The sequence below is a fragment of the Hyalella azteca genome, unplaced genomic scaffold (genome assembly GCF_000764305.2).
Source record: "Hyalella azteca isolate HAZT.00-mixed unplaced genomic scaffold, Hazt_2.0.2 contig5178, whole genome shotgun sequence".
Taxonomy (NCBI): Eukaryota; Metazoa; Arthropoda; class Malacostraca; order Amphipoda; family Hyalellidae; genus Hyalella; species Hyalella azteca.
In genome coordinates this window covers 1-72,089 of record NW_025935377.1, presented here as the reverse complement: position 1 = coordinate 72,089, position 72,089 = coordinate 1, and the positions used below count along the sequence as shown (strand labels likewise).

General features: G+C 39.6%; 5 protein-coding genes across 5 annotated transcripts; 1 reads left to right on the top strand and 4 right to left on the bottom strand.

Annotated features, from left to right (window-relative positions):
* Positions 1 to 27,261: 27,261 nt before the first annotated feature.
* On the bottom strand, positions 27,262 to 28,689 carry LOC108680205 (protein TRACHEARY ELEMENT DIFFERENTIATION-RELATED 7A-like). The gene is made up of 2 exons (XM_018168982.1): positions 28,600 to 28,689; positions 27,262 to 27,855 (listed from the first exon to the last, which is right to left on the bottom strand). Exons 1-2 carry the CDS (start codon positions 28,687 to 28,689, stop codon positions 27,262 to 27,264), a joined length of 684 nt encoding a protein of 227 aa, XP_018024471.1.
* A 2,069-nt stretch (positions 28,690 to 30,758) lies between these two features.
* Positions 30,759 to 35,141, bottom strand: LOC108680174 (serine/arginine repetitive matrix protein 5-like). Its single transcript, XM_018168950.2, has 4 exons — positions 35,092 to 35,141; positions 34,874 to 34,962; positions 33,031 to 33,887; positions 30,759 to 32,553 (listed from the first exon to the last, which is right to left on the bottom strand). Exon 3 carries the CDS (start codon positions 33,775 to 33,777, stop codon positions 33,100 to 33,102), a length of 678 nt encoding a protein of 225 aa, XP_018024439.1. The 5' UTR covers positions 33,778 to 33,887; positions 34,874 to 34,962; positions 35,092 to 35,141; the 3' UTR covers positions 30,759 to 32,553; positions 33,031 to 33,099.
* Positions 35,142 to 36,346: 1,205 nt separating this feature from the next.
* On the bottom strand, positions 36,347 to 49,983 carry LOC108680197. Its single transcript, XM_018168970.2, has 10 exons — positions 49,519 to 49,983; positions 43,952 to 44,791; positions 42,862 to 42,963; positions 41,990 to 42,508; positions 41,585 to 41,843; positions 39,926 to 40,113; positions 39,198 to 39,308; positions 38,854 to 38,975; positions 36,551 to 36,915; positions 36,347 to 36,375 (listed from the first exon to the last, which is right to left on the bottom strand). The coding sequence occupies exons 2-10, from the start codon at positions 44,753 to 44,755 to the stop codon at positions 36,347 to 36,349; spliced, it is 2,499 nt and encodes an 832-aa protein (XP_018024459.2). The 5' UTR covers positions 44,756 to 44,791; positions 49,519 to 49,983.
* Positions 49,984 to 50,937: 954 nt separating this feature from the next.
* Positions 50,938 to 68,108, bottom strand: LOC125177830. The gene is made up of 9 exons (XM_047880316.1): positions 67,360 to 68,108; positions 58,521 to 58,706; positions 57,073 to 57,195; positions 56,558 to 56,661; positions 56,169 to 56,289; positions 54,222 to 54,548; positions 53,690 to 53,764; positions 51,685 to 51,777; positions 50,938 to 51,246 (listed from the first exon to the last, which is right to left on the bottom strand). Exons 1-9 carry the CDS (start codon positions 67,585 to 67,587, stop codon positions 51,037 to 51,039), a joined length of 1,467 nt encoding a protein of 488 aa, XP_047736272.1. The 5' UTR covers positions 67,588 to 68,108; the 3' UTR covers positions 50,938 to 51,036.
* Positions 68,109 to 68,932: 824 nt separating this feature from the next.
* LOC108680185 (2-oxoglutarate and iron-dependent oxygenase JMJD4-like) lies at positions 68,933 to 71,762 on the top strand (the record flags this gene model as incomplete). Its single annotated transcript, XM_047880315.1, has 4 exons — positions 68,933 to 69,031; positions 70,551 to 70,702; positions 71,115 to 71,263; positions 71,610 to 71,762. Coding segments are annotated over exons 1-4 (476 nt in total), but the record flags the coding sequence as incomplete, so codon positions are not given.
* Positions 71,763 to 72,089: the final 327 nt, after the last annotated feature.

Genomic DNA, 72,089 nt, shown 5'->3' with positions numbered 1-72,089 from the left:
GGGTTTCCTCTAAATTTTTCAGTTTTGAAAATGTAACTCTCGTGGTTCTTCCATCTTTTTTTATAATAGTCCGATTTTTGAAGTTTTTTTAATAAACAGCTTAATATCAAAGGCTTTTGTGCTATCTATTTTTTTTATAGGCGTTTCGAAAAGATTCCAATTAATACTTCGAGTGACAATAAATTCTCTGATTATTTACTTTCAAAGTCACCGTTTTTTCTTCTTCCCAAAGTTTGATAACCGATCGTCTGGCATTATTATTATCATTATACTTTTTTGAGCTTACATCCTCCTTCGGTTCTCTCAAACTGGTATTTTTTACACAATGGAGCTGAAATCTTGCTTCAGCGACGCAATTGATACAAACGTTACATCCGTGAAAACTTCCAGCATCAAATGCTCACATTGGCAGCCTCTGCATCTGTAAACGAGCAATACTCAGAAACTGTTTAGGTCATATTGTCCAAATTGCGTACCTATGGACGAATTTAACACTAATACGTTCTTTTTTTCGTGCCAAACTTGGTCAAAGTGACTCGAACGCGTGTGAGAAGTGAATCGAAATTTGAAGAACTATTCACTCACATCTCGGAGTTTACGGCAGCACGTTAACCGTCCGACAAAAATTACACCGGATCTAAAAACCAAATAAAATAAGTCATGGTCGTTGACTTTTCCGTGTGTAACAACTTAAGAGAAGCCAAAAAATGTACGTTCCAAAAAATATCACCGGGATATGCAACTTTCACAGAAAGACATCTCTGCGGATAACGAAATGTGCGGAATCTTTTTAGAAATTCCAAATTAGTGATTGCCGAATCCCAAGAACATCACAGATCCTATGCTAACTTCCTATAACAGTCTAATACAATTAATATGCGTAGTGGGCCTATCACTCAAAGAAATAATTGAGAATTAGTCCAAATCGCGAAGCACTTTTGCTCATATACCGGTCATTCTGACTTGGTTTAGCCCGGCATAGAGGGCGTATCGCTGCTGGTGCAGTGGATAACAAAACGTATCACTATTTGGCAAATGTAACAATTGTTTTTACAGAGTTATATATTAGGCATCACAATTCCAGCAATGTCCGCTCGGCCGCAGGCGGGACAGCAGGACCTGGTAAGGCTCTTAAAAATACACTTGCGTCCCCATGAATAAATTGTTGGCAGGACTTGAAGGATCGCTGCCAGCAGACATCCTACAGATCCCATGAATTGTACGCCTGAAGCTTCTTCTTATCATTCATTTTATGCAATAACTCGTTGCTGTTTACCGTGTGTCTTGTGTGGTGCTGCTGTGTGGTGCTGCTTTGTGGTGCTCCTGCGTGTGTGCCTTGTGTGGTGCTGCTGCGTGGTGCTCCTGCGTGGTGCTGCTGTGTGGTGCTGCTGTGTGGTGCTCCTGCGTGGTGCTGCTGTGTGGTGCTGCTGTGTGGTGCTCCTGCGTGGTACGCTGCGTGCTCCGCCTCATCCATACGTGGATTCTTATGAACTTTGCTTCTCAAATATTCACTTTTTCTGTATACAAATATCAATCAGACTAGCATCATTTTATAGAATATCATCAATTCTATTTGTCCATGCATTATTTGTTAATTATCGGAATTTCATGTCTAGTACTTACGTTAAAGTTTTGTAACGTGTTGCATAAAACCTCCCAATGCGCCGAGTGGACAGCGACAGTAATATTCAATTTTCCGTTCAAGGTTTGAGACTTAAATACAACTGTTTGCCTTGTTAATTTCCTAATTTGAGGTTTGAGAATTTTTAATGAAATTATAAAAACCATAATTAGAGAAACATAAAAATCGAGCTTCTCGTGAAAAAGTAGCACCATTTTCGTTATTTTAGGTGACTTTTTAGTGACTAAGAACGGCCATCACGCATTGTAATGAAAATTAAAAAGAATAATAATAAATTAACTAGAACAATAGTTTAAACTGATTTTGCTAATAAATTTTAATGAGCAAATTACATTCTTGAAGTAGCAACTTTCAAACCAGAGCAGTTGGACTCGAAAGGCTGCAAAGAATCATTAAAATGGAAATCTAACGATTTCTTTCTGTTAGTCGACTAGTCTACACTGGTAAACTGATTTTAGTTCAACCTCGTCTGATTTACCACCATGATGACCTGCCATATATAATGCTGAAGCATTGGAAGCTTAACATCGAAAAACCAAATTTCCTGATTTACGCATTTCCAAAAAAAATCCTTCTCAGACAAAACTTCTTTTTCTGCGTAACGGCTACGTCAGAATCAATAACTGTTATGTTTTTATAAGCTGTACAAGCGATTCGGTTGAAATGATTTACCATGTAACTAAGTAACGATAAGCGTTTTGTTCGTTTCGTTGTACATCTTTTAATTGGAAACATACAAAAAAGTTGCTTAAGCGTAACGAATCTTCATCGCGACGCCGTATGTAAAGCTCGAGCAAGACTATATTATTTCACATCGATGCAGCAAAGCATTCAAAGTGAAATATACACGTTGAAGTAAATAGTTGAGTTTTAATTTCCTCTGAACTGGCGAACATAATAAGCTTAGCAGCTCCCTCGTCCTCGTGTGTTAAAGTGATTAAATGAATACAGTATTTACTGTACACCTGCTTGTTGTACACCTGCTTGTTATAGTGTACAAGTACTACTTGTACTCATGTACCCTCATCTACTTGTTGTAGTTGTACACCTACTTGTTGTAGGTGTACAAGTACTACTTGTACTCATCTACCCTCATCTACTTGTTGTACAACTACTTGTTGATGTGTTGCGATGCTGAGTGGCAGGAAGGAGGGGGTACTTGATGTGAGAGGGGAAGGTGAGGGTAGGAGGAGTGGGAAGAATACTTGAGTGGCAGGAGTGAGATTGACATGAGTGACGAGTGGGGCGAGAGTGACAGATGAGCATGATGGGCAGGAGGGGAGAAAAGCAGGAGGGGCAGGAGAGGTGGAGGGGAGAGGGGTGGTATGCATGAGGGGCAGGAGGGGTGGTAAGCATGAGAGGCAGGAGGGGCAGGAGGGGCATGAGGGGCAGGAGGGGCAGCATGACGTAGTGCAAATGAGGAGCTGCCAATAGACGCCCCATAATGCCAGCGCTGAGTGGGGGGAGTGGGGGAGGCTGGGGAGGCTGGGGATTGGGGGAGACTTGGGAGTGACCCCTGCAGTAATGTCCACAAAATTAACAAACGCCCTATCAATTTTTTATTAACTTTTTAATAATCCACCCATTATTTCCCCGTTTATTAATCAATGTTCTAATCCAGCGCTTCCATAATACCTACGTTTCTATTCCGCTGTCGCAGTTCCCGCGGCAGCCAAAAGTTTAGTTTTCGATTGCAAAGATTCCTCGAATTTGGATTCTTTTCGAGTGCAAGTCATGCTGAAGTCGAGACAAACTTTGGAGCACTTGTCTTCTGAGAGGCAGTTCGTAAGTATACCTACTTGTGTGAGTGATTGACAACGATGTGGTAGATTGGCAACGATGTGGGAGATTGACAACGATGCGGGAGATTGGCAACGATGCGGGAGATTGGCTACGATGTGGGAGATTGGCAACGATGTGGGAGATTGACAACGATGTCGGAGATTGACAACGATGTCGGAGATTGACAACGATGTGGGAGATTGGCAACAAAGTGGGAGATTGGCATCGATGTGGGAGATTGGCAACAAAGTGGGAGATTGGCAACAAAGTGGGAGATTGGCAACGATGTGGGAGATTGGCAACGATGTGGGAGATTGGCAACGATTTGGGAGATTGGCAACGGTGTGGGAGATTGGCAACGATGTGGGAGATTGGCAACGAACAACGAACGGGAATAATGCCGGGACCCGAGGGCGGGGTGACCTGCCTAGCGACGACTCGGAGATGGAGGACGACGAAGGCGGCGCATCAGCGTGACCGTGGACTAGGAAGTCCTAAACTCATCATAAGGTCATAAGGGAACTAACACACCATAGGCCGCCGAAAAGGTAGGAGGGATGGTGTTTAGGTTGGTTTCATTTTAATGCAATCATTATTATCAATGATACGTAAGTGATACGCTGCCTGAGAAGAAAGAATATATAGTCCGATTTAGTGCATTTCTAAATTTGGTTAACATGTATACAGGGGTTGGACAAAAAATTAGTGAAACACCTGACGTTTTGATATCGTAAATTTTAAGCATGTTATGAACAATGGAAACATGACATATTTTTATGTTTTATCGTGTATTGTGATGCTAAATGATATATCATTGCGCAGATATTTTTAGTAAGTTTTTGTGTCCACCACCTAACCTTTAACCTATGAATGGCAAACCTCTCTGATTTTCAAAAAGGTCAAATTGTTGATGCCCGTATGGCAGGTGCTAGTGTGACAGAAATTTCCCGAATGCGTGACGTTTCTAGAGGTACTGTCTTAAAAGTAATGACTGCTTTTGAAAAAAAGGAAAAACGTCCTGAGCAAAGCACAGTCAAAAGTCGAAGTTGTCTGAGTGAGACCATCGCTACCTAAATCGAATTGTGAGGAACAATCGTAAGACCGGTTGTTAAAATTACCAACCGGACTGGAATCGGTTGTTAAAATTACTGCACACCACACCTCAATGGACACCTACAACACACAGTTTCCATAAAGACTGTCCACCGTAATAATAAAGACTGTCCACCGGTTTCTTAATTGCAGAACTATCTATATAATTGCAGAACTGTCTCTGGTTTCAATTACAAATGCTTCAAAGCGTTTACAGTGGTGTAAAAGCGTCCAGAATTGGGGTCTCGAGCAGTGGAAAAATGTGATTTCCTCTGACGAATCATTGTTTACCTTGTTTCCAACATCTGGCCGAGTTTACGTTAGGAGACGGATAATGGAGTCATTTAATCCCGACTGCCTTCTCCCAACCGTATAGCATGGCGGGGGATCTGTGATGATCTTGGGTGCTATTTCTTGGATATCCTGCGGACCTATGATTTCTCTTCATGGAAGAATCAACAGCTGTGACTATTTGGAAATTTTTTAGGACAACGTTAATGCAATGGTTCAAGCACTCTTTCCGGAGTTGAACGCCCTCTTTCAAGATGATAATACCCCGATCCATGCAGCTGGAATTGTTAAAAAATGTCACGATGAACATTCTAATGAAGTTGAGCATCTCATTTGGCCGCCACAATCCCCAGACCTGAATATAATCAAACATTTATGGTTTTCACTGATGAATGGGTTAGAATTTCTTTGGAAACAAATCACAATTTGTGAATCAATGCCTATCTTGAAGAATTGAGGCTGTAATTGTTGCAAAAGGTGGACCTACACCATACTAAAATGTATTTTGTGGATTTCTCAGGTGATTTTTCTTATGTTGTCTAACCATATATATTTGCATATTTGCATAATATAACACATATATACAGATATAACATAACAAAAAACATTTTCCTCACTTTTATTTACACTTGCAATTTGCATATCCAGTAAAGCAGCTTCCACACAAGTCACGAGCTACACGAGACCTGAATACTGGCCTGCCACACAGGACTCAATGGAGGACTTCGTTTCCTATCAATCACAAATGCAGAGACTATTTTAGCTTTGATCAATCAGGGCGAGGCATGCCAAGGGAACATCGATGCCAATTGCTCCCTGGAAAATGAAACGAGATGCGGCAATTGGTCGCCGGCTCTGAAATGCGTTAACGGCATTCATAGGAAAAAACTACGTAACACGTCCTTAACTCGGTGTATTCGGTACGGCCCTTTTATATCTCAGAGATGTGAAAGAATTTTATCTCTCTCGCGCATGACCACAAAAAAATGGATTAAATCGTACTTTGTGTCAGATGGACGATCTAAATTAATAAGGACTTGCAGTTCGTTGTCACAGATTACTTTTTAAACGTTCGAACTAAAACTTTGTATCTTTGTTATGATGTTGCTCAAGGTACTTAATTGGTCCTCGCTGAAAAATCTTCACATTTGTATACAATGATAGACATTTTGCAGGAAAAAGCTGAAAAAAAATCAAGATTTGGCCTACAGATTTTTGTCAAAATCAAATCAGAAGAAAGAGGTGATCTCAGAATTTTCCCTCACCCCAAAAGTTTAGTAAGATTTCATCAACAAAGCTCAAAAAGAACCAATATATTATTAATTCAACTTGCATATTGCAACCGATTGCACTGAGTCTGAAATTCCGTTTGAGTTATAAGTTTATAAGTTTTCGAAGCGATGTCATTCGATTCGTTGTTCATTTTTGTCGGACGTCGTGAAGTGAAAGACGAGCGTCGACTTAATCACGTTAGGACGATCTTGATTGATCTGACGACACCAACATGAAGTGACGGAAAAATGAATTAGAATTCCAGTCAAGCCGACCAATTCAGAACGCAACGGGAGCATAAAGAAAATAGTGAGTGCATGAAAAATGAATGTTTTGCATGAAATCTCCAGAATCTCTTATTAGCTCTAGCTGATTAGATGGAGTCGGAAGTTAAATATTGAACGCCAAAATTGACATCGAAATTCGTCATATATGAAGATGGCCGCAATTATCACGAACATAAATATGTTGCTAGGAGAAGAATTTTCCTCTTCTGGACTAGAATAAACAGATCTAATATAGGCCTGGGACTTGAAGTTTTCATTTTGCAAAATTCTTGGCTGGAATGAGCGTAATTAATTGAAATAGCCAGGTAATTTATTCTCTTAATATTCTTCCCATTACTCCAGTCTTTAAAATAATGCTCAAAAAGCAGGAAAGAAGATTAAGCAGACGAAATCATCCCTCACTGAACTCCAACATCGAAATTAATATCACTGAAGGGAATAGAATAACGAAAGTCAAATAGTAGCGTTTTTGGTCAGACTAAGGCCCCATTCAGGACTAAGTTGGTCACGCTAAAGTCATCATCAGAAATAAGTTGATCAGGCTAAGGTCTCGTTCAGAACATCGTTGTTCACGCTAAGGTCTTCGTGTAAGGGTAAATATGAACTAAGAAGACCACACAAAAGCCCGTAAAATTCGTTTTTTTTACACTAAAGCCCCCTAAAGAACTAAATTGGTAACGCTCAAGTCCCGTCCCCCCCCCCAAAAAAAATAAAAATTTACTTCAGTAAAATCTCCCTAAAAAATAAATAAGTTAGGCATCCCTAAGAAATACATTGATCACGCTAAGGTTTCTCCAAGAGTTTAAGAAAAGTTTAACGCACTCAGGTTTCTTTAAGAAAAAAATTATCACACTAAGTTCTCCTTAAAAAACATGTTTATCACACTAAGGTCCCTCTAAAGTTAACTTGGGCACACTAGGGTCCCCCTAAGGCTAAGTTGGTCACACTAAGATAAAGTTAGTCACACTGAGGTCCCCAGGAGTTGGTCACACTAAGATAAAGTTAGTCACACTGAGGTCCCCAGGAGTCGGTCACGCTCGCCTACAGCTCCTAAGAGGCCATTTCTCGCGGTCGCTTCCTTTCAACAGATTAGGCGAAAAATCTGCGGAACGCCGTCGGCTTTGCTCAGAATCGCAGAAAGTTTCTGCTGGGGCGGCTTTGGCGAGCCTAAATGGGGACGACTGAGTCCCATAGGCCTACGACTGCCTCTTCATTTGGTGTAAGCCCACTCAGTGGCTCTCCAGCGAGAACCCGTGGCCTGATCTGCGAAAAAAGTTCTTTTCAAGTAAACCCGGTCTGCAGGAGACAGCTATTCGACGTGGGATTTAAACCTAAGAAAATCATATATTTATCTTGCACTGGTCGCCGCGCACGATCTCGCTTAGAAAACTGGGATAAATGATTAGCTTTTAAAACGAAGTAAGGATGATATTAGGAAATTGTTTGTATGAAACGAAGGTAACTTAAACGTGAAGTTTTTTAAGCAAAGTTCCCGTAATCTAACCTAGATCTGTTTCTGAGAGATGATTACAGACCTTCAATGTTAGTCTCGAGTTAAGCGACGAGTTTATTGGAGTCTTCCGATAGTATTAAAAAAAATTTGAGCATACAGACATGAAAATAATATTGGCAAGCAAGTTATTTCCACATCGTTATAAAATCAGAGGAAAGTTTGCCAGAGGAATAGTAGGTTCAGGTATCCTGGTAAGTGAAACTAGAACTTTTTTATAATATCTACTCATCGGCACGATTGATTGGTCCATAAAAGTACTACGCAATAATAATGAGAGCCCAACACTCCGTTCTGAGGTGAATGTTCACGAAGCCTATGAGGCTTGTTCAGACGTATTCGCCTGTCCGCAGTTTACAGCTGTACGTGAATATGCGCCTGTATGCAGTTTACAGCTGTACGTGAATATGCGCCTGCCTGTAGTTTACAGATGTACGTGCATACTCGCCTGCTTGTAGTTTACAGCTGTACTTGAATATTCGCCTGTACGCAGTTTACAGCTGTACGTGCATACTCGCCTGCCTGTAGTTTACAGCTGTACGTGCATACTCGCCTGCTTGTAGTTTACAGCTGTACGTGCATACTCGCCTGCCTGTAGTTTACAGCTGTACGTGCATACTCGCCTGCCTGTAGTTTACCTGTGTGGTGATGGTGTGTAGTGGTGTGGTGATGAGGTGTGGGGGTGTGGTGATGGTGTGTAGTGGTGTGGTGATGAGGTGTGGGGGTGTGGTAATGTTGTGTAGTGTGTGGTGATGGTGCGTAGTGGTGTGGTGGTGGACGTAAAAATTTTGCTGATAATTTCTATTATTTGATTCTGAATAACAATATTCTTTCAATTATTATCAATTTTTTTCACGATCTTAATCCGCATTTTACTTACGTCTCTAAGTTCCGCGAGTACAATCGGTATTTGTTATTTCCAAAAATGTTTAGTGATATTTTTCTATTTTTTTCTTTTTTGAAGTCAGGGCTCATTTTCCTAGAGTTTTCCCGCCAGTCCATCCACCGCGGCCGCTCATTTCGCCGCGTTTTTTCAATAAGAGAAGTTTGCGGGCAGCGCCCAGTCTCTTGTAAGAACACCTTACTGAGATTGAGGGATGCCAAACTTTTGGAATAATTAATGAAGCTTTAATAAGCAAGCCCGAAATCATCAAAGTTTGCGCAGCGAAAAAGTTTCATCCGTGAACAAGTTTGTAGCAGCGATGCAATTCTTCAAGGTCCCCCCGAAAATACCTGACTACTTGGACAAGGTGGGATTGCGCACGTCTTCTGCCGCTCCGGAGACCAACTTGCACCAAATATTCCTGTTTAAATACCTATGTACAAAATGAATTGACTCAATTATCAGCAAAACTATAGTTGTACGTCAAAAGCGTTGGAATAGTGAAAAATGCTGATTTAATGTAACGTATTCAATGGAAATGTGAATTTTTACTTAGAATTGTGAAGCGATTTGTCGTAGCGATGAAGAAACTGCGAGCAGATTTCAATGTTTACAGGAGATAGTTTTCACTGGCAAGTTCTAGAGCGATGATTAAAAACTAACTATGCGAAATATGAAATTTATAGCTTGCACGTACGTTGAAACGAATCGAGTGCCTGAGGTGTTGTGAGCTCGTTTTGTTACCTTGTGTAAAAGTTGGCGAGCTCTTTTTGTGCGCATGTGCGTGTAGTGGGCTGGTTTTGAGCTCATTTGAATTGGGTGAGCACGTTTTGAGTTCATTTTTATGAGGTTAACTCATGTGTAGTGGTGAGTTTATTGTGAGCTCAAATTTACGAGGTGAGCTCGTTTCAAACTCATGTGCATGTGGCGAGCTTGAACGCATTTAACGATCCTCTAAATAGTTACGTGAATTATATGCGCAATATGCTCTGTTAAAACCCTGTTAAGCATAGATTTTCTCGCTGTCAAAATTTTTTGCAGAGAACATTAATGACAACTGCAAGTTATCACTACTTTACAAAATGTATATGAAAAAGATCATTGAAGTTTTTCAATTATCAACCTGTTTATTATCTGTGGATAATTTCACGGTTTCTACGTCGCATAAAGAAGTTTTTATAACGTAACGTGTCCTGCCAGTCATTTGCAGGTTCAGCAGGTTATCTGATAGTCGTCCGCAAATTTCCCGTGAGTTTTAAGCCGGATTTTTCGGTCATCAAACCCCAAGTTGACGGCGACACAAAATGAAGGCTTGGTGAAAACTACGGACCGACACCGATCACCGGAATTGTGACGAAGAGCCGTCCGTGATCCGTAGTTCGTGTGAAGGGCGTCCGAAGATGACATCTTCATTTGTCGCGGCTGTCATGACAAACATCGTCCAACTGCAAACTTCACCACTAAAAAGAGACAAATCTTCCCCCAAATTAATGAACAAATGAGACCTTCTTTGGCACGACTGCTGGGGCTCTGTGCCGAGACGTCCAGGATTTGTCAGATGACAGAACTTGTAAGGGAAACTCAAACAATTCTGCTATGCTACCAGAATATTAATGATCAAAATTGTCTGTATTGTTATAAACGGGGTTAATTGTAGGTGAGATCGAGGTCGTGTGAAATGTACATTTAGCGCAGGAATATTTTTAATATCTAACTTTCCTTATTTTTTGTAAATGCTTTAGTCTGTCCTTTTCAAACACCTGAATCATCTCACATTTTTATAACATAGTTTCATTTTTAGATATTTATGGGCATTAAATAAGCTGTTGCATTAAGCATTAAATAAGTGTTGAAATGAAGTCCTGAGTTTATCAGATACCAGTTAGTTAAGTCTGTTAATCTGTCTTGCCTATTCTCCAAGCATTATATTATGTTTGGAGAATATTTATTTTTATACAACGATTTTATAAATCGTTGTTGATTTATTAATCAACAACGCTGCCATTTTTGTTCAAGGGATTCCGTTTGTTGTTCATTTTCTATCAAAATTCATGACGGATGCAATTCATGTTTCGTCTGTCATATTAATATTAATAAATTTCGAGTTATGCTTGTGCTTGCAAGAATTATTTCCATGTTTTCTTTTCCTTTGTGAACGAGTTTGTACTGGGGTCTATCACTCATTAGTTCCTGCTCAATTAATAATTCCTTGATTCACAATTCTCATATATTTCCTATTCTCATATTAGTCGTTGAACTGTTTTTTATTTCATTATAGGAATAATTTTATAACGCATGTGTATTTACATATAATATATATTTATATTATTTCAATATATAATATGTATATAATATATATTATACTATATTTATAATATATATTTACATAAGTATTTTCCATATTTTCCCTCTTGCTATATGAACTCAGTGGCCATTTTTGTGACGCAAGTTTAGAGGTTGAGAAGTTACTTAGATTGTTTGTATTCTTAAAATTCATCTCTGGTTTTGGGTCAATAACATATTTTTTTATTAAGTAAGAGAAAAAATAATTAAAACTATTCCCAAATAGTTCAACTGAGTTTAATTTTCTGAGACATGAAATTATAATATAGTCTAAATATAACGAACAACATGTATACGTGTCGTCGGCCAGTGTGCTCGGTTATATAAAGTCAAGCTGTCGGCAGGAAAGCCACCATTAAAAAAAAAGAAATGCGTCAACTACAGAAGAAATTTTGTTTAGAGGCTATATCAAAGGACAGTATTGTCATGTTATATTCCCTAATATTATATAACATTCGTTCTCTATTCATATATTCTCTATTTCATATAACATCACTGCGCTACTATCATTGTGGTTCTTCATTTGGTTCAATTAACCTTTCCTTCACAATAGCTTAGCTATTTGGCAGCAACGAATTTGAAATTCAAAGCACCATTCTTGAAAAATATGCTTCTACGTGTAGCCTTTTTCATCATTACCATGACAAGGCGATCGCTAGACGCACAATTAATAGCAGCGGCGCTGACTCTGGAACTGATCGTTAGCGACCCTTAAGTTTCGGCGCTGAATAGCAAGTCATGCTGACAGTTTGCTGGATACAAGAGATACGTGAAACGAATTGTATAGGGCGACTTCAGGTGAGATTGGGACCTAATAGTAAGATTGTGAGATTCAAGTGATGTGAAATATTATAGCTTCTCTTGTATTTTATTGAAAAAAAAATTTATTGTCATGTAATGCATTTTTTTATTATCCTTTAAATGCCTTTAGCATAAGAATAAGCCCAATATTATCATGAAATTTGTGATGAGCAAACACAGCTGCTGTTTCAAAAGAATACTAAGTGAATAATTGAGAAGATAAATGTTTTAATATCGGATAAATCAAATTCAACCATCGAATCGTACAAAATTGCAAAACTAAACCTCGGACTCAGGATGACGGACATTTTGACCTCGTCGCATCATGAGACGCCGATCGCGTCGTCGTGAATTCCAGGGACCATATTATGACACCTTGATATTCATTCTTTGTTCAAATTGTCTCTAAAATGCAAATTTTATTATTATCATTTCACTCGCGGCCCCTTCCTCCGACAGTTTCCGCGCCATCTTCAGGCTCAATTCGCTTATATTCTTGAGTGTCTCGTCAACTTCATCGAAGAAATTTTCTCTCATAATATTTTTGATCCAATCTTTACCTTATCTTCTTTTTTTCTATTCAGAAGCACAATTATATTTATTGTGCACCAAATTACTCTAATCAAGTTATTACAATTCGTCGTTAATTTTTCCAAGCTCGAAATATTCCTTGTCGAGTTTACTCCTTCAATAAAACCAATTCGTTGCTAATAATGTATTTCATTTTCTAGGTTCCTAAAGCCAAAAACCGTTCATGAACAGCAATTTTCCAACCCTCGGATCTCCCTACCTACGAGGCATACCTTCCCTCGCGGGCGCCTCTGGAGCAATGCTCCGGTATGCAGGATACGACCATGCGCAGTTTGGCTCCGGAATGCGAATTGAAACGAGATTTCTGACTTCGATAACTCTGAGACCGCTCCTATATGAGGTTTTATCTGTGACTTTTGTTATTATTCACACTTCTTCAAGTTGTTATTCTGCACGCCTTACAATAAGTAGGACGTTCGTTTGTTAACGAATGGTGATATTCAGTTCAATCGGTGAGCTTAAAAGCTGCAGGGACCCAAAGCAAATTGTGGCGGCCAATACTAACGGCGGCCACTAGTTTTACTAGCCAGTAACCTTTCTCACGAGGCTTCCTTTACTAGCCATTAACTTTTCTCACGAGGCTGGCTTCCATTATATTCTAAACTATGGCTACTTATATGTGTCATCAATCAATCATTCATAGATTACAAAATATTTTAAAAACCTGTCTTACTAACTCATTGTCTTACTTACATTTGCAATATATCGATAAAGGTAGAGTTGGAAGCAAGCCTTACTAAAATTTTCTGTTGAATGTTGAACTATTTGTTTAACTACAGATGCCTACAGATCAACAGCCTTGAATGGAATTCACATCTAAAGACTAACTGATAAGAGACCTTCAGTAGACCATGGTATAAGGTGAAAAGTATGACTCAAATTAAATGTATTAAAATTAAATAATTTCCAGTAGATAATTTATTATGGAGCAAAAAAAACTGGATTTATAACCGTCAATGATGAACTTATATCTGGAATGACGAAGCAAAAAAAAATAAAGTTTCTGTCAGACATCAAAATGTACACGTAGAGTCGAGTGTTTCTCTATATATGCATCATTCTAAATTAATTTTCAGCCAATCAAAAGTTAGTAATTCACGAGACCTGCAAATGGCCGCCACTACATACTGGCCTCTGAAGCAGCCAGCACGCTTCACCAGTGGCGGTAGCGCGGCAGTATTAAGGGGGGCAGTCTCCCTCTTTTGAAAACTTTTTCATTTACGAACGGTTCGTTTTGAAACTTGGTACACATATGTAAAACAGAAATCGAAGAACTTTTTGTTCATGTCAATTGTTCGAAAAAATGTAAAAAAACGTGAAATTCATAGAAAACGGCGAAAAAGGGGGTACTTTAAAAATCTATCTCTTCCTACAATTATCGTGCTACAACATCGAGACACGTATCATTCGATTTGTAACTATCATATCTAAAATCCATCCGATCATTTTTTTGAATTTCGAATTTGCTCGGGAGGAGGGGGGGATTTTCCAAAATTTTTCCAAAAATTTCAAATTTTCACTCCTCCGCCCCCCCTTTTTGCAAAATATAATCCAAACTATAGCGAAATCGAAAAAAATGACCAGATGGTTTCTAGAGATTTTATTTACAAATCGAATGTTATATATGTCTCATCGCTGTAGCTTCAAAACTCTAGGAGGAGATAGGTTTGCCGTGACAATAAGTGTGAATGTTCAGAAGAGCGCGACAAAGTTCCGCGCGCATCGCAATAGGCACTCAATGTAGCAAGGATACAAAACTAAACGTTACTGCAGCTTGATTCCAGTCAAGGATGGTGGGAACGACTGCATGCGCAACTCCTCATACGACGCCAGGAGGGTAACTGAGCTGCAGCTGAAGCAGACACTCTATTCAAAGTGCTCAGCAGCTAATTTACTCCCATTCTATTTGTTAAAGAACTCCCCCACCCCACTCCCTTTCATGATCTGTCGTGAACGCATAAATCAACGCACAGAGATGGTTTTGGTACCGTTGGATAGGTCAGAATGTCAGCTTTAAGATGAGACTAAAAACCGGAAAAGCCAAAATCAAAATTTTAGGGTAGACGCTCCCCTTAACCAGCTTCAGTAGCCGCTACAACTGGTCCCGCTTACATACAGCATTAATTTGCATCACTTGAACTCACAAATTCATTTATCTCATCGCATTTTCCGTTATGACTTATAGTTGATTTTCAAGTCTGTAATGCACCAACCTTCTTATGAGGCACGTGACAAGTTAAACTTTTTTCCTATTCAAAACATGGCAGCACAATTTGGATATACAGAGCCATGCATTCGCTTCCAATTCACTTGAGCCCTTCACGCCATCACACAATAAATTTAAACACCAAACATGAATCGCAACTCGGGGCTTGAAAAGAAACACTGGCATATATCGGAATTGTATGACAGCTTTCCCCTATATACGCTGTAGCCTTTCTCATTTTTTGTTGGCCGAGCTGCAAGGGCTTGAGAAGCTGCCATTAAAATAGCAGTCGATGACAAAGCTTCAGTGCCTTTGAAAAACAAAACGACGCATTCATTATGGGAACAAACTTGCGCATTTTGAAATGCAAATAAAGCCTCTTGCTGCACGCGCCAAAAACGTTAACATGCACAGAAGTTACTGTTAGCAAAAATTATTGCTAGGATCCAAGAAAGATTTGCATTGAGAAAAACTGTAACAAATTTACAAATCTCTTAAATTTTTCAATTTTTCATCATCCAGAACCAGAACCTCCTCCCAACAACCTTTTATTTGTGAAATCTCTTGCAGTTGAAGCTCAAGTGAAAAATTTATAGGTGCATTAACTTCCATAGTAATTTCCAAAATTTAATAAATTGTAGGAAAAAAGACGGTGAGAGTTTTTATTTTTGTTCTGGCTATTCTCTTTGATGCAGTGGACTTTAAAATTATGTGATCAATAACATCAATTATGTATATTGAAAATTTTAAATTAAAATTCTAAATAATGTGTGATGAGCTTCTATGTGCGACATTATCCTATGGCTGTCATTACTTTCTGACATTGCAACTCTCGTCTCCGCTGAATTTTATTACCGGGATGTCGAGGATCCAGAAGCCATTGAGGTTCAGTTTGATTTTCTCAAGCAAACAAAGATGGCGGCAGCCGGCGAGCGACCGCGCTTGCACAATGGTTCTGCCGCAATGTTGCCACAGACGACTCCACTCAAGTTTGAATTTAACTCCCTTTTCTGAGTAAATTTGCTAGGCACGAATGGCAATTTGCGTGAGAGACTCGTGTCAATAGTGAAGTGTATTATTATGTCTTCAGTGAATACAAAAGTCGGTAGTCAGTAGACTGAGGTATGCTCTGCTCGACGAAAGCAAGAGCATTTTAATCGGATACGAGGAACATTTTTCCTGACAGAACTGCGGGTATCTAATGCTCGTGACGGAAATCGACAGATTATATTACCAAGAGAAATTTGAGGTTGCATATAATGTATTGGATTTCTGTATGTTTATTTATGTTTATAAAAGACGTTACATCGTCAAAACAAACGAAAAATCATGGACCAGTATTCCATTTCATTAGTAGATTTGTTCGCTAATGAGCATTTCATCTTCACAAAATGAGAAGTGAATTTTAGAAAGAATAATCTTAATGAGTATCTTACATTTACATATACAGAATTTCTGATTTCACTCTACAATTGGCAGACGAATTCACCAGTGCACCATCTCTGAATCTCAAATCCAATATTGCCTTTGTGGACTGGGACTTGATAATTAGGCCATTGTTGCATCTCACATCAACGGTTTTCGTCAAGGTCTGGTTATCAACTGTTTTCGTCACTTGATAATCTATTGCTGAATTTTCTAGACAGCCGCACATATTGTCTCATTCATCTTAGTGTCTGCCTACCGTCAAATATTCCTCTTTGGGACCTCGACCAACGCTTCGCCGGCATCACTCAGCAAATTCCTCGTGGTTTTTAGCAGCTGCAAATCCTGATTTACTCGCGACAGGCAAGGACAAATAGCGATGACTATTGTGGAACGAATTTCGCTACGCCATCGCCTAGCTTTGAGCCTAAAATTTTGACGATATTATGAAAGGGAATTATTCCTATTCCTATTTGAATTGGTTAATAGCAAATGTGCTCTTGAAAACTTGAATTTGTTCATATTTTATTCAAAAGAAAAATATATTGATATCGTCCGATTGATTCTTATTTTCAATGGCCACTTATGACCATTATGCAATTTTTGCTTAAAATAAAACTTTTTGAACGGTGCTGTTGATTAAGCATTTAATTTACTCGAATTTTAATCCCTACACATGGTCATCACACGGTTCATGTAGACCATTATCGTACAAGGATACGATTCAGATGTCAACAAGTACAAAAGAGGAAAATAATTTGCAATATTTTAAGTATTTTTAGAGGTAATTCACGGACGTGAATAGTTAAGTCTCACGAATGCGAGTAAAATATTCTAGAAAAATGCGTTATTGTGCCATCCATGAACGAAGGGGCAATCACTGTAATAAAGATCACGGCGATGACCGAAATTTTATATAATTAATTAATTAAGATAAATATAATAATATATAATTAATATATAATTAATTAAGATAAAATGGAGCCATGAGCTCACTCGTTGAACATGCTCATTGCTGCATGGAGGCCACGTATATTTGTGACACTCAGGTTTTCATGCATATAAAAACTGCAACAAATGGAGGTTCAGCGTATAAACATTGCACCTAGCTGTAAACACATTTATTTTGTATAGTGGTCATGTACAGTTGAACTGCGTCATCTTTTTGTCCTCATCAGCCGGGATCTGAACATGAATCATCCTATAAACTGGAATGATTCATCCTCCTAACACAACGACAGAAAATTTTTCAAACATACATGAAGCCAATGCTAGAATAATGCAAGATCATTACAATCTATTAAAATTATTTATTACCCTCAACACGATTAGAGACTGTAATTGATTCCAGAATAATTTAATTGCTTGCAGAAGTGCACATTTGTTTCACTTTTAATTCTTAATAGAAATATTTTCTTTAATTAGTCTGCTCATTTCGCCAGTTTATCGCAAGTTGCGATATCGCGTTAGTCCGGTAATATCGCAGAAGCAAAGAAAACGCAAAATAAATTCCCCATATTTTTATGAAAAAGTTTTCATGAAGATAAGGAGAATTTTTTTTCGATTTCCTAGCTTTCAAATGATTTTCAATATAAAATACTTGCCAGCAACAAACGTCCATTTTGACAGCGCACTCTTCAGCCACCCGCGCACTCGCAAAGCCTCCATGTTCCCTGGGGTTAACAACTTTCTTCAAAGAGGCCTCACGAGTGCATCATTTTACGGTGTCGTAAAAATTCTCAACAATTTTGTTTTAATGACTGCGCCGAAGCGATGACCTAGCAGCGATCGTCGTAAGTCCACGGGAGCTGCTCAGCGCGCTTCATTATCAAGGAGGAGAGCAAGGAAAAAAGCACCGCTTAAGGCTATCCACTTTAACTAATCCTACTTCCTGCAAGAGAATGAGTGTAGTATAAAGGAGAATATCGTTTTGGCCTAAGATTTAGTGTTGCATACAAGACTTTAGCGCATTGAACTGAGATTATGTGTTGTATACGTGACTATATAACGTTGTATATTGAGATTAAGTGTTGTATTCAGGACAATAGCGTTGTATATTGAGATTAAGTGTTGTATTCAGGACAATAGCGTTGTATATTGAGATTAAGTGTTGTATTCAGGACAATAACGTTGTATATTGAGATTAAGTGTTGTATTCAGTGAGCGCTAGGACAATAGCGTTGTATATTGAGTTTAGGTGTTGTATTCAGGACAAAAGCGTTGTATGTATATAGAGACTTTTAGAATTTTGACTGGTTCAGCGTTATCGGCAATGATTCAGTTATGCTTCTCAGTTTTTTAAGTTTCTTGTGTTTTCAATACATGATTTATGATTATTGCAATTATTAGTGGTATCGCATGCCTAAAAATTAGGTCAGACAAAAATATTCAGCTTATCGGTACAATTTATAAAGCTACGATTCCGAACACAAGGACTCAAATACCGCTCGGTTGAACTAAGAATTATAAAAATTCTGGCAAAATATCCTAAAATTTGCTGCACAGTCAACAATCCAGCCGTCTGGGACTCCTAGGACTTCTTGAACGATGTTGAAGCGTTATTTATGTCCACTTGCTTCATTATCAGGCGACGGCAAATCTGATTTGTGGCTTACAGGCCAAATATTTGGAAAAAAACTGTGAGCAAAGGTTGAATTATTGAAGTTCGGCTTAACAATAAACCAAGTTACAGGCGTTATTTAACTTACAGACGTGTGTATGAAATAAAACATTTACTGTATGTAACAATAGTTTAAATGCCAAAAAATATTTTAAATTGAATTACAATACCTCGATGGGCTGTTGCGTGCGGCGTAGATTTCCATTAATTTTCTATTTTCTATGCAGGCTGGTATCGTGTCGCCCATCTGGCATCTGCTGAAAACTCTTTGCCCATTCTTTGTCACTCCTTTTGCTCCTCCTAAAAACTTTTGGCCCATTTTGTGCCGCCCATTTGGCCCCTGCTGAAAACTCTTGGCCCAGCCTGTGCCGCTCCTTTTGCCCTTGCTGAAATTATTGCCCCATTCTGTGCCGCCCATTTGGCCCCCTTCGCAGGCTGGTGACCCATTTTACGGCACCCGGAAGGCCGACGTTTACTTGCCAGGCCGGTAATGCCGTTCATTATCACAGCCAAAGCAGCACGAGCTGTTGAAGGGGACGCGGAGCATCGCATGTCCTCTTGCTTTCTAATCACGAGCCAATGGAGCGTGAGCAACTTGCTTATTTAGAGCCAGACACCTTGCATGGGTTACTTAAATAGCCTGTCTCTTATACACATCTAGATGTGTATAAGAGACAGGTACTGCAGCTGATGTGCTGCACTGCAGCTGATGTGCTGAACTGCAGCTGATGTGCTGCACTGCAGCTGATGTGCTGCACTGCAGCTGATGTGCTGAACTGCAGCTGATGTGCTGAACTGCAGCTGATGTGCTGAACTGCAGCTGATATTGCACCGCACGCCCTCTGCTAATTATAAAAATATAACTCAGTACTCACTGCAGTGAGTGACAGAGAGCGCATTTTCTCGTCGCCAAAAACTTGAGGTCACGGACAGACGGACGGACAGACAGACGGACATGGCGAGCACAATAGTGCATTTTTTCCATAAACGAGAAAATGCGCTAAAAATAGGCGCTACCAATTACCGTGTTCTTCCGTGTTGGTTTTAGCTTCTCATTCTTCTGCTACTTATGCTTATTACTGCACACACAGCATTCATACTCCACTCACGCTGTATTTACACAGCTGTTATTAATTCATAGATCTAATTGTTGCGATTCAATTCATACAACCGTCATTGCGATTCGTGGACCAATTGGTCCGAACGTTGAGCAATTCAGTTTGCAGTTGACCTCAAATTATGAAATTATTCATATCTCAGAGCTTATACATCAATCTGGGCCAACGGTAGCTCTCCTGCATACATTGTAATGCAAATAAAGTCACTTCTTCATTTATACACGCTCTGCACACCCCAATATCCTCAGCGTCAATTTACAATGCAAAGAATTAGATTGATTGGAAATAATTTAATACGTTCTGCATTGTTCACTGGTCACTTTGATTGCAATGAAGAGGAAATCGTTGTTTTCAGCTGCAAAATATGATAATTTTGAGATTTTCGGTCAATGCCTATAAAATATTTATTTAAATATCCGTAAAATTATGAGTCCCTTATTGATTTTACTCTTCCGGTTACTGTCGGAAATCCTATCATAAAATTCTCATTTGATTTATAAGTATTTTTTGAACATTATTTAGCTTTATGTTTTTTAGGCAGCTCTAAATTTTACATTCTTTTGTGCAGCATTTGCGTCGCTCAATGCCTCCGCTTGCGGTGTTCCCATAAAAGCGTACATGTACAATCCAGCAGATTAGGAACATGGTTAATGGAATTTATGCTATTACACTATACACAAATGGTTCAATTAATCGCATTCTATTGTAGCATCAAAGGGTGGAGGTAGTATTTTTAGCGCATTTTCTCATTTATGGAAAAAATGCACTATTGTGCTCGCAATGTCCGTATGTCTGTCTGTCCGTCCGTCTGTCCGTCCGTCCGTGACCTCAAGTTTTCGTCGACGAGAAAATGCGCTCTCCGTCACTCACTGCAGTGAGTACTGAGTTATATTTTTTCGATCTATTGTAATCGAATTCAATCACCCTTAAACATTATCAAAATCTCATACCTAACCGAGTGGATTTTCATTTCGCAATATTTTTGGCAGAGATTTCAAGTCAAAGAGAATAATTGAAATTCCAGTGAATTAAATAACTTTTGTGCCAAATTTTACTCTCACAAAAGTGTATGATAATTTGACGCAGATTTAAAAACGTTTCTGGTGTCACCAAGACTGAGAAAATCTGCCCAGACGGACTTTAAGTTTGATAATTTCATGAGTTAGCTTAAAATTCGCGAGTGTCATGACAGAGACATCTTAATTAGACGGCCTCTTACGACCAAAGTCTCCCTTAAGCGCAATTGTATTGAAAGTCTTGCCTTTTATAAAGCGTTCCTTCTCTCAAAAGTTAACTTTTATGCGAGTTAATTGAGCGACTGTAGATTTTTCTCGTCACGTTGCGTGAATTTGCGTGGGTTTTAATTTAGTCATAAGTTTGGTCGTAATTTAAAACTTTAAATGAATAGATTTTGCAGTCTTGTCAGCCGATTAATGAACGCCATTATGAAACATGGTTGGGAAATAAGTCAATGACTATATAACAAAATACTAAAAATTGGTGAATAGCGAAAAAAATACTTTTTCACCATATTATAGATATTTTAGCCTAGTCATTAATGACTGTCGTGCAAAATGTTACCCATCTAAAGCTATAACTAGTTGAGAACTACAAGAAAAATGAGTTTACCCATAAATGAATCAATCATAAAAAGTTGCATTCCCAGCGTATCTAGAATATTTTTGGAACACTGCTTGTCTCTGACAGTTTTCAGCTTTATTCACTTCAAATTCAAATCCTGCTTTGAAGAATTTCCTAAAGAAAAATCAACAATGGAAAATTCTTTTGAAAGAAATTGCACGATTAACTTTAAGAGTTTGATTCTCAAAAGCCCCGTATTGATATCTCATAGCTTCAAACTTTCTTACTTTTAAGCATCATGGATAAGAGTAAGAATTCAGTGTATCAAAATAACATAGAACCATCAATTGATTGAACCGGAATAACGGCTTGTTGATTTACGCAATTACACGCTTTAAATTCAACAAACTAACTTTTGGAGCGTAAAATTCTTGTTCCAAGCGACATTTTGCGGGGACGTTCTTCCTTTGTGCCGCGACTTTTACCGCAACAAACGGACTCTTTAGAGCTATGGCGCTTCAATCAATCCTAACTTCCATCACATTCGCAATCCGGCGACAATCTGTCGCGAGTTTCATGATTTTGTGATTCAGGGGAATTTTTAGAGACTCCATCAAAAAGTTTGAGCTTTTGACAAAAGTTTTTAGAAAGTTTGTCTTCTTAGTCGCTGGATTGAACGCAGATCAAGCGAACGACTCAAGCTTCGAGACTGCCTAGCTGCTACGTTCTTGCAGTGCAGCTCAAACATCAGCACGAGATTTGAAGCCTTACTTTCTTAAAGAAATTACAGAAAATTATATTGCAGCGTTTACAAATTATATCAATAAAAATTTGTTATTAATGTTCTCTGTTTATTAAAATTAAGCGTTTTTAATTTCGATAACTACTTAGCTTTGATGTAAATGTATGATTTTAAAAAATAAAATTTGTCTATAAATTAGGAATTTTTTCGAATTAGACGTAGTAAATTGCATATATTCTAGCGGTATGAGATTGACATTAACATTTTATCCCTAGGTAACACTTGTATGTTGTTGTTTTATTCATAACCAATCAATTTCGTAATTATATATTTAAATTTTTTAATGCCACGTATGAGTTTGAAAAAATTTGAATTTTTTAATCCAATTCGAATCCTAAGATTCAATCCTTCATTATACAACCTACGAGTTACCTTGTCCAGTGGAATGTAATTCAGGATCTCTCCAAACATTCTAAGTGTCTCGATTCTAGAAGGTTCGTAAAGTACATCAGAACAATAAAAAATCTTTCCTATAAGATGGGTTATCAGAGATTAACATTTTTGTTCTCATCTAATGTTTTAATTGTGTTGCGGCTGTTTCAGTGTGCTCAACGATTCCTATTAGGCCTACATAAATTGTGAATTATCGCAGAAACCACTTGTTCAACTTGGCCTGTATAGTTTTCATGTGTCCACGTCGCAGTATGATTGTTCGAATATGGCCCTATTGGTGTGGAAATGAATTGATTAATTCATTTGTCATTATGGAACATAATTGCATTACACTTTATTACTTTAGAAATTATATACGTCATATAGTTATAGAGATATTGTGGCAAAAAATGCTGACTTCAGGGCAGCTAATATTTTTCGTGGTAGCCATACATTTTTTTCACAATTGTGCCTGCATACAAGGTCGTCTTTTACTTGTGAGCTTTGACTTCAACAAAACAAAACGTTAGATTTTCACAATATAACAAATTTCTACACCAGCGCATGCTGATATTGTGCTGTAATTTAGCATTATCAGTTACAGCAAATCACTACTAACGTTCATTAGAACGCCGTAACAGTGCAGTGCCTGAAGATATCGTTGTGTTCCTCAGTAACGTTTCTGCTGATACGGTGCTGAAAAGTTTGTCGCGGAGGCACCGTGAATTCGATCACTAACGTTCATTGTTGAGAGAAAAGCAGCAGGCAATGGCAGGGCTGCCAACACTTCGATATCTCTGACATTATCGGTAGAACTTTACCGATAAACGCGCTTGCCTGCTGACACTGCTCGGTGCCACAGGGCTGTCCTGCTGTCCCTTGTGTTTTGTATATGTATTTTAGCGGGGCTTGCCACTCACTGAAGATGATGGTGTTAGAGGCGTTAGAGAGGCTGTTGCAATGATAGAAGCGTTGACGTTTGCTGAAGATGGTGGTGTTAGAAGCGTTAGAGATGCTGTTGCAATGATAGAAGCGTTGGCGTTTGCTGAAGATGGTGGTGTTAGAAGCGTTAGAGATGCTGTTACAAGGATCGAAGCGTTGACGTTTGCTGACGATGATGGTTTTAAAGGCGTTAGAGATGTTCGAAGAATCGAAGCGTTGACACTCGCTGAAGATGGTGATGCTGGAGGCATTTGGGTTTCTGTTCCAGGGATAGAAGCGCTGACTATTGCTGAAAATAGTGGTGTTGGCGGCGTTAGAGATGATGTTCGAAGAATCGAAGCGTTGGCATTTGCTGAAGATGGTGGTGTTAGAGGTTTTAGAGATGCTGTTCCAATAATAAAAGCGTTGACACTTGCTGAAGATGATGGTGTTAGAGGCGTTAGAGATGCTGTTCCAAACGTTGGTGCTGCTGGTATTTGTTTTCGAATTTGATTTACTAAAACTCTGTTGTGATGCTTGAAATGGATGCCTTTTAACGACTTCGATGTTGCTTTAGATTAACAACTTCAACCGTCCAATGTCATCTGAGCGTTAGAGAACGAAAAGTGTAGCATCAACAGACGGTGCTATATTTTATCAAATTTGGAGACATGATCAAATAGAGCCGTTTTGGCTATGAAAATTATTCGAGCGCTTTTAAATTTTATGATTCTTTGTAAAGACAGTTTTAGTTTTTTTATGGAAAATTGCAATATTATTGATGATCAATTGAAATTCCGACATCACGTAAATAACGGTTGGTCGAAAAATTCACCTTTAATATGCAGTAATGCTGATGAAACAATAAGAAGCAATCATTCAATTCCTCAAAGTTCCTATTTATGTGAAGAAGAGACACAATTCTCACACATAGTTTTTCAAGATAAAATTGTTACTCACAAACTTTTTCGTTAAAAAAGCAGAATTTTATAGCAATGGCAAAAAAAATGCGGCAAATCTCTATTGGGATGTGAGGAGGCCGGCTGTGGAGTGGCTGCTAATCAGATTATAGCTTAGGAAATCCTGTGATCAGCGGTGGGGTCGGACAAGCTCCAAATCAATTCACTTAATGCCCTCAAATGGAAGCCGTGGACAGACGGCGACGTTCTTCCTGCCCCCTGAAAAAAGCTAATTTCTGTTGATTCAAAAATTTGGAATAAGTGAAAACCTTGGTTTTGATCAGTGCGTAAGGAGGAAATTTCAATTTGGATGAATTTCAAAATATTAGCACGAATAAAAGTATGTGAAATCAAATGATTTCGGCAACAACAGTTATTTTGTGAATTAAAAGTCCTGAAGATGAATACCTATCATGGATTAATCGAAATGTATAGGCGAAAATCGTCACTTTTAAAAAATTAAAGAATAAAGAAAAATTCTAAAAATTCAAGGAATACGATAATTAAGGAACAAGATAATAAGAAATACAAATTAGTTTAGTTATAATAAGCGATTGATTGTTCACTTATAATTAATTTAGAGTGTCTGATGAATAATTTATGAATATCTCTAAGCAAATAAAAACGCAGGAAGAGATTCGAAAATATCGAGCGTTCGCAATTTGAGGAATATTCGCGGCAGTATAAGAGAGCAGCAATAAATGGTCTTGAGACCCAACCATCCATTCCAGAAAGCATTCCAGTTGCAGGCATCCGCATGGAACGCAAGATTGACTCCCGCTTTGATATTTCTGACAAGCCGAAAATTTTTCGTTTCCTCCGTGATCGTCAGAAAGCGACCTCTGGCGGCGGCCATCTTTTCGATCGTCTTCAATCCTGGAATAAAGTTGCGCCACGGGAATATTCCAGACACAACACCGACGCCAATCAGGAATGGAATTCCTGGATTCCTAAGAGGAAATGATGGCAACGAAGGCGGCAGTAAAACTCCAATGGGAATATTTTCGCCGATCTTCTGATGGACGAATTTAGTCGGCCATGAGACGAGGCTGCATGGAAAATAGGCGTCCAAAGCGCGGTTAGAGAAACGTTCTTCGTCGAATATATTTCAATTTTGTCGATGCGTTAGAACTTAATTGTGAATTCATACGAGACGTTAAAGTTGTTGCTACTGAATAAGAACATGATTGAAGCTGTTACCACTTGCACCTAGTATAACAGAAACTATTTTGCATAACATTACTGGAGGGAGATTTGTTTTAAAACAAATATTTTAACAAATTAGGTAATATAAAATTTGATTAATATTTTACGAAAAATTTCTTTTTATTTCAGCTGAGTGAGCAACATCGTCGTCCTGATTATCACAAGATATTTAGTAATATAGTTGAAAATTGCAATAACTAAAGGCGCTAATAATAGATAGGCGACGTTGATTTCCTGATAGCCAAAATATCTTATTGATCACTTATTTAGTTATACAATCATATAGATATTCCTTTGCAAGATCATGATAGCTTCTTTTCTCAATTCCCGCTCTACTCAAGAAACTGACCCCTCTTCCAGACCAGGAATTCTATTATTATTATTATTATTATTATTATTATTATTATTATCATTATACGAATTACGTTTTAATGTTATTAATAATGTTATTATTATAAAAATATTATTATATTATTTTATATTTATTATATTACATCAAAATTTACTTTCTTGGAAGTGAACCTCGAGAATTTCAGGTGCGACGATGAGCTCTACTCAAGAAACTGACACCTTTTCCAGACCAGGAATTCTATTATTATTATTATTATTATTATTATTATTATTATTATCATTATACGAATTACGTTTTAATGTTATTAATAATGTTATATTATATTATTTTATATTTATTATATTACATCAAAATTTACTTTCTTGGAAGTGAACCTCGAGAATTTCAGGTGCGACGATGAGCAATAAAGAAGAAACTTGAAATTTTCCAGCCTTGACGCCGTTGTCAGCAGCCAGCAAATGGCCTTTCCAGAGAGCTACCCGAGCACTTCATCCCTACGTGTTTTCATACACAAATCTACAATTAATGGTAAGTTAGGAACTTATAAAAATTAGTTTGTATATCAGAGCTTCGAATGTATTCCAATGTGAATCAGCGTATGTCAACTGACGCGAACCCTATCAAGTCTGTCACAGAGCTGGTAAACCCTGAGATATCAGAGTCAAAACTTACAGACAATGGTAGACCCAGACACAGACCCTGCATACATAGACCATCCAGATACAGACCATGCAGACGCAGACCATGCAGACACAGACCATGCAGACACAGACCATGCAGACACAGACCATACAGACACTACGGTCAGCCCTGATACAGACTTCACCCAGCCATAACGCTACCATAATTCATTTTAAACCCAGCTAACCCTAACCGCACTTTACCCTGACTGCTGTTAACCGTGAACTCGCTTAACCCTGATCCCAGATTAGCCTTACCCCAGTTAAGCCTGACTCCATTGAGCCCTGACCTTACTTAACCCTGGCCCCAATTAACCCTTCCCGCGACACTTCATGCAACTTCACTCCACTTAATCCTGACCAAACGTCGAAGTTTTAATTAGGAAGCGTCAGGCGCCCGCTGTGATCTCGGACCAATTATGTTATTTAGATGAGCAGCGGTGGTGAAGTGTGGTGACGTGGTGCGGTGTGGTGTGGTGCTTAGTGGTTAAGTGTGGTGATGTGATGTGGTGATGGTGCTTAGGCTTAGTGGTGTGGTGATGTGGTGGGGTGAAGTGTGGTGATGTATGTGGTGATGTTGCTTAGTGGTGTGGTGATGGTGCGTAGGGGTGTGGTGATAGTGCGTAGTGGTGTGGTGATGTTGTGTAGTGGTGTGGAGTGTGGTGATGTTGTGTAGTGTGTGGTGATGTTGTGTAGTGATGTGGTGATGATGTGTAGTGTGTGGTGATGCTGCGTAGTGGTGTGGTGATGATGTGTAGGGGTGTGGTGATGGTGTGTAGTGTGTGGTGATGTTGTGTAGTGATGTGGTGATGATGTGTAGTGGTGTGGTGATGGTGTGTAGTGTGTGGTGATGCTGCGTAGTGGTGTGGTGATGATGTGTAGGGGTGTGGTGATGGTGTGTAGTGGTGTGGTGATGAGGTGTGGGGGTGTGGTGATGGTGTGTAGTGGTGTGGTGATGAGGTGTGGGGGTGTGGTGATGGTGTGTAGTGGTGTGGTGATGAGGTGTGGGGGTGTGGTGATGGTGTGTAGTGGTGTGGTGATGAGGTGTGGGGGTGTGGTAATGTTGTGTAGTGTGTGGTGATGGTGCGTAGTGGTGTGGTGGTGGACGTAAAAATTTTGCTGATAATTTCTATTATTTGATTCTGAATAACAATATTCTTTCAATTATTATCAATTTTTTTCACGATCTTAATCCGCATTTTACTTACGTCTCTAAGTTCCGCGAGTACAATCGGTATTTGTTATTTCCAAAAATGTTTAGTGATATTTTTCTATTTTTTTCTTTTTTGAAGTCAGGGCTCATTTTCCTAGAGTTTTCCCGCCAGTCCATCCACCGCGGCCGCTCATTTCGCCGCGTTTTTTCAATAAGAGAAGTTTGCGGGCAGCGCCCAGTCTCTTGTAAGAACACCTTACTGAGATTGAGGGATGCCAAACTTTTGGAATAATTAATGAAGCTTTAATAAGCAAGCCCGANATTCTATGTTGCTCATTTTTCCATTGCTGAAACTCTTGGCCCATTCAGTGCCGCCCAATTGGCTCCTGCTGAAACTCTTGGCCCATTATGTGCCGCCCATTTGGCTCCTGCTGAAACTCTTGGCCCATTCAGTGCCGCCCATTTGGCCCCCTTCGCAGGCTGGTGATCCATTTTACGGCACCCGGAAGGCCGACGTTTACTTGCCAGGCCGGTAATGCCGTTCATTATCACAGCCAAAGCAGCACGAGCTGTTGAAGTAGACGCGGAGCATCGCATGTCCTCTTGCTTTCTAATCACGAGCCAATGGAGCGTGAGCAACTTGCTTATTTAGAGCCAGACACCTTGCATGGGTTACTTAAATCCCCTCTGAGCTTTGCTCAATCCCCGACCTCGGGAGGCTGGGGGATTTGCAGGATCTCGGGCTTGGTCCTGTGAGGATCAGAATGCGTAGTCTGATCGAGGAACTGAGTCTCACGCATATGCTCATTAATGACGCATTATGCGATAGAATGAGGAAATTTTACCGTAATTTATAAATTTATAACTGATGGAGGTCTTTCATTAAAAATTTTAGAGCATGAATTTTTTGTTATTATAATACGCTGAAATATTTTCTCTGAAATTTGTTTTCTAGTGTCAAAGGTATCATTGATGACCGTGGTTACTCTGACATCAATTCTGAAATTATGCAAGTTGATTTGATCTTCATCGATTAGATTTAAGATAAAAATCCATTGTTCCTTCAAAAAAACTGCTAATTAAGAATTCGACTGATTATGATTTACTGGTTTTCGTAATTCCGCTAATTTTTTTTTTTTTTTTTTAATTTTACAAAAAAATTACGCTTTACAAAAAACATATTACGCTTTTCCATGCGCATGAGAAAACAGAACGTAAACATAATTCTTTGCTGCATATAATGTAATTATCTCAATAAATAAGAACAGTATGCGATGCCGAAGCAAAGTTCGTACTCTAAAAAACACAACATTTTACACAAAAGAATAACATATCATAATTTAATTCCATATGTCCGGCCATTGGGTCGTCAATAAGTAATTCATGCGTTCATCCCAAACATTGATAATGTATCAATTTTTTAACGAATGTTGTGCACTGAAGACTTTCAATTTTTCATGTATATCTTCATGAAAAATGATTTTAACATGAAGAGCTTGGCAGGATATGGTCCCAGGCTCATGGCTGGGACGCCCAGCCAAGCGCTTGGCAGGATATGGTCCCAGGCTCATGGCTCATGGCTGGGATGCCTCGCAGGATCATCTGCCCCGGCATTCCAGGATAGATTAATTCCAGTCCCCGCAATCCCCAGGGAATCAGGGGGGAGCTAGGGGAGGGGCGAGCAAGGGGAAAGAAGGAATAGAAGTGGGGAGCAATGGGCACAAGAAATAATGAAGGAGAGGGGAAATGAAACCTAATCTAGGAAGAAATGAGGGAAATGTGATACAAACTACACGCCGTTTGAAAAATGTATATTTATAAGAATAATAAATTAATAATAATAATGATGATAATAATAATAATAATAATTATGATAATAATAATAATAATTATATAATAATAAATGCAAGAAACAGAAGAAAAAAGTAAAAAATTATGGATAAAAACATTTTTTCAGCAGATGCAAAAGTAATTTTTTCTGCAAAAGTGATTTGTAAAAATGGCCGCGCATGTCCGTCTTTTTTTTTTTTTGCATGCTTACGGAGGTTATAAATTTGACCCTCAACTCTCGGGAAAGACTTAATAATGATCTTCAATTATTCTATTTTCTTTGTGGTTTAAAGTGCAACAAACTTTTTAATTGTCTACCTGTGATATGGTCACTTCCTTAAATAATAATAGCAATTTAACAAATAATGGTAAGGATATTTATCAATTCATGACGGAAGTGGAAACATTAATGTTGAGTGTAGGTTCCTTGCGTGTAATTTATCACAGCGCAGTCATCTATACAATGCCACATTAGAAATTAGAAAGTATCCAAATCAACCTTTTTATCGAATCACAACAAATCTTAAATATTAACTTGCATAATTACTTCACGGATAATGTGATAATTCGTTATAGTATTTAATATACTTTTTTCAGTTCTTCTCTTGCTATAGAGAATAAATAATTTTAATTTAGACTTTTCCCTTCCAGTACCTAAATCAGGAGCACTAAAAGATCTGGTGACCGAGACATAAACAGATTAATATATTTAGAGAAAACATCGTCATACGTTTAGTGCATTCCTCTTGAAATTGGACAGCCATGTTCTACTGGGTACGAAATTACTGTCAAATATTGATAAGCAATCTTTTTGCTTCTAGTTTCCTTCAACGGCTGCATGCATCTTTAATTGTGCATCGCCATGCAGGGTCTATCGCATCCTCTACGTCGCTAAAAACTTTATCGTAAAGTCTTTGTTGTAAAGATTCTCAATGACGAGATATGATGACATTAAAAGTAATTAATTACCCGATTAAAACAATTGTAATCGAGGTCAAATTGGAAAATACTCAAGAGCTTCCTAAAATCTATTGTTTTTTTTCTTTTCCTCATTCTTACTTTTACAGTAGAAAAATTATTTTTCTTCCAAATCACCCACAATTTCATTCCAGACAAAAAGACTTCTCATATTAACCTATACATGGTCACTATGCCTTCGTAATGTCCACTTCATAACTATTCACTTCATAACAGCTGTTCATAAGTGAACAGCGACTGAAAAAATTGCCTGCAGATCGCCACAGAAGCGACGTATTGTCCATGAACTTTTACATAGGCTGGTAAGTACGTGTCAGGCTTTCGGTGTAGCAACACTCATGGTGGCCTGTTCATCCTTACGTCAAAGTTTCAATTTTCACATTTTTTCGGGAAATTTGCAAAAAAAATATCGCAAAATTATTATCCAAATTTTAGTGTATAGTGATTATTTATTCCAATTCGACACATAGCTTGTAATTTTTACATTTTTTGTATCACAAGGTAAATAACAGTTCATAAAAACAGCTGGTATCTTTATATTCATATATACAACGCAACATAATGTAACATAATGATCTCATGCAGAATGCGTGAAATTATATTTGCCTGTATTTATTATTAGCTAATTACGATGATGAATAGCATTTTTAATAATAAAGTTCCCTTTCTAGAGAAAAAATATGAATTTTTGCGTATTATGCGCTTCTTGTCCATGACAGACAAGCGAGCCATCTTCCCCAGCCTCCCCAGTCGGTGGGGCAGCGCGCCTGTGGTCCGCTCGCCGGGCCATCTTTCCCAGCCTCCCCAGTCGGTGGGGCAGCGCGTCTGTGGTCCGCTCGCCGGGCCACTTGCCCCAGCCTCCCCAGTCGGTGGGGAAGCGCGTCTGTGGTCCGCTCGTCGGGCCACTTGCCCCCACCCTCCCCAGTCGGTGGGGTGATTAAATCGGATAATTTGTTACTTGGATTTCCATCCTCTGTACAATTTGCTTTCACGTGTTAGTTCTAAAATAACGTTGCTATTGATAAGTTTCCATAAATTATTTTCTCAAGCTAGCAGGTATGTTTCGAAACGTACAGTGAATTTCTGGGTCAACATTGCAATTATCATAGGAGTTATTATTACATTTGATTTAAATTTTACTGCTGAGTTAGTGAGGCATGACGAGCTCCTGGATGGATGTCACCAACGAAGCTTGGTTTTCGACCAACTCCTGAATTTCCTTCAGTTCTGTAACAAGAACCGAAGTCTTGTTCTGCTCAGCTCTTCTCTGCCTTGATTTCGTATGAATTTGTGAAGAATTCGAAATGCATTTATGTGCCCTTGTACCATCACTATAACGGCTTCGTGTCATCGAAATATTTTCCATTGAATTGTTTACTGGGCTGATAAATTCACTGATGAATGAAATATCATCCTTTTCCGTATCTAAATTAAGATTCTTCTCTATTGCAGGCATTAAATGTGTGTTTCTAGCAGAGTTTTTGTGGTATATGTCCAAAGCCATACATTCACTGCATGAAACTCCAACAGGCGGATCATTTATTTCGTAGTTTATTTTTAAATGATTGCTGGCAACGACATCTGCCCAAAAATCTTCGCTGATGTCAAAGCCATCAAAAAGTTCCTTTCCAACGCAGGCGTCATTTTCATTGTTGTCTCTGGATGGAAGTTCATCCCAGAAATTTCCTTCACAAAGATTTTCATCCCAATTTCCCTCATCGCGTTGAGGAAGACTTAAATAATATCCTGCATTTTCAGCGAAGGGAAATTCCCGATGAGTTTTGCTGGACGAACCCAAATCCTGGAGCGATGCCCAGCTGCGCACGCGCGGTGAACAGCCATGACGCGGTATCCTCCTGGAGGAGTGCGAAGAAAATGTTAATTATTTTCATTAAAGAAAATATTTAATTGTTATTCGGAAGTTTAGATAGTCTCCACTCAGATAAATGTGAGGGTCATTGTCCAATTAGCGAAACACCTTTTTTTCCTTGTGTGGGTTCTTCTGACTCGGTATAGCCCGGCAAAATCAGTTATAGGTTCGCTCTGTCCTCGTGTATTGAGTGATAAAGCCTGTCCATATTTGGACAATATGAAACTTTCATGTTTTTCTGAATAAAAAAGTGTGTTGTACTAAAAATGAAGTATACAATTGTTGAAACATATACTGAAGTAAATGTTCGCATGTCTGAATATCATAAGGATAAATGTTACTCTGAAAAAGTTTTTACTTAAAAATGAATCTTCAGTTAAGCTCAAATTCATGGAAATAACTTCTTCACTATGTAACATGACGAAAAATACGAACAAATATTGAACAAAATAGCGGGGCAGACCTGGCGTGGTGGAAGAGGAGCTCAGCGAGCTGCGTGAGCTCCCGCAGGCGACGCTGGAACACGGCGAGGTCACCTGCTGGGGACGTGGTCTTGAGGGCGTCTTGTGCTCCTACTGAGGACGTGGTCCTGAGGGCGTCCTGAGCTCCTGCTGAGGACGTGGTCCCGGGGGCGTCCTGAGCTCCTGCTGGGGACGTGGTCCCGGGGGCGTCCTGAGCTCCTGCTGGGGACGTGGTCTTGAGGACGTCTTGTGCTCCTACTGAGGACGTGGTCCCGGGGGCGTCCTGAGCCCCTGCTGAGGACGTGGTCCTGAGAGCGTCTTGTGCTCCTGCTGGGGACATGGTCCCGGGGGCGTCCTGGGCCCCTGTTGGGGACGTGATCCTGAGGGCGTCTTGAGCCCCTGCTGAGGACGTGGTACTGAGGGCGTCCTGAGCCCCTGCTGGGGACAAGGTCCTGAGGGCGTCCTGAGCTCCTGCTGGGGACGTGGTCCCGGGGGCGTCTTGGGCCCCTGCTGGGCATGAGGCCCCTAGGGCGTCCTGAGTCCCTGGCAGTGAGGGAGCCTGAAACGTTGCTGGTGTTCTTGTTGATGTTGATGTTAATTCTTGGCATGATTGCACTGTTGATGCCGGGGCTGATAATGTTGATGTTGACGTAGTTGATGAATGCAAGGCCCCCGTTGATGTTTTGAATGATGCGTCCATTGATGCTGAAGACGTAAATGCCGATGATGCCGCAGTTAATGTTAAGCATCCTGATGATGGTGCCGTTTTCTCTTCTATTGCCGTTACTGATGTTGTAGCAGGTGATTGTGCAGCAGATAATGGTTCTGCATTGAATGGTTCCGAAGTTGTAGAAGATGCCTGCTGGAAAAAGCAATGGAATCTTTCATATATCTGGTGGTTGCAAAAAAAAATCAATGTAAACTGATGCTATTCTACTTAGTAACTTACCATTAGAATTAAGTAAAAAGTTCGAATGAAGACGTATTTATGTTCATTCTAATTATATTCATATTTCTATTCATAAAATATTTGGAATTTAGTTTTCCTAACATAGTTATATCCTCACTTGAAAGATTATTTAGTTCGTTTAACTGGTTTGAAGGAATTGAAATTAAATTAAATCTTGTTTAAATAAATTCATATTTGAAGTTTCAGTGTATAATGCAACCTATATAAATTGAGCAATAATTAGCCCGTATAATTGTTCGTCTCTTTTTTCAGAACTTTTAGGTCATGTCTTAAGATACTGAAGAAAAAGCTCTAAGCAAGATTTGCAAATCTCATCGCAATGAAAGTCCCCGGGAGTTGCACGCTTACTTTCAGGACAGATTTCTCAGGGGAGACTTTACTTTAGCCAGTTGAGGAAAATTAGAGCCAGGCACCAGATGTTAAACAAGGTCAGCTTTTGTTTTAATTAGATATTCTAATCTACAAGAGATTACGTTCCTTTTCCTTGGCTGCTGTTGTCTCATCCCTGTTGTTGCACTACCGGCAACATTATCTTTGACTTTGATCTCGTTTCACAACAATTTTATCAGAATTAGGGTATTTTAGTAATTTGTTTAGTTGTGATATTAAATTTTTCTTGTTATGTGGATAGGAAATGATTGTTCCGAATCATGATCAACAGGATTATTAAAATTTTTCATCGTTCTCCCAAAATTTTCTTCCATTTAACGGTGTCTAATCTAGTAAAGAAAAATGACAAGTACATCAATGTATGAATGATTAATGGTTGTGTGTGATGACAGTTGGCGATCTAACAATAAACTAGAGACCCACTAACGTCTGATACAATAATTATCAATGATGAATTGCCGTCCAGTTTTATGTTCGACAACTACTTGACAAATCACGCTTCTGATTGGCGGCCCGAATGAGGGTTGCCGCCGAGGGCTGTGATTGGCCATCGTGGCCGGAGAAAGTCAAGCCAAGTATATTACATTATAGCCAAGTCAAGAAGTCAAGCCACGTATATTACATTATAGCCAAGTCAAGTAGTCAAGCCAAGTATATTACATTATAGCCAAGTCAAGTAGTCAAGCGAAGTATATTACATTTTGCGCGGTGGGTGGACAAAAGACAGCGGGGCTCCGCAGGTGGGGTGAAGCAGCTGGGGGAGAGTCATCCATGTGAGAGCTTCTGCCATATGGTCATGTCATGGAGGTTACATTTCCTTAACTCCAATGCCTCTCTCAAGCCGGGTCTATATAGTTTTTAGTCTCCATGTATTGTGATCGTACATTGTGAGCGTACAATGACAGCCTTTTAGTGATGAATTGCAATCAAGCGTTCAGCGCAGATTTGAGCAATAATAAATTAATGAATGGATGTGAGTGTTGTATTTATATGTAATGTGACGGTCCTTTGTTTTAAAATGAGCAATGATAATTGGTTCCTGCAAATACCCTGAACAATAATAATATGCAATTAAAGACGAAATCCACATATTAAACTTGAAAGCTTCGGTTACGGGTTTGAAAAAAATATTCGGTGGCAGCCATTCCAGTCTTGTTAACGTGTTTATCTTAGTTACTAATTTTTTACAATATTTTTAGAAATGTTGTCAGTATATTACATTCTAGACTAGAGTGAATATAAAAAAAAGCATTTTATGCAATGAAAATAACCCATCTGAGATATTAAGGAAGTTCCTGAAGGGTTGGCGGTCACCGATGACAGTGGGTTAAAGATTACTACTTCCTTTTCTTCATCTCCGCTTGTGGCAACATTTTTGGCGGGAAATTCTTCTTTATCCCTCTTGACGACATTATTAACAAGAAGTTCTTTTCCAAGTGGTGTTGCAACAATTCCTGCAAATGCATGTATGGTCTTCGTGCTTTGATAATAATCATCGAATTGATTACACGCTTCCGTAGGGATTGACGTTTCCCTTTTTGAAACCTGTGAATCGTGGTGTCCGTTTTCGCAGTTTCCGGTCGATATCTTGGCAGTCATTTGGTTGGGTGTTTTCTGATTTTTATTAGAGAAAAAACATCTGCCTTTAGAGAAGAAGCATCTGCCTTCAGCAAAAGATACATTCTCTTCACCAAAATTATTGTTCGGATTGCGACTGACATGAGTGACATCAGTGACACTCTTAGAACTGTCAGTTCTGAAGTGATTAACTAAATTTTCGCAGTTGTGAAGTTCTTCCGATTCACCATCAGATCTTAGGATATTTTTCGTGTTTCTTTCATCCGGAACAACAGGTGAATTTTCTAGTTCATTCGGAGAATGTTTGCTTTTCTCTGCGTGACCTTCTGAACTACCCTCATCGTAAGAACAACTGATCGCTGAAGACGTTTGATTGTCTGTCAACAGAGCATATACGTCTCCTGCTGTACTGGACGATGAAATAGATTCCGAGTTTAGAGGATTTATAGGAGAATAAGACGACAAAGACACAGATCTTGCTGCATAGGAACATTCTACTGCGTTTTTCATTAAGGCCGTCTCAGCCTTTGAACCACAGTTTTGCTGTGTATCATCTCCCGTTTTCAATGTAAGTAGTTCAATACCGATGGCATCATCCTCATTCTTCAGTCCATGCGGGAACATGACATTTTCCTGAATATTTACGGTGTCATTTACCACGTCTGCGCCGTTCTCGGCAGATACTCGGCTGCTGGTCTCATTATTCACTGAAATGTTGTCTCGTTCGTCATGCATTTCAAAACAAAGTTTTCTTTCAAAGTCGTTGAGGTTCAAGCAGCCTTTTTCAGGCAGATGTGTGTTTACATGAGCCTCTTGGTGTGGTTTGGAAGTTAAAAGTGTTCTTTCAATATTTTTATTTTCAGGTGATGTTCGATTTTGACGGGAGCGCAGTAGTTGCAGAAGCTCCCAATTTGCAGACTGTAATGCTGCGTTGCGCTCTATCAGGAGACTGCACATAGGGAGAAGAATAATGATTATACCAAAATAATTTGATAGTTTTACTTATGGATATCAATGGTAAAATCAGATGAATGAAAATAACTATGCTTTTTTCAACTGATGATGGAGCTGGAATTCGAAATGTTTTCGATCAATAAATGATGGATTTGGGTAACTTCTTTTTTGCTAAATTTTTTTTTATATTCGCATGAGTAATAAACAATTTCTAAACCACCGTGTCTGATGTCGAAACGCATTACTAAATTTCTTATCTTGAGGCGAAGCTGCCATGGCTCCGCGCCTCCAAATATCCTCATGGGTGTAAATTGGAAGGCTTTTACTCCAATTTCGATCTGGCTGAAAGTATTCGGTTTTGAGCGGCAGCGTCGAGAGGAAAGATGACTCGTCAATTGCGGGAACACTCACTTCGGCGAGCCGCGCACGCATGCATAATTGAACGCATGAAGAGCGGGTAAAGTTTCTGGCTTAAATTGGCAAATGCCGCAGTTCAGGTGAATGACTTTACTTCCACTTGTTGGGACGAACTTTTTCACATTTTTTAGATCGGATCCACAGTAAACGAATACCGCAAAATAAAATCTAGGGCAATGTTTTATATGGATTGAAAAATGTTTGATGAAATCTCCTTAGTACAATAGCTCTGCCAGAGTGTAGCTATAGCTGATGTGAACAATTAGTCGCAAAAATCACTATTGAATGTACAGTATTTGTTGTTTTGTATACAGTTTTTGTTGGAATCGGATTTTGATGACACATTTTGTTATGATCACGAAACCAGGTACACATTTTTGTCGTAATTGCTATATGAGGTCATCACTTTTTGTTATAATCGCTATTAGAGGCCATCGTAACTAAGAAGCCCCCATTTTTTCTCGTGATCGAAATATGAGACCCAACTTCTTTCTTAATCGCTCTATGAGACCCCAATTTTGTCGTGATGGCTATATTAGATCCCCCCCATAAAAATCAACCCACTAGCTCCACCAAGTGGTTATGACGTCAAGAAACACGAATGCTTTCAATGAGACTTCCGCCCCCAGTCCCCAGCCAACAGCTCGCGTGCTCCGCTCACTCGATTACAGCGGCAACACGAGACCGCTTGCCTTGCGCCGATCATTCGGAATTGCGAGCGACACGAGTCATTACGATAGAAATTGTCATAAACGTTTTGAAACCTAAAACGTATTCATTAAAGATTTTAAGTAATGCAAGCTTTTTATTTAAGAAGAAGAGTATATCAGAATATTTGAAAATTATCGCTCAGAAGATTATTATAAAATCATCGATATGGAGGGAGGAACTTGAGTATTTTCGAATTTCATTTAGAGATAATAGAAAGTTTGCTGCAGTACAAAGCATCGAAGGCTCGGCATTCAGGTTAACTTTGTACAGGAAATAGCTTTGATTTATAGGTATGCGTAGATACAATTTATGACTTGTAACGCATCTATAGCATAAAAACTTGGTGCAGGAAGACAGACTTGTCAAAAAGGACGACAAATTCAAGGAAGACTGACAAATTCAAAAACTTTTTGCAGAATTCAAGTGCTGGTGAAACATTTTTTTTCGGTCGGTTAAAATTGTTGTGTTCTTTTCGTACGTAAACTCTAAATGAGATTTTCAGATCGGATTGCTGTACCAAGAAAAGAGGTGCACTTTTCACGGGTAAGACTATGCATCAAGGGTTTAATATCCACCGGACTCAATTTAAATGCATACGCATCTTCGATATTTTTTGTACGCTATAATATGTATAATAATATATTTGGCGCAGCACTTGCACTAGTTTCATGGCAAAAAATCCAAAAAATATTTTATTTTATTTGACAAAATGAATTCAATGAATGAGTCCATAATCTATAAAAAAGCAAAACAATTGTTTTATGTGACAATATAAATTCAATGAATGAGCCTATAGTCTACATACCGTCTTTCAGTGTTGACGAGCAGACGGTGTTTGAGGGGCGTCGTCTGTTCGCCTGTCTCCTGCAGCACAGACAGCAGGCGCGTCGCCCCCTGCGACCACCCCCGCACCCCCCACACCACCCGCTGCCACCACGAGCATTGATAAGTAAAGCTTTGTATTTATAAACAATGAAAATAAACATACAATATATTACTATTTGAGGCAATGAAATAGTTTATTCTCGCCGTGCTATTATTATTATTTAGAACGGTTATTATTATTTAGAACGTACCAAATATCAAATTAATATCAAATTATCTTAAATAATTATCATTAAATCGATCACTATATATACATAGACTCACAGCGGCAGTCTGGGCCAGGCGGCTGCGCTCGTTCAGAGCGTCCCTGAGACGGACGGTGCTCTGCTTCAGTGCCTCCTGCAGCTCTGCGCGCTCCTCTGCCAGCGCCTCCACCTGCAGCAGAATTAAAATTTTTAGCACATGAGGTAACACGTCCAACGTTACATCCGAAGACGACTCGGAGACCGAGGACGACGAAGGCGGCGCATCAGCGTGACCGGGGACTAGGAAGTCCCGAACTCATCATAAGGTCATAAGGTAATCCAGCTCAAATATTTGCCGACATCATTCAGATCGTTTAAGCTTAAATTTTCCCGAATTTGTTCTGATTTACGCGTATTGAGTCGAATTTTCCAAACCTGTTGCTGGAGTGCAGCGTTGCAGTGCTGCAGTTGTCCCGCGCACCTGTTGCTGCAGTGCAGCGTTGCAGTGCTGCAGTTGTCCCACGCACCTGTTGCTGGAGCTGTCTCTTATACACATCTAGATGTGTATAAGAGACAGGTGCAGCGTTGCAGTGCTGCAGTTGTCCCACGCACCTGTTGCTGTAGTGCAGCGTTGCAGTGCTGCAGTTGTCCTGCGCACCTGTTGCTGGAGTGCAGCGTTGCAGTGCTGCAGCTGTCCCACGCACCTGTTACTCTGTCTCTTATACACATCTAGATGTGTATAAGAGACAGGTCCCACGCACCTGTTGCTGGAGTGCAGCGTTGCAGTGCTGCAGTTGTCCCACGCACCTGTTGCTGCAGTGCAGCGTTGCAGTGCTGCAGTTGTCTTCCCTCTCGGACGAGTCTCTCACATTCCGCTTTAATTGCGCTCAGTTTTTCAGTCCACTCGACGGCCTCTTGAGCCGTCGGAGCGACGGACGCGTCGCCTCCGATTGCTCCTTCCGGACGAGAAATCCGCCGCTCTTCGTCGTCCGCATCTGGAGAGCAAAAGTTTTTCTGATCGAGAGTTTGGGTGGAAAGATGATCGCATGAAGTGCTTCAATTCGAGATTAAATGTCGAAATTCGTTTTAGCAGGACTGGTGAGACGTCAGAAAAAAGGATTACTTGTTGAGCGTTGAGTGAAAAACAAGCTTAGGTCTTAGATGAATTTAAATCTGATGATTCGGTAGTTCAATTTATGATTTCATTAAATTGATTTTATTGGTTTAATAATGGAGTTACTAAGAAAATAATAGCATTCATAACCACCAAATTCGAGAGAAAATTTTGAAGGCCAGCATATTTTTTTCATTTATTTCATATGCTTTTTTAAATATCTTGATCAAGACATTGGAATGAAAATTCCTCATTAAAGCAGGTCTGAATAATAAAATGAATCAAAAATTGAATCGTCTCAAGAAAATGATAGATAATACTTTCCAAGCTCGGTGAGAAAATCAAGAAACCGAAACAAAGGCGAGATGTTAAACTCAAGTGACAGCTCTGGGCGCGGCTAAGTGCTGTGTTGTACAGTCGGGCTACGAGTTCGGGCGATCAGCTGAAATAAGATATTCTTTTCTCTGCAAGAAGTAGGATCGGATCCTAATTGTGTGGAGAGTTGGAAGCAACTCGAGAAAAATGTTTAATAACTCTGTGAAACGCGGCACCTCGCTTCTAGGCCTTCTTCAAATGAATCTTGGGCATGTTAATATAAAGGTTCCCTGGCTTAGGAAATTTTAGGTTGATTCTAAAAACCTAAAAAAGCTGTGGACCAATTAAGTGATTTGGTTTTTTTAATAATTATCATACATTTATAATCACAACACATTTATTTTTACTCGCTCGCAAATTCTGTTGCACAACTGTGGACTTTTTGTGAATGTATTGTGAACATGTTCATTATTTAATTTTAATTATTTTTCCCATCAAGATCAATACCATAAGCTGACATTAGGTCCAGACGACAATTTCATCGGGCAGTGTGCCATTACTATCGAGTTGACCCTTGAAGCGGCCCGTGGTTCAGCGATAAATATTATAGAGAACAACCTTTTCCCTCGGCCGGCTGGGCGGAGGAAACAATGGTTTCATTCTGTGGTGGTTAATGCATCGAGGATTTAATCAGCCGGTAATTCGACCCTTGGTCCAGGCATAAACCATGTCAGAAACACGTGGTCGTGGCACAAACGTTTCAGCGGCCAGTCGATTCAACACCAACAATTCCACCGACCGGTGAACCTGGCACCAACAACTTCTCTGGCCTATGGGACCGGCATCAACGATTTCACCGACTGGTGCATGGTTCTCAAACCAACAATTTTACCGACTGGAGGTTCTCAACCGACAATTTCACCGACCGGTAGGACCGGCACCAAAAATTTCGCTGGCCTGTGGGCCCGGCACTAACAATTTCACCGGCCTGTGTTGGGCACCAACAATTTCACCGGCCAGGGCAAAAATGCACATACCTCCGGCGGTCATTGGGCATTCGTGGTCCAAGTCTCCGGTTTTTGTGAAGGCCGCGGCGAAGTCGAAGCCTGCGGTCGCGGTGGCCGCGCACGAAGGCAATATTGGCAGATCCTCTTCATCGGCGTCCGGAATCGCGTGACTGGAATTGTTTGGAGGCTTCGGCGTAACTTCGAGGCTAAGATGGCCAGCCCTTCCAATATTGGGGTCCTCGATTGAGCCATTCGCAGGCGCCTCGCAGGCCAGAGTGACCGCCGATGCCTTACGGTCGGAAAAACAGAACGAATTTAAGACCTCGCCGAGAAACCATTTGCTTTCATTGCGTGCAATAGATTATAGTGTATTTGCCCTTTAAACTTAAATAGTTTCTATAAGATAGTGTGCAATAATTTCTGAAGGATACTCACAGATTGTGGTGGATTGTTAACGCCGTCGCTGGGTCCTGTTGACGTTCCGTAGGTTGTTTCCATGACTATAACGTCAACATCCTCCTTCGTGTGAGCACTTTCTTTTCTGGTTTCTTCCATTTCAGCGTCGAAACAATTTAATTTATGCTCTAGATTTAATTTTTCCTCCACTAATACATTTAATTTCTCTTCTAAGTTGTTTTTTTCTTTTATGGCAAGCATTAATTTCTTAACCGCCTGCTGATTTGCCTGACATATCATTTCATTCTCTTCATTTTTTAATTGAATTTTTACATTCGCCTGCTCAATTTCTGCCTTCAAATAACTGCACTCAGCACTCGCCTGCTGAAGTTCTAACGTCAAGGACTTATTATTATCATTCGCCTGCTGGATCACTTGCTGCAGACGAGTAATCTCCCTCTGTCTGTCCGCTGCCAGACGCCTGATCTCCGTCAGCTGTCTCGCCTGCACGACTGAGGTCCCCTCCAGGCGACTGTTATCTTCCATCAGCTCCGAAATCTACGGGAATTTTGCCGAAATTGTTATTTCGAAGTACATTTATATTTATTTCTATTTATTGCATTTCTAGTGCATTTTATAAATAAATAAGTGCATAAATAAGTAGTGCATTTCTACTTATCATTCACCACCACTACCTCGTCACTACCACTACCTCGTCACCACCACTACCTCGTCACCACCACTACCTCGTCACTACCACTACCTCGTCACCACCACTACCTCGTCACCACCACTACCTCGTCACCACCACTACCTCGTCACCACCACTACCTCGTCACTACCACTACCTCGTCACCACCACTACCTCGTCACCACCACTACCTCGTCACCCCCACTCCCCCCCTCCCCACCTGCTGCTCCAGGGCGTTACACTCCGTCAGGAGGCCGAGCACGAGCGCCTGGGGGCCGTCCTCCCCGGGGGGTTTACTGCCCTCCGGTGAACCCCCACCTGCCTGGGGGGAGGGGGGAGTCATGACAACTGCTGCATCGCACCTGCAACATGTGATGATACCAGCACCTGCACCAGCCTTGCAGGTGTTGTACCTGCACCACCTGCACCATCACCCCTCTCCTTCGTGAGTGAAGACCAACAAAAACACAAGTACTTTTCTTCTTGAGTGAACACCGGGAAGAGTACAATCACCTTTCTTCCCCCACCATCACCACCACCACATCTACCACCATCACCACCCATCACCACATCTACCACCATCACCACCACCACCACCCCATCACCACATCTACCACCACCGCCACCACCACCACCACCACCACCACCACCATCGCTATGTTCGGCCAATATCCACCGCAGTTCACCACGAGGCCTGAAAACTAAATCCATCATTTAGGCTCGCTTGTGATAAATGATGAGACGGACCATTTATCATGGCAGATTTATAGGCGAATTTGGCACGTCTCATCGGCCTGTTAATTGCTTACAAAATACCTGAGGCGAAATTGCGTAGAATCAGTAAATTACCAATATAAAAAATCTCACACCCGACTATGGATATGGATCAAGAAAAGATGTAGGCCATTATTTTAGCGATTTAACACATAAGTGAACAATACCTTATAGAAGCCGCGAAAAATTTTGTGGCATATCTTAAACAATCGAAAAGGAATAGCATGACTGTTCGATTCTGGAGCGGTCGCCATCGTTACTCATATTCATGAATTATCCCACAATTCACTGAAAACACGACTTAGAAACAAGACTAAAATACGTAAAGGAAAAAACTGCAAACATTCTTAATGTATAAAATCGTTAGGCGTAAATTTCTGTTCAGAGTCTCGAGACTTTTCCGCTACATCTCAGGTCCCCGTCAGAATATTCCATTTCTTTTTAATGTAATCATCCCTTTTTACTTCCAATCATTCCAGCTCAAAATAATGTAAATCTAGACAATTTATTCCTTCCACTTCATTCACAATCCTCACCTCCATGCGGACACTCGATGTGGATGTCCTCCGCCACATCCTCGCGCGAGCCACAGGCACCCAGCCTTGTGTTATGCATCCACCTAAATCTTCCTCGGATTTTTCTACAGCATCCACCGATCCAACGGAAGTTTCTCTAGAAAAACTTCTCAAAAGATTTTCACGGCTCGATCTTTGCACAAAGTCAACCTCATTACGCGCTTTCTTATCGAACTTTTCAAACTTTTTGCATCCACTCCCAACTTGGACCATCGACCGTTCTTGTGTAGTGTCCTTGCGTTCTCCATTCCTTTCGACAGCCTCACGTGCACTCTTTTCGTCAATTTGAATAACTTTACCTTCATTATCATCCTTTTCTATTTCTCTGGTATATCTTGGTACGTTTCTGTCATTCTTAATTTCGTTTATAAATTTGACATCGCTAGAACTTTCGCCGCAGGTGCTGACTTTGCATTTGGTTTTGCAACCGTCACAGGCGCGTGCTTCATTGGTCTCATCGTCTGCATTAGTATCGATGTTCTTAACTCTTAAAGTATCTTGTTCCTTTTCTGCATTTAATTTAATTAATTTAAGGCGCTCTGACTCCAGATTCCTATCACTAAATCTTCTGCGTCCCAACTCATCTCTTTCATCGAATTCATAAGTCCCATGCTTCAAAAAGTCCCATTCTATTGCTTCTCGTCCCACTTGTGGCACGATCGTCCCGTAGTATGGCGGGACAATCTCAGATGGAGTAGGGACTGTCCCATATGGAGCATGGGTGTTCGAGTGCTCCATGTGCTCCATAAGAGCGGCGTTCTCCATACGTAAGTATTCGATCTCTTGCTTGCTCTGCTCGAACTGAAAAATTAAAACAACTTAGTTCTGTTGTGCCCTTTTTTCCTCTCTTGGAATTTCCGAAGAGATACGTACGCATTTTTCAGCTTGAAAATCTATCAACCGGCCAGTTGTCGGTGAAAAACAAACTCGTTCTCTCCTGATATTGGACACAACATTTCTAATTTTTACCAATTATCTCAGACAAAAATTAATCATACAAATAACTTACCAAAGTGTTGGTGGTGGAGGCAAATTAATATTCTAATTACGTAAAATCGTTTGGTCTAAAAGTCTAAAAAATAGCTTTAAACTAATAACACATTTCAGAATCATTTAATAAGAAAAATTGAAACTAAATTCATTAATCGTTAAATAAGAAAAAATTGCACCAGAGGAGAGGTTACATTTGTAAGCTGTCAAGCCGGACAGTTACGCCAATGCTTGATTTATAATCAGTCATGGGTGACGACAGTACTCTACTTAAAATCAGTTAAACGTTCATGTTCAATATTCGTCCAAATTTGTAAACAACGGTGCCTAATTTAATTTCATTTCTATCGCAGAAGAAGAATCATTGGTAATGGTATTGATTTCATACTTAAGATACTCGTATTAGTAGACAGTTCCATGACGAATAAACTTAGTAGCGAGGAGTCGTTGTGTTTAACACATTACGAATCAGTGTATGTTGAACGTTTGTTTATATAGGCGAAACGAGAAGTTCTGTTTGCTTGCTTTAGTTGTGAACTCTTTTTGTTAACCTAACCGGTGTTTGCAATCTCATTCCAGGCCACTTAAATATAATTTCAAATATGAGGAAACAGGTTTCTACCTCCAAACTTTTCCTCAAACCGTTTATAAATCTGAAGCTGGTATAGCCATGCCAAGCCAGGCATATTTCAATCTCAACTCAAGGGCAAGTTAGTTCAAAGCAAAGGTATTAATATGACAGCGGTTCGCAACACTCTAATGTGGTTAAGCAGGTTAAGAAAAAGCAGGTATGTTGCAACATTCATATTACACATGAGTACAAATACAACACAGGGCTGCTGCCTTGGGGCCGTACTTTCAAAACTCGCTAAGTGAACGTAAGCACTTACGCTCTATTTTCTTGTCTATGATTGGTGGATTTTGCTTGAAAAGCCGTCAATGATTGGCTGATGAACTTACGATCTCTTAACTTTTTTTGAAAGTATAGGCTCTGGTCTCTATATAGCTGCTCGCTTGCACATTAATGACAAACTGGTTAACTCGGCTGCCTGATTAATCAACGTTAAACAATTATAAAAATAACGCAGTTAATGGTCGCCTGAAAAATATAACAACTTTGGTACAACAAAATCGATACATTTATACAAATACACGAACAAACAAAATACAAGGAGGAAAAATTTATAAATTCTATTGACTCAAAATTTGGTGTTATTTCATTTCATGAACACGTGTCCTTCATATTTGATAATAATTAAAAGCTCTGCAAAATAACATTTTTCTTGTAACTTGAGAACAACGCATATGAAGGCGAAAAACAATTATAAAATATATAAGTATTAATCACCGTAATAACTCCATATTATTGGAGACACAATCAATGCTGAACACGATGGAGATGACATAGTAAATATAATTAATGGAAAAATCACGAGAACATGTTTTTTTTGTACTGGAAATGATCATCCAAAAACACAAGACATTAATTAAGGCGACATAAGCTTGACGCAAAACTTATTAACATCACGCAACGGGGTTATAAGGACAATAGATTTACTGGAAGAAGAGATTCAGGTACAAGACTACGCTCGTGTTAAAGCTGTCAGTAACGTCGCAATTGATAGTCACTTGATTTGGAGAACTTTAACGCAACACTGATGTAGATATTGAGAGATACGCGTAACTTAAATGGATGTCGAGTAGATGGCCACCGATGGCATGCGCATCCACGAGCACTGATGGCATGCGCATCCATGAGCACTGATGTCATGCGCATCCATGAGCACTGATGGCATGCGCATCCATGAGCACTGATGGCATGCGCATCCACGAGCACTGATGGCATGCGCATCCATGAGCACTGATGTCATGCGCATCCACGAGCACTGATGGCATGCGCATCCATGAGCACTGATGTCATGCGCATCCACGAGCACTGATGGCATGCGCATCCACGAGCACTGATGGCATGCGCATCCACGAGCACTGATGGCATGCGCATCCGCGAGCACATCCACGAATTGGCACGTTCAACAGACGTTTAATTACATTACTATCAAGTAAATCCAAGTGCCAAGTTACTTTTCTACTAAAAATAACACCAATTTACAAATTCCCCGGATTTTAATTATTTCGAGAATCACTCCAGCTATCATCACGACTGTACCAAGTTTCGGTCACGGCAGGCCCGATCGAATCTAAAACGTACGCCGCTATCCTAAAGAACACTGATTGCTGACACGACTATCAACTTACGATACTTGACTACTATTTATTGTTCAAATCTATTTACCACAGACATCTAGGCTATACGGAAGGCATAAATTGCAGGTCCGTTAACTATTAAAACATATTTCTATTGTTTAGATGGCGCATAAAACATCTTGTTGAGCTAGCAACCAAGCACACGATGACACACCCCGGATACCCTGAGAGAGTCGGACTTTTGCACACACCAGACGCTCACAAGTTCGTGGCGATGTTCAGAAATAATATGTGTTAGGGAGATCTGAACGCCGTGGCGGTAGATTGTGTGGCAAGTGGCATATGAGGCGTGTGTGGCAAGTGGCATATGAGGTATGCGTGGCAAGTGGCATATGAGGCCTGTATGGCAAGTGGCATTTGAGGCGTATGTGGCAAGTGGCTTAATCACCAATCGACCCGAGGAAGAACTGCTAACAATCAGCCTTCAAAAAATACTTCATTACTACATGTGAAATAATATTTACATTATATTAAATATTGCGCGGATATTGAGCAGCAATCGATAAGTTCAATCGATAGGTCGATCTAAGAATTTTACACCGAACAGAACCGATGGCTTCTTCTTTATTCAAAAATCAGACTTGCGCTATAAAACATGAATGGATTGCATTTAATTATTCATCTTTCCTGAAGGAGCAGGACTAACGCCTTGTTGACGTTTGTGCCGTACCGTATTTCAAGCAAACGATTCTTCAACTAAAGTTAATTCGGTACATTTAATGAATTGTTCGATTAATTAATTGTTCAAATTATTTATTTAAATTTGTTAGTTTGATAATTCAATTAAATTTTGGAAATGGTAAGGTTCAGATATCTAATATTTCCCCTTGCTTGGCATATAATGAATTGTTCAATTAATTAATTGTTCAAATTAATTATTTAAATTAGTTAGTTTGATAAATTTAATTTAATTTTGGAAATGCTAAGACTCAGACATCTAAAATTTCCCCCTGCTTAGCGTCCGGCTTCCTGCACGGGATGACATAGTCGCGCGGTCGTCGGAAGAGTTCAGGTCCGCGGTAGCCACTCCGCATTGTCAACAAACTTGGATGCAGAGTTTCGTGAGGAACAACTCCGTTCGTGGGAAAAATATTACCATTTAAATTCGGTGCATGAATATCTGGTGACAATGACGAATGATTCGAGGCAAACATGGTGCCATTCGCAGTCGTGTTGCTTGCCACAGCACCGTTGTGTAAAAGTAAAGAGTTATTGATGTATTCATAATTTTTGGGTGCATAGGATGGATCATGGCTCGACACACTCGAACCGTGCGGTGAATATGGAGAAGCAAGAGCATCGAAAGAATGACTTTGCTCACAGCTCAGGGATAAGTTTTGAATGTCGTGCGCAGAATTGAGATTGTCGGAATAGATGGGAGTGATGGCTGGGTAGTCGAGAGAGGGGGCGCGGTAAGGGAAAACATTGTTGTTGATGATGCCCTCGGTGTGCTTAACCTGGAACATCGCGACGCTGCTTGCAACTACACACTCTGTGTTAGTATCATTAGCCCTCAAATCGTTGCTTACATATTCATAAGGTGCAATGTTAGGGTCTAATTTAGTACAGTTGTTGATAGTTTCAACACCGTCATGTTTACTTGAAGCAATATCATCTTTATTTATAATCGGCACATTAGCTGGTAATCTGTCACAGCCACTAGGAAGCTTTTGTCCAGCCCCATTATTCATATTACTAGCGTCACCACATTCATGTGGTGCAGTCAAATCTCTTCGAGATTCGACGCAGTCACTGCCGTGACATTCATACTCGTTTGCAGTGACTGTCACAGGCTGAGGCTGAGTAGTGATGGGAGCTTCTGAACAGCTATCGGAAATTTTATTATTTAACACTTTAGGTTTTGTGGGAGCTATGGACGCGCTAACAGAATTTGTTATCTCTGAATTAGAATCTTGCTGTTTGAGTTCCGTAACAGAAACATTAGTGATAGTATGAGGGATATTAGATGGCAGTTTATTTATTGGAGGAAATTTGGAGGAATTTTGTTGATATTCAGAAGATTTTGTCAGACATTTCTCGTTGGCAGCGTTGCCAACATAACTTGAGCCTGACGTAAGTGCTGCGTTAGTATCGGACGGTAATTTAAAAACTTGGCACTGAGTGTCGTCATTATTCATCGTCAAGAGACCATGGTCAGGAGTCGTCTGCCGTACACTCTGGTCATGGGTGAGTTGGGTGACGTGCGTCACACTATGGGACGTGTTAGTGACAGGCAGCACAGGACGATGCTGGGGGCTATGATGGAGACTCACTTCTTCGTCCAGCTGAGCCCTGAGGACGTCGCACGTCTGCTTCGTCGTTACTAGCGCCTCCTGCAGCGACGATATCGTCACGCGTTGTTGCGCCACCTGCCCACGTCGACGTTCTTAATGTTACGTCGATTTGTTAACTATGTCAAATTAAATAAAACAATCAGAAAACCGACAAAATTTGTGGAAAATTGAATGCATATAAACAAAAAAAATTAATGGAAAGTAAACAAAAATTTAAGAAATGGAATTTCTTTAACCCCACACAAGCAACAAAATCCAGGCTACCACTGACGAAAACTTAAACAAAATTACCACACACGAACATTACAAGCCAAACGATCTCCGAAAACTAAACCTTACAGACGAATTTGAATATCAAACGCAGGCAAACACCAAAACTCAAGCTACCACAGATGAATACCAAAACTGAAACAAAACCGGCAATCGAGGTTTTGAATAACCCATTCTTGCATACAATTTCGGACTGCAGTTTAGAGGTTAACAGGTCGCTGTTACAGCTCAATCGTCCCTTTCCCTCACCATCATCACCATCGCTCCATGCTCCTTATGAGGGGATGCAATAAACCGGCCACTGACCACCAAGCAACCGGTAACCTCACCTAACGGTTCGCATTCAACATACTTGTCTCACCTACCATGACCGGAAGCTGAATATGTAAACAGCTGCCCAATTGGCTGCGAAGCAATGCTCGAGGCGGGACGGGATTTATGACCAACGGCAAGTTCATCAAAGTTTATTTAATAACTTATTCAACAACTAGTCTACTACGGAGCTAAAACACAGAGGAGAGAGAGTGCGAGCTAGCTAAGGGACTAATTTCTTGACCCTAGAAGAAAAATAAACATCGTAAGTACACTGGTAATTCAGATGCCAGTTGACCACCCTACCAACGGCCTTACATGACACATTGTTTCTTCATAATATAAGCCATCTATCAGTAAACACACACAAAGTCACAGTAACAGTAACTCGAAATACGGTAACACATAATCCAGTAACAGTATTTAACAGTAACGCAAAATGCAGCTCCCCTAGGCGACTGAACAGGTAATCCCCTGTAAGCGAGGCACCAACACGCAAGTCGGGATTGACACAGCTACTATTACCAGCCTCGGCCTACATCAGCGCCGGTATACCTAATTTCTGCGGTCTGAATACAAGTAGGGAATTTGCAGCCTACACACACATTACAGGGGAAGAACTTCGTTTTTTACAGAACTCAGAGCTTCAGATAAATAACATTACTAGTTAGTTTGAGAGCAATCGTGTGTTGAAGTGAGCAGCAGTTCTGGACCAGAACGTGCAGCGCAACTCGCATTCATCCTCCTGGAGGCGAGCATCTGCTATCCGAACAACAGCAACACGAGAGGTACAAACAAACTTTGAACCACCTGCTAAGCTGAACCACCTGCTAAGTTGAACCACCTGCTAAGTTGAACCACCTGCTAAGTTGAACCACCTGCTAAGTTGAACCACCTACTAAGTTGAACCACCTGCTAAGTTGAACCACCTGCTAAGCTGAACCACCTGTTAAGCTGAACCACCACCATAATAGCATCCATAACTACCTGTTGAGCCAGCTGCTGGGCGTGGGAGTGAGCACGAGCCAGCTGCTGCTGGAGCTGCACCAGCTGTTGCTCCAGGTACTCGCTGCGCTCCTGGCGCTCGCACAGCTGGGCCCTCACCGACACCAGCTGGCGCTCCAGCTGCCCAGTCAGCCTCAAGAATTAATTACTTCATTGGAAATTATAAATAATCCAAAATTTGTTAGTTATTCAGCATTTCATCCATCGGCGATAATCATTTATGTGAATAATTGAATCTATAATTTGTAATGTAACTAATAGATCTGGGATATATTGCAACTGCAGCGCCAGCATTTCGGGTATTAAAGAGAAGATTATACGTCGAAGACAAAGCAGAAGACGAAGATAAAGGTAAAACAGGGGGATTAAGGATGAAGGATAGAGTAATAGGATAAAAAATAGAGTTAGAATGAAGGATAGAGTAATAGGATAAAAAATAGAGTAAGAATAAAGGATAGAGTAATAGGATGAAGGATAGAGTAAAAGGATAAAAGAAAGAGTAAGGATAAAGGATAGAGTAATAGGATAAAACATAGAGCTAGAGAATAAGTTAGTCACCTTGGTGACAGTAGCGTCCCGGAGAGCGCACTCGTGTCGCGCGGTCGCCAGGTGTCCCTGCAGCTCCCGGACCAGTATACTCTTCTCCGACACCTGCTACCAGGGTTTAATTAATTACCTTAATTAATTATTAATTAATTTAAATAATTATTTTAATTAAAGCATGCCTGCTACATCGCATAGCATATGAGCCCACACCATGACAAGTGGGTGATGGGGCAGTGATGATGATGGGGCGGAGATGATAAAGGATGGGATGATCCTGTATACAACGACACTAAACTAAGCTCCAATAAATAATCCCATATTAATGGCCACAGCTCTATGCATTAATAAGAAATATTTTATTCATCACAAACGTAAGATAAATAATAAATAATTCTAAGACGAGGAAAACGAGAAGCAAGGATGTTCTTGTACATCAACTCCGAGCTTTCTTACAATAGATAAATCAAGAAGCAGTAATGTTTATCATTGCCAGAATATTGACAAAAGATTTTCATCATCACAGTACTGACTGATGGTCAACATTATCATACGAATGGTCATCATTATGCCAGTAATGACAATCATTACAATATTAAAACAATCATTACAATATTATAACAATCATTATAATATTATAACTGTCTCTTATACACATCTAGATGTGTATAAGAGACAGCATTACATCTGGGGACATTACAACCATCTGGGGACATTACAACCGTCTGGGGACATCACAACCATCTGGGGACATTACAACCATCTGGGGACATTACAACCATCTGGGGACATTACAACTGTTTGGGACCTTATAACCATCTGGGGACATTACAACTGTTTGGGACATTACAGCTGTTTGGGACATTACAACTGTTTGGGACCTTACAACTGTTTGGGACCTTACAACCATCTGGGGACATTACAACCGTCTGGGGACATTACAACCGATCTGGGGACATTACAACCATCTGGGGACATTACAACTGTTTGGGACCTTATTACAACCGTCTGGGGACATTACAACTGTTTGGGACCTTACATCTGTTTGGGACATTACAACTGTTTGGGACCTTACAACTGTTTGGGACCTTATAACCATCTGGGGACATTACAACCATTTGAGGACATTACAACCATCTAGTGCCGTAACCTACGTAGCAAAGCTCTATCTCATATATGTACAAGTCTAGCTAATTTCTATATCTTCAGAGCACATCTTATGCCGAAATCTACGTAGCAAAGCTCTATCTCATATATGTACAAGTCTAGCTAATTTCTATATCTTCAGTGCACATCTTATGCCGAAATCTACGTAACAAAGTTCTAGCTAATTCTAATTTTAACTAATAGCTAGAATTTCTAGCTAATAAGTCTACACTGTTAGAAAAAACGGTGAAAAACAGTCAGATAGCTGTGGTTTCTTGCAGTCCATTTCACGTTATTTGGCATAACGTGACATTAACTTCTTTGTTAAATTTAAGCGCGAGGTGGCGCCACAGTCGACAGTTGAGATCACATCTTGGCGCCATCTTGAGTAGAAGCCTGTATTGTTTCGTGCACATAATTAAGCCTACTTATTGCAGGTGTCGCATGATTTATAAAAGTTATTTACTTGGTGTTTTTTGTGCAAGTTTTAGGTATTCTGGTGTGCAACTGAGGTGTATTATTTTAGTTTTGACATCACTGTCCAGTGTCCAATGACATCGCTGTCGAGTGTCGACCATTGTCGCCGTGCGGCTTAGTCGAATTGTCATGGCCTGTCGCCCCTTTATAATCTTCAGACAAAAGTTTAAAGCTTACGACATACTATTTATGTCGTANCTGGTCCCTGCACTACCTCGTCCCTGCACTGCCTCGTCCCTGCACTGCCTCGTCGCAATTTATTCCTCTTAACAAAATCCGCTACTTAATGAAATGAGTTTCATAATAAATTTCTGCAAAATATATATTATATCAATTCATAATATTAATATAATATAAGCAAACAAATTAAGTTGTAATAATGACAAGAAACACGTACGGCTTCCGCGTCTTGTAGGGGCGTGGCGCTCCTGCTGGTGATCTGCTCCTGCAGCTCCCGGGAGATGCGCAGCGCCTGGTCAGGGCAGGGGAGTTGGTCATGACCAGGGTGTTAATAAGATATTCACCCCTTCAGCCCCTCGGTTAATGAGACCTTCAGCCCCTCAGATAATGAACCCTTCAGCCCTTGCCCCAAAATTCAGCCCAAAAAAGGGCTTTCTCCCTAACACATACCTCGAGCAACCCTCAGGAAATCAATGTTCCCCCCCAAGCTACACGAACCCAGAGTTCGTTTACAAACAACAACCCCAAGGCCATGCTGAAAGCACCACCTTCAACAGAGACCAAGCACCATTCACCAGCAACAGCGAGAAATAAGCTATGAACTTCCCAAGGTTCGAACCCACGACTAGCCTCTTTCATTTCGGTACCGCTACCACGGCGCATACAGTGGCCAGTTCCAACCCTTTTCCCTTGACCCCCACCCCTCAGACAGCCTCACCCTCATGCCTCTCCCCCTCTCTGTCTCTTACCTCGTGCAGCTCCCTGTGCAGTCTCTGAACTGCCGCGTCGCAAGTCTCGTGGCTCAGCTCGGTCTCGCTCGCCCGCTCCCGCAACACCGCGCACTCGCCTCGCAGTCTGCTCGCTTCAGCTCGCGCTGTCTCGCACTCGCCGCGCAGTCTGCTCGCTTCAGCTCGTGCTGCCTCACACTCGCCGCGCAGTCTGCTCGCTTCAGCTCGCGCTGCCTCGCACTCGCGTTCAGCGTCAGCGAGTCGCGCTGCCAGGGCGTCGATGTTGACAGAGAGCTGAAGCTCGGCCTGGTCAGCGCTGCAGCGTCTGCTGTCGTCAGCTGCATCAGTCTGCTCAGAGTCGACACTATCTTATGACGGTGAAAACCTCTACTTAAAACTGGACCTGAATGCTCAAACTGAGCAATTCATAATCAAAAACATTTACACAAAGAACAAAGGTTTCTATAGGTGCTTGTACGCGAGAAAGTTTTAGTCGATAGTATTAGCGGCTAATATTACCAGATAGTAATTTTTAGGCTAATTTATTCATTCATTGGAAAGTAGCAAGAGAAGTCAAAAGAATTTGAGTTCGTTGCATCAGCGCCATCAGCCCGCGAGTATTAAGGTGTTGTTTGCACATGGGGTTAGTATTAGCTGCGAGTTGTCACACTACCAGTTTTGCCGGCTGAGAGCCTTTACACGAGGAGAGTATTTGGTAAACAATCCGCAGGGGCCAGACTGCCAGTGCATCGTTGGAAGCCGTCGAGTGAGGTTAGTGCGTGGTGGAATATGGAACGTAACGGTTGTGACGAGTTTGAGGAGGCGTTTGGTTAAACAGTTGGTGGCATAGCTGCTACTCTTGCTGGGGAAGTGAAAATTTTTGAAAATCAGCGTTAAGTGTGGGTGAGAGACCTAATAAGGTCTCGTTTAAGTTTCAAAGAACTACTTTTCCAACTGGTTTTTGTTAGAATATTCATTGAGACGCACATTCCACAGTTGATCGCATTTTTATAAGAGTAGTTAAATATCGTCTGAATACCTCTTGACGTTGTTAGAACCATCGTTGCTGAGACAAAACATAATTCATAACATTAGAAACACTTGCCCCAAGCAGGATACAGAGAGGCACAGACGTAAACACTTCGGCTGCCGCAACGCTACTGCCGAGTGCCGATTGCCGATCCTAGACTGCAAATTCCTAGACTGCCGATCCTAGACTGCCGATCCTGAACTGCTTCACAGGCAAGCGTATCAGCTACTCGCATGATCGCATCTGAATCATCTCAATATTTGGAGTGTATGGTGTATAAGCCCCAAGTAACCCCCGGTGTATAACTTTATAAGCATCTGTGGGGCTCAAGCAGCCGTGGTGTACAGGTTTGTGTAGCTCCGTAACTTCACGAAACAAAAGTCGACGATGTTCCAAAGTTATTTCTCCATTCTATTCAGTTTTCCACCTACAATCTACGTTTATTGATTGCATTTTGTAACTCCTCAGATAGACTTGTAACTATTTCACTGACTACTTCATCAACAACTTCCTTTTCGTTTCTCGTTTTCATTCACAACTATACGGCTTCTACTGACGAACTGGCAGCGGCAGGTGCAGATGAGAAAAGACAGTAGAAATGGATAAAACTTTCCCCGCGTACAAGCAGATTATATAACACGTATAACAAGAAAAATCAACTGCGGATAAGGGATAGAACTGAGTGGCTACATGGCGTGGTTCAGGGGGAATTACGAGATTGAAGTAGGGAGCGAATTTTAGACAAAAAAATTGAGTCATGCTTGAATTTTGGAATACTGATGAATATGATGAACAAGTAATTTCCCACGACGCAGAGGCGATTTAATATCTGTGAATTTTTTAGAAGAGAATACATAAAAATCCTAACACCAAAAAATAGTAAAATATTAGCAAGGCCCCGCATGATCGCATCAATTCATCCCGGGCTCAGTGCCAACCTGGACGTCAGAAAGAGAGGAGCGCGTCTCGGAAGCTCCTGCCAGTCTAGGGAAGGGGTCGGTGCAAGGGGCGACGCTGGGGGACATAGACCCCTTCAATCCGCAGCTGGGGGTCGTACTCCTGCACAGACTGCAATATTTAAAAGACTAATAATACAATATATATGGCTTTTTTTACCAAGCTTGATATTTTCACGCAAAAATATCACGCCCGTAACTCGCTGGCAGTGATCCTGCACTGCCATCGTTAAGACGCAAGTGTCACCAGCAACAGCGGGCAGCAATACTATTCTTACTTGAATTCTACGTTGCAGGGGGTTGAATCTGCTTAGCAATGCTATTCCTACATGCACACTCCGTAGTACGAGGAAGTAGGAGGATCAGCTTACCCAGAAACCGGGACGCCGGCAGCGAGCAGCTGCTCAGGAGACACGCTGAGGAGAGCGATGTCGTCGAGACGCCAGTCCCCGTCCCGGCTAGCGCGGGACACCACCTGGGGATAGGGGTGAGTGGGGAACGTGAGTAGCGGGGTAAAATGGGGTATTGGGGGACCCGGGCAATGGGGGAAAGGGAGGTAATAGGGGGACACGAGTAGAGGCGTTAGGGGTGAATGGATGACCTAAGCAGCGGGCTGGAGGGGATGTAGGGGAGCCTAAAAAACAGAATGGGGGACCTGAATAAAGTGCTGAGTTGGGGAGCAAGGAAAATGCCACCCACTCATCAGTCGTGACGGGGCAAAACTCACATCTACAGCCGTAACCCATGCATGGTTTATCCTACCGCGTGTTACGTGACTCTTGGGAACCTGGGCAGCAAAGAAACCCACTCATCAGGGGTGACGGAGAAATACATCTACTGCCGTGACCCATGCATGGTTTATCCTACCGCATGTTACGTGACTCACGTGCAACAACGTGTCCACGTCTGCACGTAGGTTGCAGTTGTATGTCTGGCAGAGCTGCAGCTGCTCTGTCAGCTGCAACACGCGCCCCTCAGCTGCCTCCCTGCCTGCCAGCGCCTCCAGCACCTGTACAAACATCTGCCGTTAACAGCTGTAGTAGCATTTTAATTGAACGCTTACGGTGGCTTATACGACTGTATCTGCCACAACCGTAAACTCATTAGTCATTACAGCCACAAACACTGCCCTATACACAGTATACAGCCGTAGGTATACGTCACACCCAGATGTGTATTGAAAGCTTCGTATCAGTTTCTGCACCTCCTCTATTAAAACTTCAAATTCAAGATTTCATCCCGGCTACATCAGAACCTAAGAATAACCAACATTAGGGGCTATAAAACTTGCAATGCAATATACCGCCAGCTGCATATGGAGTCATGACATATAGAATTATATTATATCGAACTGCCACAGACATTCATCAACTTCTGATATACAAATGAAACCAAAATTTTGCCTCAGTAATTTTGTAATATCTTAAATAACCTAAAGCGCACTTAGAGTGCATTTAATGGATGTTAGTTAAATGTATATGATGCTAGTTAAATATATATATCAGAGCGTGACTAATTAGATGCGTATCGCTATCCATTAAAAATCTACGAAAAATTGACTTATTTTCGCAATAAAAAGCATCGTATCCCACAAAACGCGGCAGGCTACATGCAAATCTCTCGACGATCCCGCTACGGAGATTTAATACGACAGTTATTCCTATAATATTGATGAACTACAGTAAAAAATATAGAGATCTGACGGAAGTTATTTCGTGTTTTCTCGCTGCCTGACATGTAGTGGAAAAATTATTCACGATAATCGTCTTGCGTGAGCTTCAGGACGACTTATTCAAGTGAGTACAGTTGTTTCTATAGACCGCAGCATGAGTCGCTGTGACTCAAATCAACCCTTTAATGGACTGATGCTGGGTTCACCTCAAGTAAGTCATCCTGACTCACTTATTTTGCTGCGTGTAGAACAGCTCCCAGAATTACACTGCGTGTTGAACAAGACACTCGCTGCATGAGCGCCACTCATGACGGCAATGAGTATAGACTCAACTTTACTATGCACTATGAGTATAATGTGAATTTCTATTGAATGTTGGAATAGAAATGAACTGAAATAATTATCAATAACAAAAGTTTAAAAAAATTAGCGAATTTGTCTAAATAGAAGGCTCTTGTCTGAAAACTAATTCCATTTGAAATGATGCTTGAAAGGTTATCAAGAGGAAGGTTAGCCGGTTATCAGGACGAAGGTTAGCAGGAGGAAGGTTAGCAGGAGGAAGGTTAGCAGGAGGAAGGTTAGCAGGAGGAAGGTTAGCAGGAGGAAGGTTATCTGGACGAAGGTTAGCAGGAGGAAGGTTAGCAGGAGGAAGGTTAGCAGACCTGCTGGCGCTGCAGAGTGAGGGCCTCAGCAGTGCTGTGGCAGGATGGCTGCAGCGTCCTAAGGGAGTCCTGGAGGATAGATACCCTCGTGGCGGCCTCCCCCTCCAACTCCCCCAGCGTCCTAACCAGCACGGCGTTCTGCTCCCCCAACTCCCCCAGCCACCTCTCCAGCAGCGACACCTTCGTCTGGGGGAGTGGGGAAAGATAAGCTTTAATTATCTTGTAATTAATTAATCTTAATTAATTACAAGATAATTAAATAATTAACAATTGTAATTATTATCTTGTAATTTATTTATCTTGTAACTAAATTATCTTGTGTAGTAAGAGCATAACTTGTATAAAATAGGTTATTTTTGTGACAAAAAATCGAGATAAGTAAGAAAATGGCAGAGAGTTCTCCGAATTTGAGTTGTAATTGTCTCGGATATCTTCTTCGTAGGCCGAATGTTTTATTTGTTATTAGGCCTGTAGATAATTTGTAAGAAATGTGATATTATAAAATCCCATGTATGAGGCTATCGTCATGGCCTCGATATGGCCTTTCAAAAAGTACATCTGCGACGCCCATGACCAGGAAGAAGTTTTCATCCTATTTACAATGCTGTTCTTACCAAGACCACCAAATTAAGTCGAAATAACTACTCTAGAGCGAGGTTTTAAATCTTATACAGTGAAGGAAGCGGTCATGAAATGTTACGTCAGTTTCTCGTGGTTAATCAATAACAAATGATGACTACATCATTTGCAGCAAAATTCGAGCTGGGGCGGAGACATCACAACCGTCTGGGGACATTACAACCGTCTGGGGACATCACAACCATCTGGGGACATTACAACCATCTGGGGACATTACAACCGTCTGGGGACATCACAACCANTGTCTCCTTATGTCTCGCTATTCTCCTTATGTCTCGCTATGTCTCCTTATGTCTCGCTATGTCTCCTTATGTCTCGCTATATCGCCTTATGTCTCAATATGTCTCGCTATGTCTCCTTGTGTCTCGCTATGTCTCAATATGTCTCGCTATATCGCCTTATGTCTCGCTATGTCTTACTATGTCCCCTCACGTTTTGCAATGTCTCCTTATGTCTTGCTATGTCTCCTTATGTCTTGCAATGTCTCCTTATGTCTCGCTATGTTTCCATATGTCTCGCTGTGTCCTTATGTCTCGCTGATGTCTCGCTGTCTCCTTATGTCTCGTTATGTCTCGCTATGTCTTCTTATGTCTCGCTTTGTCTCCTTATGTCTCCTTATGTCTCGTTATGTCTCGCTATGTCTTCTTATGTCTCGCTTTGTCTCCTTATGTCTCGCTATGTCTTCTTATGTGTGGCTATGTCGGATTACAATAGTCTGTATGAAAGAAACTGTAGGAAGCCGTAAAGTACAAAACGGGCGTACCGTTTTCGTGCAGGAAAACGTTCCCGTCGTTTAATTTAACGGTAAATGACCGGTCACTATAACGCCGGTGGGAACGTTTTTTTTACGGTCGATTTTCTAACAGTGTAGCTAATTTCTATATCTTCAGAGCACATCTCGTGTCGTAGCCTGCTCAGCAAAGCTCTACGTGTGCCAGCAGGTGCCACTGCTAGCTGCCTTGGCACGCCATTGCGAGGTGTTTTTTTCTGACGCGCACTTACATATACTGTATACTGGCATGCACTGCCATCGTTGCCATGGTTACGACCATCAGTTCAAATATAATGCACAATATTCCTAAGTTAAAATATGAATAAGGTCACAGCAATATTTGGAATTCTTATACAATTGTGCGACTCTAAGGAAAACTGAACAGGAGAACGCAACTTACACGAGAGTACACGAAGAGATACCGTTACAATTTTCAACAATATGCTTTTGTGGTCAAAAGAGGGGTATCAAAACGTAACACAAGATTGCGAACAAATGAATTAAGTCTTGATTGATGTAGCTTGGTTGGGTTAGTCCCGTATAACTCGAGAAATACGGGCTATATAATATCAATATAAGAGGCGGGGTTCCTAAAAATATCAATGCAAATTGCAATCCGTAATCTGATTAATACGGGCTAACGTTCACGAATATCGTTGCAACTTGGATCGCATTGACATTCATTCTTTCCTTTTCAGATACGCATTTAATGTGTAGTGCAGCTTGATTTATAGATTATATTCAGTGAGATTAATATGAATGAGGTGGGATGTTATTCATTCCACTACCCACACAGGCCACACTGCTTTGTGTAAGTCGATCCTGATCCAACAGAAAGTGTCTGCGTAGAACGAATAAATATAAGAAATTATACTAACTAATAATAACGAGTTATAGCGTGAATCGAATGCTTTATTCTGGTTCGGATGCATAGATGTTTGTGACGCATGTCTTTATATGTAGTTTTACGTATACACTTATGAAAAAATAGCATAAAAATATGTGAGGTAAGCATCCAAACATTTCGAAATTTTTAACGAAAAATCTTTATTTTCGCAGAAAACAGTCGTCAGTTTCAAATTTTAAATGAAATCGTTCTAAATTATACTAGCCAATGGCCTGGAGGCATAGCTGCATGATGAATTGAATGAATTAAAAAGTTGAGAGATAAGGTTGAGTGGCGCGGGCAGCTGTGCGTCAGTTGATAAGGGGGTGTAGATAACGAGCCGCTGGCATGCGGCCTTCTCAGCCGGACTTGGAAAATATATCAATATGATCGCTAATAGCTCAATCAAATTTAAACTTACGATCAAAGCTAAATTTACGATTACATATAGTTAAATTTACGATCAAAGTTAAATTTACGATCAAAGTTAAATTTACGATCAAAGTTAAATTTACCTTTATGCGAATTGAGTTTACAGTTAATCTAGCGATGATCTTTAATTGCACGCTTCAAACACTAATCTTGCGATCAACGATAATCTTAAGATCATCAAATATCATCGATGATCTTAAGATTATAATCTTAAGATCATCTATGATGAACATCATCAATGATCTTAAGATCACAGATAAACTAACGTTCATCACTAATCCTTCGCTCATCGCCAATCCTACGCTCCTTACTTGTGTTTTTTTTTGTTCTCCTGCACGCGATTGAAGTAAGTAATATATAAGTAATATAAAAAAATATATATAAATATATAATATATAGTATATATAAATATAAATATAGTAAATATAACATATATATATAGTAATATATAACAGTAAGTAATATATAACACTTTGATTTTCAATGGTATACTCATGGCCAAAAATACGACGATTGTTAAGCATACGACGTTCATATAAAGTTTACGCCTGGCCACAGGACTCCTGCAGCTCCTGCCACCAGCGCCCCCAATAATTTATTCATCCCGTCAGGGGCAGGCAATCGAAGCCTTCGATTGTCTGGCTCTGTCATGGCCTGGAGGTTGGGAGGGAGTGGGGCACCGCAAGCACCACAGTGGCGGACAGTTCTTAACTGATCATTAATAGTTAAGCGTATTTTGAAATTAAATAATTGTATTAAAGTGCAGTGTTGATGGACTTATTTTGTATTAATTTAAATAATTTAATTAATACAAAATTCAGAGATTAATACAAAAATCAATACAAAATTTATGTTTCACTTTCACTTTGGTTGTACATTAGTTAGATTTTCAGACGTTAAGTTGGATAATAGATTGTCTATGCGAACTGGGGAAATCATTGCAATGGAGCCTTTGCTTCACCGGGTTTGTTTCAATTTAGGCAGGTACGCTTGTCGAATAATAATAATTTATTCTAACAAGAACGAGTGACCAAATTACATCAATAAAAAAAAACGGAAAAAAAATAGATGTCGAATTTAACGGTTCTACAGGGTGATCTGTTCGTATCTGCCGAACAGATCCGTTCGGCCCTACTAGAGTGATCTGTTCGGCATGTAACAGATGTAACAAGCCAGGATACGCTTGTGTTATATCACTGCACGAAGACGTCAGTGAAGAATTGTAACGTACGATATCGTAACCCACGACCCTACATATTAAAAATAATAATACATAAGAACTGGGGCTAATCGCTTCACCACGTACATAATGGAATTACAATATGATCAAGTAATAGCCGATTAATATGAGATATGTGTAACAAATTCTATTGCATGACTTAATTTGATCTAATGCAACTTCTTACCAGTAAAAGCAGTGTTGGCCGACTTATAAGCAAAGGATATAAATTAAGGGCGAATAGTTTCAATAGTCTACGGTGCCTGGAAACGGGTTGTTCACTGGAGAACTGCTTGCTAACGACTAGCCCGGGCACGGTCTATATCTAATGATAGTCGGTGTCTTCCAACACTTTATTTAAAACCTTGCAACTATTTTATTGAGAATAGAGAATAGTCTCAAAAAAATAATCATGAGCATTAAGCATAATCTTATCTTAATGATGAGTATAGATCAGATCTCGTATGATAATCCAACATAAATGCGAATTTACGACAAGTGAACGCTGGCGATTTAGGGTTCACCGACATGTGAATCTTGATGATCGAATGTAAGATTAAAATTTTATTTACATTTAATTTATTGAATAATTTATAAAAATTGTTCACTGCATTTTGATCCTTGAATTGAGTCATGGTTTAAGTTCTAAACCCAAAACTAAGCGCTGTTGTGAACGGAGAACGTGGAGCAGCCTTCGCTCGAGCCAGCTAAGTCCATCATACGTTTAGCTCCTGTAATCCTGCTATTGTTTTAGATCCTTCGTCATTTTTTCTCGAACAAGGATTCGTGTCACGCAAGTCTGGCAGCAGTCACGCAGTGCGTGTACGGGGAGCGCTGAACAACCTTCACGCTTGTCACGAATTATAAATGTTAACTACGAGCGAAATTCATATGAGAATTCGATGTATACATAATTATAATATCAGATAATACATCTAATACATTATGCTTATTATAATGTATTATAAGAAATAATATGTATTTTGATAATTGTGTATTAACTATTTATACATAAATTATTTATATTAACTTATAAAATTTCGTTTAAAATATATAACATAGTTCATAAGTGTAATTTCTCTAGATTCTACAAAGAATGTGCCCAATTAAATTCCACCGCTAAAAACTCAACTTCACGCCCATAATCCTTTCAACCAGATTAAAGAACGACAACATTCTGCCGCAGCCTATATTACACAGCATGAATATAAGTTCTTTCTTGAATACAGATTAGCGAAGGTCTTTATGAAGCAAGAATCGAAGGCACGAGCAATTTTCTCGCAAGAGCTGAATCACTAGAAAAAAGGTTAGGAGTTCAATTTTATTTGTTTTCATTGGATTAATTAAAATATATAACTTAATTGCAAAAAGCAATATAATATAATATATAAAGCAATATAATATAATATAATATATAATATAATTGCAAAAAGCAATATAATATAACTTAATTGCAAACTCGATCTAAATAAAGCGCTCTCTCGCGTGACTGCACGCCGTCATAAGTCTATACGATATATTTTCTATCTTTAAAACACAAGTGCATTAAAGGCAAATCTTTTACCAGTTACTAAAGTTCAAGACACTCGTTAAGAAATGGGGTTTTCAAACCCAAAAGAATAGGCTGAAAACAACTAGACTTTCATCGGCTCAGTAGTTATTATTGAACTGACGAGATATATCCAAAATTCTTAACATATAAAGTGCTGCTACTGAATTATTGAGGCAAGCTTCCAGTTATTAAGGAAGCCTGTATTGCATCACAATGATACGAAGAATGTTAACAGAACGAAATGTTCGCCTTATTAACCAACCTCTGAACATTTAATCCGATCTGCTACAGGCATTTTAAATTTTTACCCTCTTCACCTGAAGCATTGAACACTCAAGGTAATTACAAAATTAATTTGCACTGCATTTTTATTTAATACATAGAATATATATTGCATACATGCAATGAATGATAAAATTACCCTTCGATTATATGCGATTAAGTATATAACGGTTAAAGTTGTACAGCCACAATGATGTTGTACAGGCTATAACAATTCACGATACTTATCGTGACGAAATCTTTCCTGAACTGAATATTTATTTTTGGCGGGAGAATAGTGAGGCATTGAAAAACAGCGAGGAAAGGATTGGACCACGAAATGAAATTCGATTTCTAATTAGTTATATATAAATTAAATTTAAAAAGCACAAAATAGACTTTTCAATTTTGGAAACTAGAGTCAAAAAAATTTTACATTTAAAATGTTGGTTGGAGAGGGCCTTTCTAGCGCATTTTCTCATTTATGAAAAAAATGCACTATTGTGCTCGCCATGTCCGTCCGTCTGTCCGTCCGTCTTTACGTGACTTCACATTTTTCGTTAACGAGAAAATGCGCTCTCTGTCACTCACTGCAGTGAGTACTGAGTTATACTTTTTTCACTAGCATACAGAAGTTTAATTTTTATTAATGGGATGAGGAACAAAGGGAATGACGGGATTCATAATAACGGGGCTGAAAAATTGCAAAGATTTCTAGACCGGACAATGCCGAGCTAACCTACCACTACCAGCAATAATAATAACCTACCAAGTCCTGAAAAGATGAGCTCAAAATGAGCTTACAATGAAAAAATTTAATTATATTTAAAGTGAGTTTTACGTCACAGCGCAAACTGTTGACAAAGTTCAAGATCAACGAGCGTGGCATGCGCGTGGCAGCACACACGGACATGTGTGAGGCTGTTCTTCTGTAGTTAGAATAGAAAGAATATAACTGTTATAAATAATATATATAGGTGTTAAGAATATAACTGTAGTTATATTCTTAACTGTTAGGAACTTAATTCTTCTATATATTCTTAAGTGTCTTAACTTAATGTTAAGAATACAACTGTGATTATATTCTTAACTGCTGTGATCATGCCATGTCTACAATATTAAGGGTCGAGGTGTATATAGAAGACTCGTAAAAAAGGTTTTTATGTACGAATGTTATAAGCCATTTTGAATAATTTCAAAGTACTCGACTAAGAATGAATTGACGTGGATCTTTCAGCAACTGAAGCATACCTGGAAGAAATATAACTCAGTACTCACTGCAGTGAGTGACAGAGAGCGCATTTTCTCGTCGACGAAAACTTGAGGTCACGGACGGACGGACAGACAGACAGACGGACGGACGGACATGGCGAGCACAATAGTGCATTATTTCCATAAATGAGAAAATGCGCTAAAAAGACCGTACAACGAATAAAAGATCGGCAGATAAACGAGTGCGTGTTGTTCATTGCACAAACCCAGGAGGAATTTCAGTTTCTTCATCGGCCACTTTCAACAAATGCTATAATTTTATCAAAATAATTGTGAAAGTTCCAAGATTCGAAAGCGTCCAAAGGAACTTAAAATTGCCTATAGATTAGTTAATGAATTTAACCTGCTGTGTTACTAAATTTTTATATTTCATGTCAGCCAACACAGTATTATGAATTATAAATAATAACAAAACCTATTTCTTATGGAAAATGGTCGCAGGAATTATACAAAAAGACAGCAAACATGATACATAGAAGCTGAATATATATTACAGGGTGCGCCAGAGAAACTTACTTATTTGCAATGTCAATAAAAACAAAAGTAATCCAATTATTGTTTACATTTTTTATTTATTTGAGAATACAGTTTCCCAAATTTTTTTAATACAGTCTTGAAAATGACATCTCATAAATGACGGCCCCCATTGCGCATACACTGAAGAAGTCGATTTTTGAAATTTTTATCCACTCAATGCAGCATATCAATCGGTATTTTGGCAATGACGTCGCGAATGTTGTCTTGCGGTGTGCTATGGTCCGTGGTCGATCGACTTAAACCAGAAATTTCAAATAACCCTATAAAGAGAAATCGCATGGAGTCAAATCTGGAGAGCGTGGCGGCCATTGGAGATCGCCTCTGAGAGAGATGAGGCGGTCGGGGAAATGATGTCGCAACAAATTCATCGAGTCTCGTGCTGTATGTGTTCTGGCTCCATCTTGCTGAAACCACACGTTCCTAAAGTTCATTTCTTCGAGTCTTGGAAGAAAAAATTCCTAGATCATGTTCCTGTAATGAGCTCCATTAACGGTAACTGCGCGTTCGTTTTCTTAAAAAGTAAGGACCAATTATTCCCATTACCGACGTCGCACATCAGACAGTAACTCGCTCACAGTTAAGTGGCTTCTGGTGAAACTCACGTGGATTTACACCACACCAATAACGCATGTTTAGCTTGTTGACGCAGCCGGAAATGTGGAAGTGAGCCTCGTCACTGAAAAAAACGACCGCGTCTTCAGGCAGGTTGTCAACCAGCATTTCACATGCATTTGACGGGCAGCAAAATCGCGTTCAGTTAATTCTTGCACAACAGCAAATGTATTTGAAAAACTTTGAGAAACAAACTTGGGAACTTTCTCCTTCAGATGCACCCCCTCTCGCCCCTCTACCCGACCAACTAACCGCAGAGGAATTTTTTCAAATAAGTAAGTTTCTCAGGCGCACCCTGTAGTAGTAATAATAATAATAATAATAATAATAATAATAATAATAATAATAATAGCGGCTTCAGCATTTCCTAGGTTGTAGGCCTGTCGGTGATTCTTAACATCACAGAACATTCACAGCTTGTTGCGGTTTCGAACACGCAACTCACTGCTCCAATTCTTCTGGTCTTAACCGCCCGGCCTCCTCGCCGATTCTGACCAGAAACTGGCGCACAGAGCTGGGATCGAACCCGCGCCTCTTTGCTCCAATCTCTGCATGGTACTAACGGTACCCCCACTGGGCCAACCTGCCCTATTTATTTGGGCCACCCTGCCCACCATTATAATATTTGTTGAATAATAGGTAGAAAAATGTACTCACTTGTAAATAATTTTTTTCCTCCATCTTGAGAGAAGAATTCTCGAGCCGCTCGAGCTTGTCCTTATAAATTTGAGTGAACTCGTCGAGCAAGCCGAGCATCAGCTGAGAGCTGGGGCACGCAGTCGAAGCAGGCTCCATCTCCTCGTTTTCGGTGTTCGATTCCAATGATTCGTCGGTGCGTCCGTTTGCGTTTGACAAAGAAGTTTCGTTTTTGGATTCGGTCTTCATCTTGTTAAACTTGACACTCAATAATATATATAATTATTTTATTTTAAAGTGAGTGCTTTAAATTGAAAATCAAATTTTTCGTCGAATTTGAGATTCCATGTTATATGTATTGTCAACTTCAACTATAACGTAAACTTTCACCTGACGTTTAATTAAAAGTTACCATTATTCGTTGAATAACAACTTCACTTGTTCATTTAGTAACTCATCTGTACTGACATGAATGGCCATACAATTTCACCGTTTTTATTTAAAATAAACTATTTCCAAATTCCATCTAACTTTAAGAAACGCGTTTAAACCATGTTTGCACAATTTTAATTCACAAAACTGAGTCATATCATGTGAGAATGATAGTGAATTGAGAACAATTAAAATTCTTAATGCAATGAACGTTCAAGCCCAAATAGTATGAAATACATTGGTTGCCCATTCAGTCACCAGCTCCAGCAGTGGTAGATTTTTAACCTAAACTTAATGCAAACCTTGGAACCGCAAATGATATCGGCAAAATGCACCTGAAATACACCGGAATAAAGAAATATTATGTTCTAATTTTTCAATAAGTTTGCACGGACGCTCCAATAAACGCAATCGGCAAAAATCGTAACAGAGATTCCATCTGTTGAGTGTTGAATAATTGCGTGAACATTTCTTGTCTAAAAAATAGATCCAGTGAGCAGGAAATGAACAAAAAGCATGAAATCTAATATTAAACAATGCAAAAACTATAATGAATGACGTTTGTGAACATTTTTTTGTAAATCGGATGTGATGATCACTATATTTTTTCGAATCTCTGCACCAGCACACACTCACTCTCGGGTGTGCCAGCTGACTGTCAGTCGCAAGTTGCAGACGACGTGGATTCTGTTGTGACTGCGTGTGTTGGTCCTTTTATCACGTAATGTAAACCCAATGGAGACACGAAACTCAAGTATTTACACGTAAATGGAAAGTTCACTGTGGCCAAACACAATGAAATTTTGCAGTTCTATCAAAATTTGTACTTTATTTAAATTATCTCTATTATTTTAATTTGTTTTGACCATTCATTAATTATCATTTCTATCTTGAGGTCCATTTTCAATATTACCCGCAAGTTTTGGTAACCATTTTCCTCCAGGTTACACTCTAAGTTGAACTTACGTTGCGCTTACCATTCTGGCACTGTTTTGATTTGAGGAGTGACAGAAATGAATGAACAAGGACACGTTCATTATCATGTTGAACTGTTGAACATTCAGGTTGTATGAGGAAAATGATTGAATTGCAGTCGCCAGTTGTTAGCAAAAATATTCAACTTGGAGATGAGCTCTCGTTGTTTCCGTCTGTTAGCAACGAATTCACTTATGATACATTTTTTCGTCGCTATATGGAACCCAATTTACCGTGCATTTTTCAGTCATGGCTAACTGCTGAATGGGCAGCTCGAAAGATCTGGGTTAGTGACAACAAAATCGACGTGGATCATCTAGTTCATAAATACGGTTGGTATTTTATTATTCTTTTAAACATTATTTTTCTATTTACTCCAAAAAACATCTTGATTATGCTTATGAAGTTATGATTCATTTGCAAAAATACGATACTTACATTACTTAGGCCTATAACTTTATAAGATAAGACATAAGAGTCATAGCCTTTTACCGTTACTTTTGATTCTTTTTACAACACTTCTCTTTAACTTCACTTCTTGTCTGTTTGTTTGTCTGTCTGTCTGTCTGCTAGACTGCTACAAATCTTATAATGAAAAATTTAACACACTACACACTTCTACTTATCCTATCGATCTGAAATTTTGCACACTTGTGTAAAGTTGGAGAAAATGCATGAATCAAATGTCAAAATAAAAGATTTGAAAAATTTAAAAAAATTTTTAAATATTAAAAAAAATTAAAAAAATAATTTTGTCAGCTACAAATCTTATAACTAATATCTGACACACTTTTACAGTTTTACCTACCTGTCTAATTGATCTAAAATTTTGCACACTTCTGTGAAGTCAGAGGCAATGCATGAATCAATTAATGGAATAATTAATTTTGAAAAAATATATATATATTAAAAAAATTGAAAAACTAATTTTTTTAATTCGAAAATTAAATGAGAAATTCATTGTAGTGATTGTACATCTGTAAGATTGGAGACACTGGATTCTTTGGAAGTGTAGTCTTTAAAAAGTAATTTTAAACGCATATTATTATTAGAGTACCGGTAGGTATAGCCTAATTCTATGAAAACACATATGCTGTAATAAATATCTCTATCTTAATTTAAATTTATATATTATATTGCTGTCCCATCCATCCTTTTATATTCAATGGCTAGCTAACTTGATGAAAAGTTGACAAATTTGATGAAAAGTTGACAAATTTGATGAAAATTTGCTTTTTTTTTAATTTTGTTTTGGATTAGGTCATCTGGATTCTGGATGATCTGGTCTAATATGGATGCTGACATTGAACTTTTACATTGAAAATATAATTTTTTTATATATTAACTAATTCATTTAATGAAAAAATGCTGATTTTTCATTTAAATTGCAAAAAATGTTATTTTTCTAGGTTCCTTGCAATGACATTGACATTAGGACTCAGTCATGGCCCATGGGGTCTCAATTTTGAAAGTAATAGCTTTCAAATTTTTATTGTAATAGCTAATAAAACAGGCTTAAATAGTTGAACGAAGGGCCAAGGGCTCTTGCCTAAAATATATCCTGTTATAACATTCAGGTATATTTTTATTAATTGCTTTCTTTAAATTATTCTCATTGTAATATTTGAGTTACATTGCTCACTATTCCTGGAAAATTTTTACATGACCACTAAAAATTAAGAGATTGAATTTTATAATATCCAAGAAAACTACCTATACCATACCTAAATGCTAAATTATTTGTATTTCTAAATTTTAAACATTGCTCTTTGCCAACAAAACATTTACCATTTTTTGATTTTCAGGTCTTGCAGAAGTTCCTGTTGCTGATTGTGACCAAAAGCATTATAATTCTCAGCAGAAAGAAACATTTCTATTGAAAAACTATCTCTCTAAGTACTGGCTGAATCACAAGTGTGAAGAGAACAAGTCCCATCAAAAATGCCTCTATCTCAAGGTGTGCATATATTGATGTTGCATATAAGTTGGCTGTAATATATTTTCATCTCTTTCATTTGAACTGGACATATTGAATTAGGTTTATTGCTGTCTGAAAGAATTTTTTGTTAGCATTCACAGTAATAGATGTAGTAGATTTTGATTTGGAAATTTTGAATGACCTTATCTGATATCTCAGCATTAAAAACTCTATCATCTATGCAGTTTTGTTGTCTAATGCCTTCAATATTTCAATAATTCCACAAATTATTTTAATTCAGCTAATATCTTTTCATTTTTCAAATATTTTTAGAATAAAATCTTTCAATAAATTCCACAAAAATTATTTTAAATGTATTAGAAAAAATATCTTCAGCAATGGGAATATAAATTTATATCCAGTAAAGTCAAGAAATTTGGTTGGCTTGCAGGATTGGCATTTTGTGAGAGCCTATCCTGAAGCCAAGATTTACAGGACCCCAATATTCTTTTGCTCTGACTGGCTGAATGAGTTCTGGGAGAAGCGTGAGGACAGCCAAGATGACTATCGCTTCGTCTACCTGGGACCAAAGGGCAGCTGGTAAGACTTGTAACTTAAGCTCAGATGTGAGTTTGTATTACTATATGAGTTTTAGAATACATTAAATTAATTGTTGAATGTCTGATTCCACCAAGTTTCATGTTGAAGAATTTATCCCATTGTCTGTTCTCCTTGAAGCATAGAAGAAAAAATATACTATTCAGTTCTTCACAAGACATAATTTTGGTATCACATCAACTGAATTTGTCGCACATTGAAGAAGAAACCTTCGAAATAAGTAACTGGGACATAAGCTCATGTTTTTCAATATTTTCTTATAACAAGGCAATGGCTTACTGAAGAAAATTTTCAATACCCTCATAAAATGAATGAAATTCTTGAACAGGACACCATTCCATGCAGATGTCTTCCAATCATACAGCTGGTCAGCCAACGTGTGTGGCCGCAAGAAATGGATTTTTTTCCCTCCTGGTGCTGAAGAAAGTTTAAAGGACTGTATGGGTTCTTTGCCTTATGACATCGCCAAGAGCGGCCAGAAGTGAGTTTTACCGTATCATTCTTCATATTATTATCATTGGCTCCTTGTCATGTAAATCAGGAAGCGCAGAATGTAAAACAGCCATCAATGTTCTGTGACAGCAAACTTACTTAGTTCATATTATGTAATAATGGAATCAATTTTATCAATTTATATATCTATATATATCCAGTTGGAAGAAGATATTTAGGAAGGTTGGCCCAGTGGTTAAAGTTCAGAGTTCCAAGATTGAGGGAGGCGCGGGTTCGATCCCAGCTCTGTGCGCCAGTTTCTGGTCAGAATCGGCGAGGAGGCCGGGCGGTTAAGCACAGCAGAATTGTAGCAGTG

What these genes read in the sequence shown, in the direction of transcription:
- LOC108680205 (XM_018168982.1), bottom strand. Translation starts at nt 28,689, where the DNA reads ATGCGTGAGACTCAGTTCCTCGATCAGACTACGCATTCTGATCCTCAC. An exon ending in AAATCCCCCAGCCTCCCGAG is followed by an intron (nt 27,856 to 28,599) that starts GTCGGGGATTGA and finishes AGAAATTATCAG; the next exon opens with CAAAATTTTTACGTCCACCA.
- LOC108680174 (XM_018168950.2), bottom strand. Translation starts at nt 33,777, where the DNA reads ATGCTTAACATTAACTGCGGCATCATCGGCATTTACGTCTTCAGCATC.
- LOC108680197 (XM_018168970.2), bottom strand. Translation starts at nt 44,755, where the DNA reads ATGGAGAACGCCGCTCTTATGGAGCACATGGAGCACTCGAACACCCAT. An exon ending in TTAACAATCCACCACAATCT is followed by an intron (nt 41,844 to 41,989) that starts GTGAGTATCCTT and finishes TCCGACCGTAAG; the next exon opens with GCATCGGCGGTCACTCTGGC. An exon ending in ATGCCCAATGACCGCCGGAG is followed by an intron (nt 40,114 to 41,584) that starts GTATGTGCATTT and finishes TTTGCTCTCCAG; the next exon opens with ATGCGGACGACGAAGAGCGG.
- LOC125177830 (XM_047880316.1), bottom strand. Translation starts at nt 67,587, where the DNA reads ATGAAGACCGAATCCAAAAACGAAACTTCTTTGTCAAACGCAAACGGA. An exon ending in TGCACAGGGAGCTGCACGAG is followed by an intron (nt 53,765 to 54,221) that starts GTAAGAGACAGA and finishes TGCCCTGACCAG; the next exon opens with GCGCTGCGCATCTCCCGGGA. An exon ending in GGGACGCTACTGTCACCAAG is followed by an intron (nt 51,247 to 51,684) that starts GTGACTAACTTA and finishes CTGACTGGGCAG; the next exon opens with CTGGAGCGCCAGCTGGTGTC.